The 72,089-nt window shown below is 42.7% G+C and overlaps 1 protein-coding gene across 6 annotated transcripts; it reads right to left on the reverse strand.

Annotated features, from left to right (window-relative positions):
- Window positions 1-14,785: 14,785 nt before the first annotated feature.
- Window positions 14,786-55,887, reverse strand: TPD52 (tumor protein D52). 6 transcript variants are annotated; one of them, XM_064706264.1, is made up of 8 exons: window positions 55,757-55,887; window positions 26,909-27,024; window positions 25,178-25,326; window positions 24,179-24,280; window positions 23,130-23,156; window positions 18,809-18,850; window positions 17,409-17,457; window positions 14,786-16,287 (listed from the first exon to the last, which is right to left on the reverse strand). In XM_064706264.1, the coding sequence occupies exons 1-8, from the start codon at window positions 55,776-55,778 to the stop codon at window positions 16,171-16,173; spliced, it is 624 nt and encodes a 207-aa protein (XP_064562334.1). In that variant the 5' UTR covers window positions 55,779-55,887; the 3' UTR covers window positions 14,786-16,170. The 6 variants fall into 6 exon arrangements, with proteins under 6 accessions (XP_064562334.1, XP_064562330.1, XP_064562336.1 ...); XM_064706260.1 differs by lacking the exon at window positions 55,757-55,887 and adding an exon at window positions 32,014-32,286; XM_064706266.1 differs by lacking the exon at window positions 55,757-55,887 and adding an exon at window positions 29,170-29,195.
- Between the last annotated feature and the right edge of the window lie 16,202 nt (window positions 55,888-72,089).

The raw sequence follows: 72,089 nt of genomic DNA on the forward strand, positions 1-72,089 counted from the left end.
AAAAAAACTCTGCTTCCCATATTAGTAGGAAAAAAAGTTTAGGGAAAAATATTTTAAAGTGTAAGAATTTACATTAACATTTATTACTTACTTACACAAAAAATACACCAACCTCTAGTATGTGCCTAAGCTACATTTCTTAAAATCCAACTAAGCTTTGAATATTCAGGCTCATTCCACTGTACAGCCATTATCTACCAAGACACATTCTCACTAAACCTCCACACCTTGAGTAGTCACAGACATTTTGTTTCCTCTTCTAAAGTAATTCTGCACTGAGCAAAACATCCTGCACTGCCCACCTTGGGTCTCTACCAGCTATACTTCTACCCAGCAGACAAGGTGACACATAATTGGGGTTTTGTTTCCTTTCCTTCAAATTTTTTAAACCCTGTCCCACAGCTTAGATACATCCTGAGATGCAGAAAACACCATCAGTAACCACCTCAGTACACAGCAGTAACTACAGTACTATACAACTTACTCCTTTGGAGAAGATTTGTGCCTACCATTATTTTTTCAAACAACACAAACTATAGCTCTGCAGGGCTTCACCTACTTGTTTATTATCAACAGATATAACAGAAAACAGTAAAGAGGAACAAAATCTGATAAATACTTGTACTTGCAATATACATTACATGACGTGCCTTTATTCTGTAGTACACAGAAGAACAGAGAAGCTGTGGATGCCCCATCCCTGGAAGTGCTTAAGGCCAGGCTGGATGGGGCTCTGAGAAACCTGGTCTAGTGGAAGGTGTCCCTGCCCATGGAAGGAGAGTTGGAACTAGGGGTTCCTTAAGGTTCCTTGCAACTCAGGTCATCCTATGATTCTATGAAATCAGAAGTCTAAAATGAAATATAACTCAGGAGCATCTTTTGGACCTGAATGTGAACAGTAATGTAAAGACAGGAACCATCTCTTCTCCATCTCTATTCTAGTATTTGACAACCACTGGAGAAAGTACCAAATCACTTGTTATTCTCTTATTTGCCAATGACATTCACCTTGAGCAGTATTAAGGAAGAGAATCTGAAAATTGCTCATTAATATATGCCACTCATATACACACACAACACATAAAATAAACACCAGCATGATACCAGTGCTTTAAAAATGTATGAGGCTATTTTAGAATTTTCTTGAAGCCCAATGTTTAATTCTGCAATATGTACCAAGGAAAATTTTAAAATACCATTATTTAAAAACTCCAAATGTTTATGGATAAAACAGACAGGTGAAACTACAAACAGAGTAGAAAATAGGAAGATCAGATCAGGCAGAGCTGTATAAGAATAAACAGGGACACAGAATTTACCTAGCATACACATAACTAAATATAAAAGCCACAAAATGCACCTACTAACACTCATAAACAACAGCACATCATCCCACATACAGCAGAGGCAGAATTACAACCAAGGACAGCATGAACAGAGTCTATTCTTTAAAGTCCACTCTCTGTTTTACGTTTATCCTCCCAAGAATACAGCTCTCTTTCCTCCCCAATGAGTGGCCTGAGGTTTTGTTCCATTAAAAAAAAAATCAAAAAACTGAAGTTTATGCTGTTTCCCCACAGATTCAATTTACAACCCAAAGTGGGCAACCACAAAGACAGGGAAGACCTCTTCAGTTTCCTTTAAACAAGAGACTTTTCCACTTTATTCTGTACAAAAAGATTAAAGTGAAGAACTGATTTAAACTCCTTGTTAACAAAAGGCTTTGAAGACTAAATACTGAACAAAGCTTAAACAAAAGCAAGATTGGTGTTATTTAATAAAACTACTGAAGGAAAACAGTCCAAACAGAAAACATTAAACAAGGATTTGTGATTCAAAGCAGTAATTTAGGGAAAAACCTAAGATTAATAACTGCAAAGTCATGAAGAAGAGCTTTGAAAGCAGTCAAGGAGAAAACTGGAATCTTCCCTGCTAGATATTTAAAAGATATACAGATACATATAGATAAATATGCAAGATATTTATAAAAAGCTTCATATGAACCACTTCCTATGCAACAGTTGCTACAAGGCCAAATTTCCATGAAGACAGCACTTCCACACCAGCTAGCACATTCTGAATTCTATAAGAGAATTATTTTATTTATAAGGATTCTAGTATAATATTAATTATTTAATATCTACAGGCCAGTAGAAGAAATAACAGCGTAACTAAGAGTTCCAGCAGACATCATATTCCTTCATTTTTTCTCAGTGTGAGTAATGATTTGAATTGCACCACCAATGGTAAAAAACTCCTAATCCCATAGTTTTTGAATAAACACAGATAGTATTTGTACTCAACTTTTTAAAGTAAAGTTTTGAAAAAAGTAGGAGAGGGGAGAAGAAAACAGAACCACTTGTTAATACAATGTGGTACTACAAAAGTGATATTCAGGAAGAACACAGTAAGCACCAGGTTCTCCTCTAAAACTGTAGCATTTGGAGGGAAAAAATCTTTCAGATTGTATGCTTGGAAAAAGCAAGGGAAGCAGCTCTGTTTTGCCTATAAGAGTATGAGGTAAATTGACTGCTATATAGTCACTCTTTATTAAATTTTTATTAACTTTCAAAAACTTTACTTCAGGTTTTAATTGTCCAGAGTTATTTCTTATCATAATTTTAAAACTGCAAGTACCCCTAAGGAATGACCAGAAAGCAAAGCAAACTTCTGCTGTTTCAATCAAAAGAGGAACATCCATACACTCTCCTCAGCACAGTGAAGAAATATGGTTTTATTTTAAAATGCAAGCCAAACAAAAGTCATCAGCCAAAAAGGTTGGAAGAAGCTGAAATGAGGCATTTAACCATTCCCTGATGAGGAGCAGTAACTAAATGTTTTGGCAAAACATCACCCCAACTTCCCTCCAGATATTAAGATTTTGTGGTGGATTTTAGATTTTATTGTCAAAGCCTAATAGGATTTTGTAAAAACTCCCTCATGAAAGCCCTGAGTCCTTGTTTTTGTTAATACTTCAGGATCAGACTTTAAGAAGCACAAAACTCCACTCTCACTGCTAACTTGAAGGTAAAATCTCGTAGTGCCTGCTGTATACATGTGCTGGAAGTCTCAGCATGCCTGTGAGCATACTGAACTGAACTCTCTGGAGGAGAGCACCCTCTCCCCTGTGGAACATCTCAGCATGATCTACTCCATAAGCCTTCTCTGCAGCTTGGACAAAACATTCTGACAATATTTTAATTCTTAGTTGCAAACCAGTGAACTTAGAGCTGCTCTTGCCACTCCATTTGAAATCAGCTAAGCTATAAGCACTGCAGTATGAAGAATATCCTACTTAGTTATCAATTTAGACCTAAATAAACTACAATAACACTAATAAAAAGCCTCTAGGAAATCCCATTTAGATAGTTACATTAACTGCATATCCAACTGCCCTCAAAATGCTGAAAACACTGGAATAGAAACTTGGATGGATGTTGCTTTCTTACACACATGTATTACAACTGGTATTTTTTTCACAGAATGGTTTGGGCTGGAAGGGTCACCCAGTCCTAATGCCCCCTGCCATGGGCAGGGACACCTGCCACTGCACCTGGCTGCTCAGAGCCCCATCCAGCCTGGCCTTGAACACTTCCAGGGTTGGGCATCCACAGCTTCCTATTCCAGGGCCTCACCATCCCCACCATTCTTCCTTTTGTCCAACTTAGATCCACCCTCTTCCAGTTTAAAACCACTGCCCCCATCACCACAGGCCCTACTAATAATGACTGAGAGAGACCTTTTACTTTATGTTAAAAGTACACAGAAAGGTCTTCTCAGAGCCTTCCAGGCTGGACAGCCCCAACTCTCTCAGCCTGTCTTCTTCACAGCAGCTCCAGCCCTGTTGTCATTTTTGTGGCCTCCTCTGGACTTCTCCATCTTTCACACACTGGGGACCCCATCCCTGGATGGAGTACTCCAGGTGGGGTCTCACAAGAGCAAAGGGTATTCCTCAGTTTTTAAATCCACAAATTTGCCTGAAAGACACGCTTGCTAGGGTAAATGCAAAAGTCTCTGGCTGAAATTCAGTGCCTTATGCCAGTCCAAGTCAGCCTAGATGGCCCCAGTGATCATCTCCAAAAAATCAATAGTCTAAGATTCAGTTACATGCTGTACTTTCAACAATACAAACACCATGCAAGCCATAAAACCTTCTGGCACATAACTCCTAAAGAAAAAATGTAAGAACTGCACTGCTTCACTGACTTCTACCTGGGAAGAACTGTAACTAATTAAGAAAGAGGCTACTGCAGAAAAATACCTACAGCGTTATTTTGAAATTCATGTAATGCAGGAATTAAATTATTTTCACTGAAGAGTATCTTCATTTTGTCCAAGTTACAGCTCCTGTTGACTAACCTTTCTTATCCTAAAAAGAAAAAATATGGGGAGTACTAAACTTCAGTTTTACCAAGAACAGGATTATTCATATTTAGCAGCATTGTCCAAAAGGAAGCAAACACAGTTATAGGAAGTTATAAGCGTTGTCAAACTTGGCAAAGACCACTGGAAGATTTTGCCTGGCTACAGACACAAATGTTAAGCCAACTTCCCCTAGTGAAATCATACATTTTTAAAAGTGCTTAAAATCATATTTTGATTGTAGATTAGTAAAGCATTACACTTCCATTTTAAAAACAAAAAAGTTTCATCATACACTACTGAATATAAATTTATCTTCATTAACAACCTTCCATCAAGTTCCATACTTTGGTACTCACTGCAATGCTGACTGATGAATACAGCATATTCCAAACCTAGTTTAATTTTTGCATACAGAACAACTTCTAATTAAAAATATCTCAGCTATGCAGAGAACACACGATATGCTTGAATGTATATATTTGTATATAGCATGCATATATTTGTATATATTTTGCCCTCATAATAATGAACAATGTCTTAACTGTGAACTAAGCACATTTTTAAAAGAGAACCAAATACATGGAGTATTAAACCAGTAAAATACCATGGTGAAAACTACCTTTGTCTCTCACAATTACACTTTTCAAGAAGAATCATGTAGATCTCAAAAGAAAAAAAAAATCACAGGAACAGGATTTGGGTGCTGTGCCTAATGCTCAACAGGTTTTCCTGAACTTTTAGTATCAAAACTTCTTTGTTGTCTAGAAATCTCCACTGCTGAAGCTATTTGCAGCTTGTTCTCTATTTGAAGACGGGTGCTTCTTAACATTATCAGTGAGATGCAGTGTACAAACTGTCCTTCAACTCATGGAAGAGCATAATTATTCAGAATATTTTGTAAACGTGTTTAACTTACCAGTGCCTTACTACATGCTACTAACTCAAGTGTAGCAGTACTGTTCACAAAACAAATGTCAATTTTTTCAATTAAGTCATCTCATATGTTCTACAACAAATATTGTGCTACCAGAGTAAATGCAAATTAAGGTGATTTTTTTAGTCAATTATGGCTATCCCTGCCCATTATCAGAAAAGACAAAGGTTTACACTATTGTGTTTGAGTGTAAGTGTTTTAGTATTATAAACAGTGACATACATGACTAAAATTTTAAAAAATACTTTTTTTTTCCCTGTGACTTTATGTAACTGAGCATGTGCTTAGGAGGAATAGCATAAAACATTAAAGGACATCTGGGGAGGGGAAGGTCAGCCCAGCTGTACCACAAAAATTAATCATCTGCTACTTCTAGATCCTTTTTTGAAACTTTTTCATCAATCAGCTGCCCATTTAAAACCAGAAAGTCATATTGCTAACACACTATAATGCTACCCAAACCACCAGGGCTTACCCAACAAGTCTTATAAATGTACAATCTGCTGCACTGGTTGACTCAATACCAGCTTCTTTGTGTTTGTAGTAAAAGGAAGGTTTTCTATTTATCTTCACATTTTGACTGGATACACAGCAAAGAAACTGCAAAACAAGACTTTCATAAAGAATTTCAAATGCAGCTTTGAAAATATGCTGTTGACTAACCAGGTGGATCATTTACTGAACAACGCTGAGCTAAGATTTTATTTCACAACACAAAATAGCACGGAATTTGGTCACAATAAAGCAGCTTGTTTTTCTTGAAATTAAATAACTTCCATATAGAATTTAAAACATGAGCTATTTATCCATATATTTCTTTCAAGGGTAACTTTATAGCAAACAAATAGAACATTAGCATCTAAATCACAGAAAGTGGGTGAACCCATTGCAATGGATTATGTCAAAAAGAAAATCTAACCAGATGAGCACACACAGTCCTGAGAACAGCCCATGGTGTTTTGAGCCCAGTATCTGCCTTTCTCCATTTATCACTACCTTGCTCTTCCAGGCACTTTTTTTTCCCAGGCTCCTGGGGGACAGGATGCTGTTTCAATAGTCATAACAGGAGAATAACAGAGCTCTCCCGCAGCAGCAGGGGATGTAAATGTCCTGTTGATAACACTAACCACTAGAAAGGATTTCAATTCCTATTTAACTGTCACATTATGGTTACAGGCACCTTCTTCCAGGTATCTCACATGCAGTCAATCAAGCCCAGGCAGCTGTCATGCACCTCCTTTTCTCTATGACACTGGCAGTCCCAAGAGAGTTTAATTTTGGGGATTTCAGTCTGACAGCCAGTCACCAAGGCCACATCACCTACCTCTCATGGAACCCCAGCAATGCCAAAGAACCAACTCGCCAGCCCAAAGCTATCTGAGGGGCAAGCTGCAGAGACAACTCCTCCAGAGCTGTGACCTTCATCTTCCTCAAGCCAACCAAGGACTAAGGGCCCAGGGCCTCCCCACGTGAATGTGTGTCCCTGAGTACATGGCTGTGACAGGCAGCAGTGACAGTGTCACTGTACTACAATTAAGTCCTCCAAAGGGCAGCAGGCATCATTCCTGTGCTGTCCAACATCAGGAGTCCTGCCTACTTCCTTTCAGAGAATGTTGCTTTATATGAGTTTTACAAAATCCTGTCATGCAAGCACTTCTGTCACATGCAAAGCAGGTGATCTGACAGACCCAGCTTCAGCTGGGACAAACCCAAGTCAGAACAGACAAGTTCTGGTGCCTCAGCCAGAGCATTCACAAGACAGAGATGCTCCTTCACAGAGGTCAAAAGAAGGACAAACAGGTTGATTCCTATTGTAATACAAACCAGCATTTCAAGCAGATCCAGCTGAGAGGATGCTGAGAAGGCTGTGACACATGATATGCTTGAATGTATATATATATAGTCCTTATTTAGCACGATCCTGAAAGCACCAGGACATGTTCACAGCACAGCACAAGCACACAGAACCCAAGTTTCTCAAACACAGAATTACAATCTGGCAAAGCAAATCAAGAGAAACTTCCAGGAAAAGACTACTCATTCCAGATCCCACAAACCCCACAACTGGCATGTCCCTCTCTCAGTTAGTGAGCAGTTTCCAGCACCTGAATGCTGGCCAGAAGATAAAACAGTGACCTCTGTGCTTAGCATATAGCTGTTATATTTGTAATCAAACAAAGAATGCTATTTATAAGTTATTTATCAGCTCTAGCAAAGCACTCCAGTCACACAAAGATTCTGGGTATACTAGGAAATATTACACTATGAAAATCACAAGTGAAAATTGCACTAAATATTAATTAGCATTTTTGCTTTCAAGTAACTGCAACTTCAAGAAAATCGTCTTCTAAATGTTAACCTAGGCGGGAAGACAGATTGAGAAAAATATTTCCTATTAATTATTAGATTAAAATAATATTTTTTTTTTACTATTTGATATCAAAACAGCCAGTGTCACACATTATTTTAACCTGAGGATGCCCAGATATTGCACAAGCAAGACAACTACACATTCTTTATAAAGATACCCATGTAGCTTTCAGAAATGTAATACACTCCTTTTTAATTGTCACTTTTGTGTTTTAGTTTTTAATTTCTCCCCTAAAGCATAAACAAATGAAACAGCTCTTTATATGAAATGAAAATATTTTACCTATGAAAATATTTTTTTATTTTCTTTCTTAATGAATACTGATATTTTATTTTTTAAACAGTAACATTTAAATACACAGACACCTCCCTCAAATTCACTAATCCTTTCAGCAAAGAACCCGTGGCTAAGTTAATTTAAAAACATGTCTGAGCCTAGAAGAATAATTTCTGATCTCTCTCTTGCAGAAATTAGAGATTATAATGTACTGATACCAATCCAATCCCTTCTATCTGAACTTTCGACAAAATCAGTAACATTTCTTATAAAGAGATGCTTTCCCTTCAAACGCGGCATTCAAGGAATTAAACAGGAAACTCCGCCAAAGGCGCTGCTCTCGCCGCGCCATCGGGAGCCGAGCAGCGCCCTCTGCTGTGCCGGCCGGGGACGCTCCCCCAGCCCCGGAGCAGCGACCCCGCCCCGCGGGGCCCGGCCAGGCCGAGCCAGGCCTGTTGTAGTGTGTTCTGTTAGCTTGTTTCATTGCTCCCCCATTTTCTGTATTGCTCCCCCATTTTCTGTAATGGTTCTGCCCTCCCAGGTTTTCCCGCCTTAGCTTTGTCAGTTATTATGTTCCCATGGCAACTCCCGCCATGGTATTGTCTGTCATTTGGTTACCTTGGTTACTCCCGCCACAGTTTATGTCAATCCTCTCTTATATAATTTCCCCTCCCCTATGTTTCCTTATATGTGAATTTGTTCTCCTCCCTGGGCCCAGTCAATCACTCCCACTCCTCCTAGTTTGCCAGAATCTTCTGTGCTTAGGGAGACTTGATTGGCTGTGGCTCCGGGGCCCCTCCTTTACGTTGTTTCTATTGGGTTTTTCCTCATGTCACTTATCCTAAGTTCACTCCCCTACCTTCCCCTATTGGTCCTTTGTAAACCCCTCCCTGAGATCCCTCCTCCCCTTATAACCTTGTTGCACTCTTTGTTCTGGGGCACACACTGGTAGACATGTCAGATTCAACACCTGTGTGACTGTCACTCCCGGGTTCTACAATAAATCTGACAAGTCCCCAGTGAGTGTCCGGACTCTTTACTCTTGTTGGCCAGCAGCGATTCCGTCCGCTGTGAGCGCAGCCCGAAGCCTTCTGACGCCGAGGGGTGCCCACACATTGCTGCTGGGTGTTGGCCGCCCTCCTGCTAGCCGGACACCTGACTTTAAAGCCACACCTCGCTGCACAGGGCTGTGGATCCCTCGGTCCCTCTGAGGCAGGACAGCCCTCTGCTGTGGAGCCAGCCCCCGACACAGGGAATCGCCCCGATGGCTGTGCCCTGCTACTCGCGCATGAAAACATCCCAACAGAGCAGCTCTGTCACACTGTGACACACAGGGTGGACTGGCAGCAAAGTTCACTTAATGAACCCATTTCTACCTAAAAGGACACTTGACAAACTTCACCACTCTCATTTGAAACATTTTTAGACTACTTAGTTCACAGTGAAGGAAAAATGTCAACTTATTCCTTATTAGTGAGTTTTGGTAACTGAGCTAACACCACAGCTCAAAAACCATTTCTCTACCTGTATCAAAAACCATCTCAGCCTTCTAAAAACAGGGTTTTCTGTTTTACTAGGCAAGCAGCTTTAAACCATTAATGAAGGCAACACCTAAAGCATTTGGTCTTTATAAAAGATTTCATTAAGCAATTCCATAGAGAAAAAAAAAGAACTTTAAACCTGTCTTTTTTTCTTTGTTGCTTTGTTGCAAAACTTAAATATAAAAGTGCAGAAGGCAAACGCAGCAAGAAATTAGTTGCCTGCTGTAGACAAATGTCATATGGGTTTATCAGGACATTTGGCTTACCAAGTTGCTATCTTTTCAACAGTTTTAATCAACATTTAGGTGCTTTGTCTGTAAGTTGCACTATTAACAAAACAGTAATAACAGAACTGTAAACTCAACGTGAAAGCTAAAACACAAACCAGAACCCCTATAAAATTACCAACACAGCAGAGACACCACCAGGCAGTTCTGAGGTAAGGGCAGCAGCACACATTGCTGAAAAAAACAAAAAACAAAAAAACAAAACAAAAACAAAACCAAAAAAAAAAAAACCAAAAAAAAAAAAAAAAAGAAAAACCCAAAAACCTAAAAGAGCTACATAGGAAAAATATCATCCCTGTGCTTTTTAAATCATCTGAAGACAAACACATGTGAACATACCCATTTATCATGTTTATTTCTTTATATTTGCCTAAACTAAGCCACTGCCACCCAAATGTCAGCCAGTTCATCCAGTTTCAAAACTGGAGGAAGAGCTGACATAGGACATAGGAAACCCATGCAGGAACTGTTATCCTCTTCCCAAAAGAAAGAGAAACACGAAGAATCCAAACACCAGCTGTGGCTCTTAGAGGATGAAGCACAGCAAAAGACAGGTAGCACTTGTCAGCTGAGATAAGGAACACAAGTCTTCCTCTGACTGTAGCTCAAGTGAGGGATGAGCAACCACATTCCTCCTTCAAAGAGCAGATCCTGCAGTGCTGGGACCACAGGAAGAGAATGTACGTAGAGCCACCACAGCCTCTCCCAAAAGAAGTGCTTCTCTTAGAAGAATCTTATCAAAAGCTCTTCTAGATATTTGAATTTCACCATTAGCATGCAGTGCATCCATAAGTATTACCCAGCTTTACCAAAGCAGCATCAGGGTTGCTCCCATCTATGGAAAGCTTATTTACCAAATAACACACCTTCTAGCAATCAAATATCAGCTAAAATTGGTGATAATGGGATTTCAAGAAAGCTACACAAAATGAACAGATTACACTGCAGGCAGACCCCTTTCATTTCCCTCTTGTTTCATGCCACCTTCCACTGCTAACTCATTCTCACCAAAACCCTCTCCCTCTTCAGTAAACTACTCAAAGAGCAGTCAGTGAATAAACATTCATCACACTCAGACTCACTGAGCACTACCTGGGCTGAGAACAGCATGAAAGTAGACTCATGAAATATTCACCTCATTATTATGCTCTGCAAAGCAAGCTACTTTCCTTCCTCTGGTGCAAGTGAAAAAGTATCTCACCAAAGTGTACAGAAATTCAGAGTTGTGGACCAGATATTCATTTTAAAAACTCAACTTTGACTTCTACTAATGTATTATTTGTATTTGTGTATGCAGTTCACATGTTGTGAATAAAATGTAACATTTGAGTTAGTTAAGAAGGTTTAAAGGCTTGATAACAATTCATTTACAGATAGAAAGAGATTATGTAGATAGAAAATAATTTTTCCAGCTACTCACTTCAACAGAAAAACAAAAAAGGAAAAAAATTAAATCCCCAAATCCCCAAAGTAGCATTCAGCTACATCAAGTGATTCTGCTCCTAAACTCTTGTGTGGACATTTCCTTGGACACCATCTGAGCCCCTGGGTTAGGCAAACGTATGATCTTAGCACAGCCAGCCTTCAATGGAAAACAGAATGTTATACATTATATAATAATTTGTGATATCAGGTCTTGGATTCAGTGATAGGCATTTCCAGTTCTACACCTGCAATACCAAACAAGTCCTGGCACAATAATTCACAGCCTTAATCTCCATATCCTACTGAGCACATTTCAAGTAATCTCATATACAGGTGTAGTCAAATAGAACTGAAAAAAGTTACAGAAAGATGACTGTCAAGGATAAACACCAGCATGGAATCACTTCCACCTGAGGAATAAGCAGAGGTCAGAGGTTTTCAGTTTGGAAGAGATATTCTGGAATATGCCAGTACACACACAGAGCTGTCTTCTGTTTCCATACCTGTCTGCTGCTAATGGGCACTGTCACAATCTGTGGGAAAAACCAGCATGACAAAACTCAATGCACTGCTAGAGAAAGTGATGGTTATTCACAAAATCTCTACGTTTATTTTACCACTCCCTCTCTCCCAAGTTCCATCCACTCACACTCCCATACCCCTGGATTCCCAACAAGCACCTGGGGAAAACCCATTTGGGTACAACACCGAGGATGAAGGGTGCCAGCTATCAAGGCCTCACCACACCTCTGACATTATTCCTGGTGGAATTCCTGGTTTGGCAATGGTGAACGAGGTTTTGGACAAATCTTTTACACCCTTCAGGAGTCAACAGCTGTTGATGGGGTGGTCCTGTGCTCCAGAATTCTACTTACTGCAGCCTCAATAAATAGGAGACTGCTGTTCATCATCTCCCTCTCCATGACTGGTTCATGGTGGAGTCACAGGAAAACACATGGCATGTAAGATATGGGACACAATCCTGTAACCCTCCTTGTGCACTTCAGGAGCAGGGTCTGCTCCTGATGAATCATTCATGCTGCAGCTCACCCAAGTGCAGGCCTTGCCAAGCACACCATCCTAATTTTACAGCCAAGGACAGCTTCCCAGAGAACTGTGGGTTTCCACAATAACATCCAGCATCCTTTCAATCCTTGTCCTGACGTTTCTTAAGCTGGCTTCACACACATACAATTCTACAGGTGTTTCATTCATAAAAGCCTTTATATTTCCTCTGAAAGTCTCTGGAATACTGGTTTAACAGGTCTTTGATCTGACCCAATAAAATCATTAAGAGTTTTTCCACATCCTCTCTGCCAGCTTGTAAAAAGCCTGAACACAGCTTTGCCCATGCAGCAGTACCTTGCATTCTACACAACCAAAACTGCTTGTGTGCTTTCTACATTACATTTTTGTAGGAGCATCTTAAAAAGAAATATGAGCTGTCCACATTTCTGCAGGTGACTTACCATGCAGGGTGAAGTGGCGAGAAGAGAGAATCAGAGTTTTTAGGGTTGGAAAGGACATCTGGACAGCATCCAGGCCAACCCTCCTGGAAGGGCAGGGTCCCCTGGAGCAGGTGACACTGGAATGTGAGGGTTTCTGGGTTTTGAGAGTCTCCAGACAGGGAGACTCCACAACCTCCCCGGGCAGCCTGGTCCAGTGCTCTACCACCCACAGTGCAAAAAGTTCTTCCTCGTGTTGAGATGAAACTCCTTGAACATTAGTTTATGGCCACTGCTCCCTATTGTAGTGGTGTCGCTGGGAACCACTGAAACACTCTGGCACCATCTTGTCACCTGCCTTTGAGGTGTTTATACTCATTGATGAGCTTCCCTCTCAGTCTTGTCTTCTCCAGACTGAACAGGCCCAGCTCCCACAGCCTCCCCTCCTAAAGAGATGCTCCAGACCCCTCCTCATCTTTCTGGCCCTCCGCTGCTCCCTCTCCGGCAGCGCCTCGTCTCTTTTGTACCGCCGAGACCAGAACCGGGCACAGCGCTGCAGATGCGGCCGCGTTAGGGCCGAGGACGCTGCCCCGGCTCGATCCCCTCGCGCGCTCACCTGCCGGGCAGCGGAGCCCGCGGTGCCGCCGCCCGGGCGCTGCTCCGTTCGCTGCGGGGGAGTGTCGCCGGCTCCCGGCGCGGCGCCGCTGACCCTACGGACCGCGGGCAGCAGCGCCCGCCATGGCCGGGCCGCGCGGCCCCACAGCGCCGTCGCCATCACTGACCGGGGGCGGGGCCTCTGTCTCGTGCGCAAGCGCAGCGCGCAGGGCTGAGGCGGGCGGCGCCATCTTGGGTGCGGGACGGCGGCGCCGCGCTGCCCCCCGGCGGCTGCAGCGGAGCTGAAGCCGCGCCAGGGAACGGGCGGGCTCGACACCTGAGGAGCTGCTTCACGGAAAAGTTAAGCACGTATTGCAGTGCCCAGGGAGGGGCTGGGGTCACCTGGAGGGGTTTAAGGAACGACTGGACGTGGCACGTCATAGAATAACCTGAGTTGGACGGGACCCACAAGGATCATGGAGTTCAACACCTGGTCCTGCACAGGACACCCCAAGAGTCACACCATGCGCCTGAGAGCATTGTTCAAACAGTTCCTGAATTCCGTCAAGCTTGGTGTGTGACCACTTCCCTGGGGAGCCTGTTCAGTGCCCAAACACCCTCTGCGGGAAAAACCTTTTTATAATACCCAGCCTGAACATTCCCGGGCACAACCTTCTGCCAGCCCCTCTGGAGCCCCACTTAGTGCCCTGGTCTTGTGACAAGATGCTGTTTGCTCGTAGGCTGGACTCCCTGCTCTCAGAGCATTTTCCAGCCTAACTGATTCTGTGATTACTACACCAGCCCTGAAAGCAAAGCTTCAGCGCTCACAGCAGCCCCAAAGCCACCTGCGCACGAGGAAAGGAAGCTGTGGGCAGAGGAGGATGCAGCAAAAGCTCCTGGAGTGTGGCCTTAAAAAAAAAAAAAAAAAAAAAAAAGAGCTTTCCTTCAGAAAACAGAAAGCTCAACTCTGGAATAGATGACCTTTCTCCTTGTCAGTTAGATAAATAAATAAAAGACCCATCCAATAAGGACATATTCCAGAAGAACCTGCCCTACATGGTACTGACCCAAAAGAGGAAGAGCTCCATTCTCTCTAACCATTCAATTCTCTGTTCCTTTGTTAAGCTGCAGCTGTTGGAGGCTGAGGGAACATGTCAACCTGTTTTCTGAACTTTACAATGTAACCAGGGCAATTTAATTTTATATAGTGGCAGAGCACTGGAACAGGCTGCTGAAGAAGGTCCTGGATTCTCACTCTCTGTAGACATTCCAAACTGAATGACATTCCTGGGCACAGTCTTGTACAACCTGCTCCAGAGGTGAGCCTCCCTCAACAGGGAGTTTGGGCTAGATGTACTCCAGAGGTCCCTTACAACCCTAACAATGCTGTGATTTGTAATTTTATGTAAGCCACTAGAAGGCAACCTAGGCTCAGTGTTCTCTAGAAATGCCAAGCTCAGCCATGCAGAGTGCCCAAAGCAGTACAGCAGTATGTACCAGCACTGCTCTGAACCAAACTTAAAGGACTGCTTCAAATAGAAATGAAATCTTCTTACTTATTTACATTATCCTCCATGTTCACAGGACAATACATTCCTCACATACACTTTTATTAAGCTTCTCACATTGTAATTAAGCACACATTCTACATCTGACATGCTAGCAAGGTTGTCAGGAGCCAACTTTTTTTCCTCCAGACACCTGTGGCAGTTGAAGTTTCATGGATTTCACACAAATGTAGCAAAAGTTGTTTCCAGTTCTAAGCAGGGTGATAAAATGTTCTAACCATGTGGCAAAAACACATAAAACACAAGAAATTTGAGGAGTACGGCAGACAAAACAAGATGCAGAAGGACACATCTTTTAGGAGAGCTACACTGAGCAGTGACACTGTGCACCTCTCCAAACAGACTTCTGGGGCTGGCAACGGGGGTGTTGGCTTAAATACATTTAAAAAGAGTAAGATGGTGTAGCAGATGTTTTCAGGGCTCAGCCTACAAGAGAAACAACATTAGGCTATAGGAGCAATTCTCCTGATGACTACAAAAGAACCACATCTGGGGTCAGGCTTATTCTTCTAGTCCATGCTTTGTTAGTGTGAATATGACACCACCACGTGTGAATGAATTTATTTGTGACTAATCCAATGTTCAGAAGAGTGTTATCTTACCACAGTGACATCCTGTACAAGAAACAAGCCTGAAAATGCTGTGGTGACTGAACCAAACCAGCACTATGAGGCATCCTGCTTCCATCTGCATTGGTCAGAAGTTTCTGAGGTGGACAGTGCACGGACAGATGGGTAACTTTTACATGTTCTATCACCTTTCCACACCTGCTGGATGAGGAACATGCTCAAAAGACAGTACATTGCTACTCATGTGTGATCCTGCTATAGCTTGTGTAAAGCCTGCTGAAAATGAAGTCCTTTCTGTAGCTGGGAGTGATCCTTCCTCCTTGTCCAGCCTCCTGTCCAGTGTCCCCTGCAGGCAACACTCAACTGAAACAATCACAAGGGAGCGAAGTAACAAGCTTCAGTTTGGCAGCAGCAGTAGATTCATAACGATTAAGTTGAGCAGTAATTACAGATTGAAAAGAAAATACGTATCCACAGTATCTGTACAATATAATTAACTTCTCAAAAGAGTTTTTTTTCATTGCTATATTTTAAAGGTTGTCTTCAAATTACAGGTAAGTCCTTTAAATGCTTGAAAGGCATAGAAATTCCCCTTCCCACACAAAATCCCAAACAATGTATTTTAGCTTCAAAAATATTTTGAACCCACAAACAAGCTTGGTATCAGTTAATCGGGTAAAATAACTACGTGCTAAATAAAAGCACATCTGGTGGAAGGAGCGCAGAGAATGTTACAAGTGTGCTTGGTTTTCCTTGCAGCATCTGGCAGTGGGTAGCAGGACAGAAGCAGAAATCTCAGTGGGTCTCCTCCTCTGTCTGTTCTGCAATAGTTTCTGTGGCACTGGCATTGGCAGCAGAGTTGAGAACTTCTCCAAAGTCTCCTCCGGCAGGTTTGCTTCCTCCAACTTTAGACTAGAACACAGTGAGAGCCCCAACAAAGCACAGTAGTTAGTAGGCATGCCAAACATGCTTAACTGTACAAAACCAGTATGTCTGGTTTGATAACTCTCTTCAACAAAGCAGCTTTTCCAGGTCTAGGAGACCTCCACAATATTCTTGAAACAAATCTGTACATATCTGGCAGGAAACACTCACCAGCAGATTAACACAGAAATCTCCCTTTGACTTTGAGATACACGAAGCAGCCCTCATTCCAGGGCTGATTCCAGAGTCCAAAGGTTGATACAACCTCAGTTTCAAGAGGATAAAGGTATGAAGCTTTTCAAACCAAGAAGTCTTTAAGAGATTCAGAGTTAAAACTCGCTACTTTATTTCTCAAGAAAGAACTTTGGACAGTTTTGAGGTTTAAGACCAAGTCCTGAGCTCTTCAGGGGAGCAGAGCAACTATGTTACTTTCTCCATGTAACGTGTTTGCCTTTTCACTTCCCTCCGCCCATACGCTCTGTGGGACTGCAGGGGTGTTAATGTCAATTAGTTGCAAGAAAAGAAGGCCCCATTCCCCTTGCTATCACTTGCATGCTTCTCATTCAGCCCAGTGTGCCCAGGAGAAGTCAAATCTGGTTCTGATTACACAGATTAGTTATTTTTGAAGTGAGTTTTTACCTGGAGAAGTTATTAATGATTTTTTCTGACACTTGAGGCTTTCATAAGTGAAGTTAAAATTAAGGTGCAAAGGCCTTTTGTCTTTTATGCCAGAAATGAGAGATGAATCCCAAGGTATTCTCCTGTGTAGGATACTAGTCCCTAGAAAGGCCTGAAATAAAAGCCTAGACAATTCTGGATCCCTAGCATTAGGTATTAATTATTTTGCATACCTAATACTAGCTGTTTGTGCAGGTTAGCTGGCTGTTAGTTCTTCCAAAGGCATCCTCCTGTCTGAGGTGCAGGCAGCCCATTACTTTACTTCCAAATCATTTGGCAGAGAAACCGTTTCCACAGGACTTAAAAAGATGTTCATCCAAGCACCTCTTCAACAGTTTACCATAACTAAAAACTAGGCTGCCCAAAAGGACTTGAGTCTTTTCTGCACATCCACAGCTGCACAATCAATAATGTGTTTTAGAAATTCTTACCTTGAAGTTTTCAACTTTCTCCTCAAAGGATTTGAAAGTAGGAGAATTTCTACAAAAATAAAAAAAAGGATCCACAGAATTAAAACCACATCTAGTTAACCTATAAACATCACAAACCAAGCAGACAGTTCCTTTTTCCCAACAGTAACAAGAGATTTGTTTGGCGCTCTTTCCCTGTTTTAAAGATACCGTAAAAATAGTTTACATCTTGATCCTCCCAAGTACAACAAAACTAAAATTCAAACATACTCGAATTGCAGGCTCACTTTCATCTTGGCAACAAAGCATTGCCAGGTCCACAACAGGATCCTTCCTATCAGCATGGAAGGGAGAACTAGCAAGTATTTTAGGTTTAGCTTATTATTCCCAGTCTTTTCAAACTTGCTTCTGGCTTAAAGCATTTGTTCAGAAAATCTTAGTCATCACTTCTGGTTAGCCTAATACATTATTGCTGAAGAGAGCTCATCAGTTTTTTTACTTTTTACGGGAAAACCAGTTCAGTTTACTTTGCTACATGTTCAATAAATAAAACATGGTTCACAGTGGCATTTTCTGCTAACATGTTACATTTAAGTGAGACTCCCCCTTGCCTTTAAGTGCCAAAGGCAGCTGTACTTACAAATAATAAGTTCTGCATACAAAAAGCAGGACAGCTTGGGACTTCCAGTGCTGAGGGCTGGTGTATAATTCATTAGGGTCAGAAAAGTGGCTTAATGCTCCAAGTAGCTGTCACTGCTACGTGCAAATCTGTGCAACACTTTTTCTGCCTTTATGTAGGATGGAAAATGCTTGCCTTCACTGGACCAGGACTAAGGATTATTCAAAAATGTATTATATAAATATTGCAGACAAGGGTGTTTTTCAGAAGAAGCCTACAGCTTCCCTTCTTGCTTTGCTTGGCATTTGTGTGGGTCTGCCACACTCAGCTGCACTCTTTTCCCTTGGGAGAGCACACAGTGACACTTGTGTCAAACCAGACTCTCAGAGGGACACAGTGCCAAGCAAGTGGAGAAAAAAGGCAAGGACCCCAGATCACCAAGAGACTTCTTGTGAAACCACAGGGTTTTTTTTACTCACTTTCATTTTCAAAAATATATGCCAAGCTACTGCCTTTAAAACTTGGAATCACTTAGTAACATTACACCTAACAAACAGGGAAAAGCTGTTATAGTTTTACACCTAACAGTAGGGAAATGTCACTTTCCAGATGTTTGATAACCACCTCTGTTAACCACAAATAAAACAAATTTTACCCTATATGTTAGTGCAGGAAATCCATTACAAAGCTGGGTGGGTTTTTTGCTTTTTTATAAAACTATGTTAGTTGACTTAAGTTCAATGTGACTTGATTCCACACGTGAAAATAAATAAACCAAAGAGCTGGATTATGCATACATTACCTCATAATAGGCATACTAATTGAATGTTGTATGGAGCGTATACTACATGCCAGCATTAAGAGAAAAGAAAGCAAAAGGTTAGTTTAAGGATTACATTGAGAAGAAATTGGCTTAGAGAGCTGACTTCTGTAAACTATCTTTGGTAAACAGCCAAACAGTCTTACATGGTCTTAGTAACTGCTGGGGTTTGCTTTCTTAAATTGCTTAGCCATGCACACACACACACACACACACACACAAGTACATCAGAGCAAAAGCTGCAGCAACCTTTTCTTCTTTTAGAAATATTCAAGTGCCATGCTTGTTAGTACTTGTTCTGCTTTGCTGCAACAGTCTGTCTGCTCCTTAAGTTTCTCAAGCAACAGGAATCATGCTGCATTTTCAGTTTTGGCAATAGTGAGTACCAAACACTTGAGAGTCTTATAAATCAGCTAATCTTCCTACTAAAAAATTATCTCTACATCCAGAAGGCTTCCATTTACATTCAGTAAAGTTTTTTACACTCATCAATACAAATTATCTACTCATCAATCAACAAAAGCAGTCACATCAGTCAGTATTCAAGATTGGATTATGCTGGGAGCAGGATAAAGTCCTGTGTTCTGAAATTCATGGAGTATTTCTATAACCTGCTAGTGTTGCTATAAAGTTACTGTTTGTCCAGCAAGAAAACACATCTACTTCTAGAAGGTAATTGGATATAGATGAAGGAGCTCCTGCACAGCTTCAACACCACTACCACACACCAAATTTAGTTCCATACAGGAAATCCCTGTTTACTGCAGATACAAACAAACCTTATATGTTAAATAATTCTTACCAAATACCACAACAGTAACTGAGAGTAATTACAAGTGATGATCTTAGGTTTTCATAACTATATATGGAATGCCAAAATTTGTCTGGGCTTTATGATGCCTTTCAAGAGAATACTTTCCAGGCAGTTGTTGGTGAAGGAGAGAATGGAAGGGAAACAACTCTCATAAAATGTACCTCCAAACTTACAATTAGCATCTCAGCACAATCAATGGAAGATACATTCACAGAAGAAAAGGAAGTTCTATGTTTATTGCAGAAAAAGTTTTAAGAGATCCTTTATGAGGGCTCATTAGTAAAATACCATGATAGAAAAAAGGCTGGGATCCCTTAAGGCAGATGCACAACTATGGTTTGATCTGTAGTTACAGTGTACTGGGAATCAGATACACAAGGCCAGATGCTTTCCTGACACTTCACTGATGCACAGCTATGTTTCATCCATTTACCCAAGCCCATTTCTCCTGTGTTTCATTCTTATGGATGGCCTGGCTTCCACAGGCTTTTCCAGATCACAGACAAGCTGTCTCCTGGACTGTAATATATATCCTTCACTGTGATGTGGATTACTACAAGTTCTGGGCTTGCTACATAGCAGGTTTTCTTACAGAGCTACACTGACACTAACTAGTTTCAGTCAATGCTCAGCCAATTCCCCTCATGCTGCAAGAAGTTTCTCTCTGCAAGAAGTTTAAGGCTAAAGAGGATTAAATACATATATTTACAAACTGTAGAACTGCTCACACTGAAAAACAACAACCTATAGTGTATCACAGATGTTCTAACAGGTGTCTACAAAAGTTTAGTTTCATCTCAGACATCATTTAATAGAAGAACTATTCATGTATTCATGAAGAATTTACTTGCTGCTGGAAATACACTTGTGTATACCCTCAGTTTCCAGTTTGCAAAAAAACACCACAAGATATTACATAGTTTTATCATACCATGATCTGGTTTGCAGGAGAACTGAATTAGATAAATGTAGTTGATTTTTTTTACCATAAGCCTAACATAACATTTTTTTAAACTATTCTTCAGGTAATGCAAGAGGCACAATTAAGCCTTGAACATCTTTATGAAGAAAACTTGTATTTCTTTCCCAAATCACAGAATGCCACACTAAAGCACTCACTCAACTAGGCCATCAACTCAGGCAGTTTGAAAGACAAGCCCTCTTTGCAATGCTCAAAAGCCAACACCTAGCTTAGAAAAGACAATAAATAAAAGAAGCACAGTAAGCTGCTCTCCAGTCTTCCATGCATTCTGTATTGTATTAAAGCTTTCTTATCCTCTACACAATCATTTTTTTAAAGCTACTCCATTGCCTCACATTTTGAAAAGGCACAAGGAGGTATGCCAGAGTCCCAGCCTAGAAAACACAGCTCAACATACACAGTAGCCAGTTACTTTGTAGTTAAATGTCCAGCTGATATGTTATGGTATTTAGGAATCCATGATCATAGATCAGACTTCTAAAGCAAGCAAAGAAAGTTATTTTGTAATCTCAGAGCAAGGCAAAGGTGGACTTTGCTCCGTTATAGAGATGCAGTGCAAGAAGGGCCAAGTGCAAAGTCATGACTGCTCAGAAGCTACATCTTGGTACTACTACTTTGCACAGAATACTGTTGCCTACAGAAGGAAAGTTAGCTTATCAAAACTTCAATAAATTCTTATAAAGAGAATAAAGGTATTAAGAAAAACCTAAGATGGAACAGAGTTCATTTTCATCATAACAAAGGGCAGAGAAAACAAATACAAAAAGGAAGCAAAAATGCACTGACATTGCACTACCAGTCCCCCTTCTTCTCCATTTCAGTAGTTTCCAAAATCACAGCTCCAGCAGCTGCCTCACTCCCTTTTGCAACTCCCTATTACATCACTTTGCAGTGCCCAAATAAAGATCTGTGTGTGATGTTTGCTGCATGGAACATGTCCATGAAATAGTCCAACAGGGAAGAAATCACACCACTGTAGCTGAGAAGTCCCTCAACCAAAACAATACAAGGGAAAGCGAAGCCTCAATGAAGCCAATGCAAGAGTTTAAGAACAAAAATGAACCTGCATATTCAGTACAAGTTCAAGTATCGGCCCATAAACTCTCACTTCCAGGAAAGAATTGAGGCATCTAAACTTTTCTGAAGCTCAGACTTGCCCTTAAGTAGTTATATAATCCTCAGACCTGAATTCAAATGAATTTGGTTCTCATGAAAAACATCTTTAATATTTTGTTTCAAGTGCAACTAAGATCTTTAGCAGCACTAATTCTTCACACTTTTGTTTTGTTTTCTAAACACAGCTACCCCTGAATTTATATCAATACCTTGCATTTCCACCACCACCACGATTCTCCCTGAGAAGCACACCAACAGTGCAGACTTCTCTGATACTGTTACATTCTCTCCCAGGGGCACAGTTTCTGATAGAGTACTCAACACTCACAGAGCCTCTCACTGGAGTAATTAAGACACTCCTAAGGTATTCCTGAAGTAGACGACAGATCTGAGTCTGTGCTTGTCCTTGTCCAGTGAAATAGTCCAATACTAACTGGGGAACACCGCAGCCTTAAGGTAGAAATGTGACTCCTGCTAAGTGAGCAGCTGAGCTTTGTATCCAAAAGGAACAGAAAATTCTTCCAAGTTCTCACTGATGCTGAACAGGACATATTTGAGACTGGCTGCTATTCTTATACCTGATCAAACTGAGCTCACTTCAGAGTCTGAGTTCTCATAGCATCCTGTGCCCCTGCCCATCTCCTCCCCTGGGACAACAGCTCCCAGTTAGTACTCCAGGAGCCAAATCACAACATCTTTATAGAGATCCTACTGCTCTCTTTAGCTCCTTAGTGGTGGAGGACAGAAAAGATTAAGTCAGGCTCAGATAGATGGGCTGAGAGGCAATGGACAGAAGTTGTTACACAGGAATTTTAACTGCTGAAAACACTGAGTATTTGCTTAGATCAAAGGTAATGTAGATGAAGTAACTAAGATACTGGCATTGCTAAAGTAATCAACTCAAGGATTGTTTCACTGGACAAACTATGAACAAAGAATGTATAAACTATTTTACATTTAGACTCTAGTTATTTAGTTAGAATCACAATGCTAAACAGCCATTGTAATAGACACAAAAAGGGGGAAATCTCTGTTCTGCCATGGCACAAACACTGTACAGACAAAGAAGGAGGAATCCTGCATGCCATTGACCTCAACACCATATTCTGTCTCCTGATAAAAAACCTTGCAGCATCATTTTAGTGGGTTTATTTCTAACAAGGAAGAGAGACTTATTATTAGGTATACTCAAGTTTTCATGTTTTGAGATAGTTACCAGGTGAACATGAAGAAACATCTTCCCTGACATTAAAAGGGCTTCAGTTTTATCCTTACTAACATTGAAGAAAAGAAGAAATTACCTTTTACAGAGAAAACTTAAATGAAAAACTGTAATGGAGACAGTCTGACTACATGCTTAGTTTGAGAAGCAATTCTTGTGTCCACCTTACCTAAAGGAATGTGAAAATGCCTGTAGTCTGCACAATGCCAGAGTAAGCAGTAAAGAGAAAAATGAACTTCTGATAAATATGAAGAAAAATCTGTAACTGTGTAGTTGTACTCAGAGCATTTTCTCACTAGACTCCATAAAGCAAGAAGTTAATGGCAGCACTTTAAAATGGCTGATTTTATTACACTGCTGCCAAAGCAGCAATATTCTGTGACAATGTGTGAATTTCTATTTGCCCAATAACTGAAAAATAAGTTTAACAACAACAAATTACCTGTGGAGATGAATAATTGTATAGCTTCCAGAACTAAGAATTACATAATCCAGGAATTGTCAGCCAAGCATCTGATTGTATTGCATCCAGCAGGATTTTTGCAAGCAGCTCAAAATAGTTCTAAAAATTACTTGGCAGACTTACCTAATGTGTATGTAGGGCTGTGTCATTTGGCACAAAGTCAAAATATTGCATGCCAACAATATTTAAGAATTAAAAAGTGCCAACAGTCTCTTAAAAAATGTAATAAAATCAAGCCACTTCTATGAGGCAGAACAGCTTAGACAGAAATAAAACAGACTTGGAAGGAATTGACACACAAAACAAAAACAAACAAACAAAACCCCAAACAAAAACAACAACAACAAAAAAGAGGAAAACGACAAAACACAAACAGTGAAAGACATTAGTTGTTTAAATGTCATATTCCACAAGAGAGAAAGAGAGCAGGAATGACAGTGCTGTGTGTACCCCGCAGAGGCAGGCAGACAGTGCCACCTGCAATAACACCAGAAAAGTAAGAGCAGCAGTGGAGGCGGCAGCACACATTGCTTTTCTTGCCTACATAAAACACACACCACAGAACTCCTCAGCACCAGTGAAGACATACAAGCAGATTCTGCAGCAAGTCTCTTACCTCCCCTAAAACAGTTGCTGAAGGCTCTGGATAGATTAGCTTTTAGAAGCACTAGGTATGTTAGCAGCATAAATTTATTGCAGTGATAACCCGCTTAAATAAAAAATGCAATTACTTGGGAAAAGGTAAATAAACCTACCTGACATCTTCAAATTTCTTGGTTATGACTGAACCAACAGAAGAAAAAGCAGCAGAAGCCTTCTGACCAGCCTGAGACAGGGTTTCTGATGTTCTCTTGTATCTGGTTTCAAAAAAGCATTTAGTTTTTAGGTTTTTTTAACAAACATATAAGGAAACTTTTAGTGTGTGTCTATTTGTATTAAATGCAGAGGTACACTTCAGCTTTGGGGTCATATGGAAAACCTGCTTAAGATGTTATTTTCAGCCTTTGCAGTCCCAGATGCTGCTGGCTACAGCATCTCTGCCAGCTCTGACCAGACGCAGTTCACCGACACGCACCTACTACCCCACCTCTAGAACAGATGCTATCTGCTATCATAGGACTTATTAAAATACAAAATAAACTCACACATAAAACATCCCATAAAACATCCCAATCAAGAAAAAAGCCAACTCCAAAAAATACAAGAGAAAACAAAACACAAATAAACAAAACAAAAGGTCTATTTTTTGTGCCAAGTGTCTATTCTTGTACCACACAGTTCTGTCAACAAAATCCACCACAAAAAGTTTGAGGTACATCTTGTGACAATCTGTGGTTATTAACTGCAGAAGGCAGCTTGCTCTAGACCTTAAGTTAACAATTGTGTTTGGCAAGAACAGTAACTGTAACTTTAAACTCTTCCTGCATGGACTCAATTTACAACAATTTTTAAGGGTAGAAAAAAAGGGTATTCTGTTGGACTTAGGACACCTTGGCATCTCAGATGTATCAGACAAAAAAAAAAGTGTGTTAGAACAGCCCATATTTTGGTCAATCATTCTTCTTTAGCATGAGATACGGCTTGCGGTGTTCTTCTTTTTAAAAAGTCTGTTGATTTATCCAGAGAAATATTAATACAACTTAACTTTGTGTTATATATACTCATTTCACAAGAACAGAGTGTTTAGACGTGACACAAGACCTAAACAGTTTTCACTTCAGCAGTCTAAACAATCATCATGAGCTGGTACGTACGCCGTGGTTGATGTAACATCTTGCCAGCTTTTGGTAATGTTCTGCTTTAGTTCCTGTAGTGAGTTAATTCCCAGCTTTCTCTTGATTTCTGCTAGATGCTTCTCTTTGGCAGCTAGCACTTGTGAGAGCGTCTGGATTTCCTCTTCCACCTGTGGCACCAGAGTTGTTAACAAGTGGTTAACAGTTAACAAGGAATACACCTAACCATTTAACTATGTATTTCTTTAAAGCATCCACCAGACACCAGTAATGGGAGGGCTAACAGAGGTTTTTAACATTGTCTCACAGTCATTCCTAAATACTAAATGGGAAATCTAGCAGACACTACAAGAGCTAGTGAGAAAGTACTCTACCTGCAGCTAGCTCTGTTACTGGAATATGTACAAGGAAGTTGGTAACTAAAAGACTGCATAGTTAGAAATTAGTACCTATGATATGTAAAGGCTGAAGATTAGTCAAACCTGGGACAACTGCCAACCCTGTACTCTGCTTCCACGTCAGAAGATATACCAATGTGTGACCAGTACCAGGAAGCTCAGAGCATGTCTGTCATACACAAATTTTGTCTCCTTGCTTCAACAGAAAGGTCCTTCTGTGGCTTAAGCCAGGATCTGTAGACTGGATTCAGCCACAGGAGTGCCTTCCCCAGAGCAGGTGTGGAAATGGTGGAAGTCTGAGCAATCACACAACACAGCACCTGCTCTGTAACTAGAAAACTATATTGTGTGTGTGCTTCCTTCTTTACTCAGATGGTCACTTAAGCCTGGAAACATGACCAGAGATGTCAGCACAGTTCCACAATGCCAATCTGTGAGCTTTATAGAAGTGACAGAGGCACTAAGGCCATATGTATAAAGGCAAGAGCATCCCTCCCATCCTACTTCCTCATCCAGGCAAGATCACCCCAGTTTAGAGCAGCAGGCTGCCCACTCATTTAAGCTCCTTACAGGAGTACAGTTCCTTACAGTATCTTCAATGCACCTCTGTTTTGGATATCTTACATATCCTAGCAGGACCAGCCCACCCTCACTATCTTTGGCATGAAATGATACTCAGGACTGCCAAATACAAGAATGTATTAAATGTGCTTAATTTAAAGCTAACCTTTGTTTGCTAACCTTAGGCTTATGTTAGTGTCTTTCATAAAATCCCATAGAGCTACTAAAGAAAAAAGACTGGCTCCCTAATAAAGCTTGACTTTGGCATGTATCAGGCCTGAATATTTGCCTGTCTGTTTTTCAAAGAATTGCTACTTTTTCTCATCCTTAAAAATATTCTGTTATGGACAAGAACAGTAACATGGTTAGACATTAGCAATACGGTGCCTACCCAGATCCTACTACAAAGCATTATTCATGAAGGAAACAGCTTTAGCTACTCCACACCTGTTGAGACAATACTTGGGGTTTGGTTTCCAACCATGTTCTCTTTGCTGATTTAACCCCTTCTCACTCGAGGGGGAAAAAATGGGTTAGATATTTATGTATCTTAGTTTAAAATCTGTGTATTCAGCACTTCCAGCTTAATTCCCCATCACTAGAACTGGCTGTTCTTTTCTCCTTGACACACTTCCTTCCTATCTGCATATCTATATATCTGCAATATACAGGAGTGCCAGCTTTAGACACTCAGAGAATAACTATGCAAAGCATTAAGTGTATGTTTAAAGATAACATTATTCCAGATTTTCATCATCAAAACAAGTTTAAGAGCTATTTGCAAAAGAATTACCTTGGCAAGCTCTTTTCTTAGCTCATCCCGTTCTTCTTCTGAGAGTGTTTCTGCCATACTGACTGTGGCAGCAGCATCCTCTCCAACCTCAGGTATAGAGTCACTCCTCAGCAGCCCTTGAGATTAATAAAAAGCATTAAAAGTGAGATCACCACAAGACTGCCAAACAGCAGCTAATATTAGCACACAGCTTTTCCATCCCAGTGCACAAAAAAAACCGATGAGAGGACACCAAAGTCATGCTCCCCAACTACAGGAAGGAAACCAAAGGCATTTTATATTTCATTCTATCAAGCTTTATTCAAGCTCAATATAATGGCAACTGCTGCTGTAATAGGAGACTGGAAACCTGTTAAGAACAACACATCCCCCTACTCTGTGAGAGAAACCAAGACACAGAACACTATGTCCTGACCAGTGTTCCTACACAACCTTGCCCAGGAGTCTGTGCACACTCTGGTCTCTCATTCATCTGGCACAGAAACTCTGGAAGTGCTGGAGATGCCCAAGGCCAATGCAGGGGGTCCCTCCCTTTCTGCTCACTGGATCAGATTATGAAGTGCCCACTGGGTGCAGCCACAAGCAAGGTTAACAACCGTGGAGAAAACTACTGCACTGCAAGTATGAACTCTGTACTGTGCTTGATCTCTGTCCCTGGTAACTGGGACCACAGTGCCTAGAAGGTTGCAGATATCATGGAACTGGAAATAAGCTGCTGGTATGCACCTGGACCTTAAGGCAGATGGGAAGTCCAGAGACAGAGCTCGGGAATGAAAGGCTGTTGCTTCTAAGCAGGAGACAGAGACTGATAAGAATGTGCATCCACTTAAACTGCTGCCTCTTCCAAATCCAGAAACCAAAACTCTGCCTAATTTTCCTACATAAACCACAAACATCTCCATGGTCTTCTTCAATTTTTGCTTTCACAGCTCCAGGGCAAGGAAGGAGGATGATATTTGTATTACCACGATGCAATAACTGTAATTATTCATTTTTTTACTCCTTAGTGCTTGCAGTAAGACCATTTTAAACACCTTTTATGCAACAAAATTTCCAGCAAAATACTTCCAATTTTGAGTCTTTGTAGCTGACACTTAAAGTTTGCCAAAATCAAGGAATTCTATTCTAATTGCAGAGAGACCAGTTTGCAGGGAGACCGCATGCTGGAATGGTTGTGGATTCCCAGAATTCTCTATTCAAGACATAAAACAGCGTTACAGATAATAAAAAAAAAGAAGCCAAATAAAAAGCTTAAAATACAAGAGGAAAGGATCAGGATTGTCTGTTAATAAGGAGCGAGGAAGAGCATGTGCATGTGTACATATACACACATACATATGTGAGCGTGTGTGTATATGCACATAAATATATCATTGCTCTAAGTTGAAGAGGCATTAAGTAACATTTCCTATTAATCACTACAGAAATTAACCATCCAGCCAATAAAATTCCATTCTCATTTCAGCAGCTTCTGATGGCACTCCATACTATCCTTTGGGAATCAAAAACTCATTAATCACCACTATGGTTTTGCTGTGAGGTTTCATATCAAACACCTACATCACAATCAACTGAAAAATCAGGGGGAAAAAAGATTCTATGAGTCTCTAATTAGTTGTACACATTCTATGAAACACAGTCCTAGCAGCTGTCAAGCCAAACAAAGAAGAAACCTTGTTCTTGGATCAAATTACTGAACTCAGGTAAAACTCAATTCCACAAATTCTTTCCAAAATGGTATGTTGTCTGTCTGTATCTGTGTCCAAAACCCTTATCTTCTAGAAGCACAGTGCTACATGGACAGGACTTTTTGTGAATGCTGTTACTACCAAGTGCACTGAGAAGGAAGCCTACAGAAAGAAAATTAAACCTAATTCTGCATTTATTCATGAGATTTGTGCCATGTTTTCCCAGAGATTTACACGTGTCTTCTACACAAACATAATGTAGGTCCTGTGGGTTTCCCAATACACTATTTTGTGTCAAAAATCTGGGGCAGTGAGAACTTCAAAGTCTAATGCCCAAACTAAAGCACAGCCCTATGGCACCTAAAACAAAGGATTATGTCTCACAATCAGATAACTTTTGTTTTATGCATCAACATATTTCCTTAATAGTTAAGAATACCACACCTTTTTGTTAAATTGCTATTTAACCTATTAATTACATAAACCTACCCTGAAGGAAAACAATTTGAACTGCATTTGAACACCCTACGCCCCCTCAGTGTGTTCTACTGTGACTCCTGACCTTGCTCTTACCTGCAGCCCTTCAGGGACCAGCTGCTTGCCATCACAAAGCCATTCCAGAAAGTTTGCAAGTACCAAAACCACCCTGACTCCAAGAGCATTAGCACAACCAGCTGAAAGTCTGTTCAATCTGATTATGAGGAGTCATCTGGATTAAATCACCAAAAATAGATCAAGTGAATCAACCAGTAAGAAAACATGCCAGATTGTCTCCTGCAGCAACAGCTTCCATTTGGGGAATGTAGCTTATCTTTGGAAAACTCATTTTTAAGACTGTTCTGCTTCTTGACTACCAAACAGAATTTAAGGTACAATGCTAAGAAGCAAGAGAACGATCTCTCCTTCCCTTCACATTCCTTGAGTTGTTAGGGAAACAGGAAATCACTGCTATTCAGAGTCCTCCACACCTCACCCTGCACAAGTGACCATGCCTTCCTCTTCTTACCTTTGCAGCCCCTCCCATTTATTACTTTTCTGAGCTTCACATGAACAATACTGACACCTTCCCATCAATCTTCACTCTGACACCCCTGCTCTCTCTCCTGTCACTGCTCACCCCTCTGTTCCCTTTGCTCCCATTCCTCAGTTCAATACCTGCAGGACACGGGGATCATCCATGCTATGGGCTAGGCTGTGCTGAGCCATCTGACCAAGGAGCAGTTTTCTACACAGCTAACAACCCACAGACCTCCACAATGGTGTGCCTACAATCCAAATGTATCCCAGAAACTAGGACTGACAGCCAGTAAGAGCATGGCTTTGAAAAAACTTCATCAGGAAACATGCACAGCCCACCTTAGATCCTTCTATGGGGCAAGAAACCAGGAAATCAGCAATCAGCCAACAGATGGAAATGCTTTGGCTCAAGCTACTACTAAGAGAGCAATTCTCACTTGAGGTCTTTTTTTGCCAACAGAACTGTTACTATTATTATTTTATATTGCTATGAAAAATTATTACTACAGCTTTCAAGCTGTTCCCTTTCGTTATGTTAGTTCTCCCACATCATTGGATTGTGAAGGACTTAAAATTCAGTCATTTGGTACTCTGTTACAACCAAGTTTAACTGAACATTTCATGTCTCTCAAATAGAATACAAAATCTGTTTGGGAGGAAAAAATCATAAAGACTTAGACAGTAAGAGAAAATTTACCTAGCTTTAAGGTCAGTTTTTAGGTATGTATTTCTAAGATTAACATATTTTCCCAGCAGTTTATTAGATCTACTTAAATGAACCAAATAAAGAAAGACATGAGCAAGTTAGTTGATTAGGACTCCATGGATCACATTCAGGGAAATGGCATTTAAGTCCCTATTATGGGACTTAAATTCTGCCAGGGTAGGCAAAGCATTAGAGCAATTCAATTAACCCTCAGTTTTTCTGATTTGGGGTTTGCTTTGGCCAGTTTCAATCCAAGTTCACGCTCCATTTTGACCAGAAGTCCCTACCTCCCTGGCCTGAATTCAGAGATCAGCAGCAAACAGGAGCAGTTTTAAGAAGTACTTTTCATTTTGGATGAACAGCCTCAGGGTGGGAGTGGGTTAACCTCCATAAAGCTTTTTTGTACACTGGCATGTTCTGCATGTGACACTCAGAATGAGTATTGTGGTTATCACTATACATTGGCAAAGTTAAAGAAAAAAGGGGCTTGTTATAGTTCAGGAGAACAAGCTGTTGCAAAGTTTTAAGACCACTCTAACATTTGAGTAATATACAGTACTGCAGAGCATATTTACTCTGCAGTATATAAGAAAGATCAGATTTAAGTGCTTCCCATTTATCTCAGTGAAGAAGACAAAGTGAGACGTACTTCTTCAACCTGGGGGAGAAAATTCTTGGGCTTCTCCCAAATGCTGATTAGATATTCATTCAAAGCAAATGAAAAAGAAAATAAAGCCCAGAAAAGGCAGTGGTAATTGTGATGCATCATCACCTGACACTGAGAGCTGCTTCCCCTCTCCTTTTAGAAGAGCTGGGAGAGGCAGTAATTGCAGAAGTAAATGCTGACCACTGTTTCCCAGTAGCCCCTGGCTCATCAGGTTCACAGAGAGGGTTGTTAAAGTTCACACAGACGTTCCCCAAGAGATGCATGTTTCTTTAAAATTTTAAATAACAAGCCCATTAAAAAAAAGCTAACACCTGTGTAACCCCCTTTTGCTTTGTCACACCTGAAGTAGGTCTAAGCTTTCTACATTTAAAATTACTTTGGAAGATTACATCTAGCAGCAAGGAATGGAAAGGAATGACGACAGTAAAACCAGACTAGGATGTGTTGGGAGGCACAGCAATAGGTGCTCTGTACAACAGGCTACCAGCAAGAAACTCAGAGGGTTAAGCACTGAATGGATGCCACTGCAGCACAGCACTGGGAAATCCCAGTGCAGTTCCTATCTGCAGGTGGAAGGTTTGCAGCATTCTAAATGCTAGGTGGAATGGAGTAAAGGTTTTAGAGGGCATTTTCATTAATCAGTGAGATTTTCAGTATTAAGGCAAAAGCAGATTTTAGACTATCCAGAGCTCTGAAGTCCTACTAAAAATGCAATTTCTACCTCCTCCCCTGAAAAAATCTAATAGTTTAACTAGGCAAATTATTCCAATCTTGCAGTTTTGTTCCTAACTGGTTTTGCCACTTCATGTTCCCTCAAACTGCCTTTCTGCTGAATAAATAACAAATAATGTAAAGCTGATAAACGTATAACACATGAGATATTATCTACATGACACACTGAAGCTAACACACTCCCAGAATTAACAGGAGGCCAACTTTTATAGATTTTTAATTTGAGAAGTTTTACAGGTATTAATTGCTAAGCGTTTCACATAGAGATTTTAAGGAAGGAAGAGAAGGAAGTTACCAGACTTCGCCAGTGTAGGTGATCCAGGTGGAGAAAGGTTTATGCCAGGCGACAAGTAAAGATAATTTCTGTTCACTCCAGCATTGAAATCGAAGGGTGATTTGTAATCCTCATACAGATCCATGCCAGACCCAGACAGTTCAGTGCGTGCAGCCATCCTCCTCTTCCACTGAAGCATTCATCTTCGCTCTCTGGGGCGACCCAGACAGCAGCATTCAGAAACCCTCCATTCCTCCACATGACACTCCCTGTGCCTCCTCAGAGAATTCAGCTCTGCTACATGTGATAGAGCTGTCTAGCAAGGGATTTCTTAGCCATCCTGGAGCTGCTGCTGTTTACATGGCACAAAGTTAAGTTCCTGTAAATTTGTAACTGAGGCCGGACTTAAACAGACCGTTCCTTTAACAAACATTCACAGTCCACCACTCATGGCTTCTGGAACAGCCTTGGTCCTCCGCAGAACTGCATCAACTGTGTTCAATCGCTTAAATAAAAAAAGGTCAGCTGACTACAGCTACACCAGGATATCCTTAATCTTCTAGGACACAAAAGGATTACCAGCCGTAATCTATCCTATATACCATCTGTGTTGGACTTTTTCCTCTGATTAATGGAAAATTCTGTGTGTATAGCTATTTCTCCAGCTGCTTTCATCAGTCTAATAACCACTAGAGAGAACTCAGTCTCTGCTGCCCAGGTATCACACCACTCCTCTCTGAAGGCTGGCCTATAAACACCACCTAGGTTTATTGATGAACCTTCTAATGTGCATTATGACTTTTGCTCGTGAGGCTAAACATATCTGGGTCTGAGGGGTTTTTTTTGGGGGGAGGGGGTTGTTAAATATTTATGAAGTACACTGTCCTATGTCCTTGGTGCTTCAACCAGCATTGTTTAGAGCAGCCAGTAGCAGCAGTAATGCATTGCCTGAAATGTATTTATGCTTTGACACACTCATAAAGCAAGATCAACTTACATAAGCCATCTGACTTCATGCCAGGCCTTTAAGATTCAACTCTGGGAAGTAGAAATGCTTACCTAAAAGAGGCACTCAGCAGAGTTTTGCAGCACTTCACTACATTGTTTTATTTTTATTTCATGGTCAGTTTCTTTCACTGAAAACACAAGGCTATTAGCAATGTAGATCACCTTTAGAGCTGAGCAACAATTTCCTCCCAAACCCCACACCTTCACCTGGGCTCCTCACTGCAGCCTGCACACAGAGGAGCACAATCAAATGGGAGTGAATCTTTTCCTGCACAGTAAGGACAGAGCTGATCAGGCATTATTCCAGAGAAGTGAAGGAGCCTCGCAGCATTCCAAAGTCAAGTCCAAGGCAAAGTAATCCCAGGGCATATGAGAAGAAAGCACACTCCTCCTAGAATTTTAACTTCCCATTTCCACTGCAATCAGTCAGTTGCCACAGGAACAGACCTTCCAGCTAATTAAAAAGCAGATCCTTTAAGCTAAAGGCCTACATTCACTTCTGCAGGTGGAGAGTACCTGCAGGCTCATAACAATGAGAGTGCTGGAGCCTGAAAAACACAAGTCTGCTATTTTCTAAACCCACTGAAAAGAAGAAAATAGAATGACCCCCTGCATTTCTGACACGTGGCTGTGACATCTGCCAGAAATACTGCAAAGTTTATCTGGCAAAGGTCAAAGCTTTGGTCACAGATTAAAGCATCCAGAGGCAGCAGAGAACTGTAACACAGCTACAGTAATAAGATACTCTATTAACCAAGTTGGTTAATATGAACAGCTACAGATTGTGCTTTGCAGCTTTCCCTTGTATAACTCAGCACTCAGGGGCTGCCTTCTGTGCAAAAGGCTCAGGCAGCAGTTGTGCTAACTGGGTTAGGCAAAATGACAAGTTATCAGATGTGGCACACAAAGAGCTGGGTGTTTTCTACCATCACTCTCCCAACACAGACAGGGAGAGAGAGAAGGGGAGGCTACACCCTAGGACTTTTTCCTAACCCTAGATAATCACTCACTTTAACACTGGTCAGTGCTACCGGGCTACAACTGCTAGTAGCTATTCTAGGAAAAAGAACCCCTTATGAAAATCTGTTGATCCCTGCTAACAATCAAGAATACAATTTCCTAGCCATTTCCTGAAGGAAACATTACATTCTTGTTTTACAGGAAATTCCCTACATTCAGATTTACCCATTACCAACCATTCAAAAAAATCTGGTACTCCTCCTATATCTTTGTAGTGCACAAGTTGGTTTCATGCTCCTAGAGACCTCTGGATTGCCAGTCTCAACCACTGACCTGGCCTGCCACCCCTACTGACAGAAATCTGTATGGACCAAACTCTTCAACACCTCTTCAGTGTAGTCACAGACACATACAGGATGTGGCCCACTGCTGGAACATACATTTGGCTTATAGGGAATATTTGCTGAATTGCAAATCTGAGAGGCTGAATTCTGCTTTTGTTCCTCCTTGTGCATAGCCTGAGCACAAGGTCAGAAGTCACCCAAGACAATCTCTAGTTTTTAAAAATATTACTGTTCTAAGGTCACTGCCAAGAGAGGGACACCATGCAAGTGCTCCTTACTTCAAGTTCCTCTCTTTGCTCAATTATAGGGGCCATACAGATGGGTTGATACAGCACCTACTAAACACATCACCTAAACACATCAGCCTCCTGCTGCTCTCTTACCTGCTGAAGTTTACAGGAGTGTTGTTCCTCACTTCTCTCAGGTACAAATCCTACCTGGAGATGAAGGAAGCTGTTTTGCTGAACAAGCTCCTTCCTCATCACTTAGGGAAATTTGATGGTCTTCAAACTGAAGTATAAGTCAATCTCTCTATAAAGAGAAAGGACTGCAGTTCACCCTTCCAAAACTACTGTAGGACAACTTCTAGGCTGTCATTCCTAACTCATCCACTTCAGGGAAGACAATCTCTAGTTGTAAGAGATCCCCTGCCAGCCATAACAATCATTTTATCTGCTTCTTCCCCAGAAGTTCCTTAGCACATCCAGGGATTCAGGGCAGTGAAAGGCAGCACTCCCCCATACTGCTCAGAGCCAGTCTAAAGAAGATAGATTCTGCTCTCTGTGATGCATTTGGAGGAGGAATGAATCCCTTTCCAAGGGATTTTCTAAATTCAAGTGATGGCCTAAGGAAACAAAGAAGGATGGGGATGACAGACAGCAGCTGCACAGAACCAAAAAGCAAGGTTTCTCTCTGCAGTGTGTAGCCTTCTGACCAGTTTAGTAGCTTTTGACAGTCACAGCAATCAAGAATTCTGTACACTATGAAAACAAGCACATTATGAGGCCTTTCTAAAGGGCCCTCCCATGACCAAAATATCCTGCTGGATGGGCTTCCTCTCCTTCACAATAATTCAGAGCATGTGCAGCTGGTTGGAGGTGGAACTGAGGCTGCAGAGCCATACCCTAATAGATGGATACTGCCTTCCCAGGCAAGACACACACATTTCAGTGCTGAAGTTTAAGTTTAGGCTTCTCTTACATGGCTTGGAGTAATTAACCATGAATCCTCAAGTATCTCTGTTCTTTGCCCTGCATTGCAAATTCAGTTTTACTGTGTACCTTGGTTGTTACTGCAGATACCAGCTGCAAGGCAGTACCTGCAATGATCTTGAAGCCTAAGGAAGGAGCTGTTCCAGAGCCAAGAAGCAGTGGCTTTTTGCTTACTATGCAAGAGATTAAAACCAACGATTTTGCCGTTCCAGAACAAGCATTCATTTGCTCTTAACACCTCAGGGTAACTTAGAGTTTAGTACTAAAGTAATCTATGGCATTTTAGAAGCTGGTGTCTGAGAGACTGGCACACCTTCTGTCAAGGATGCTTGAACCAATCACTGACAAGTTCAACTGAATGTCACAAAGTGTCTGAGGAAGGCTTGGCAAGCCTCAGCAAAGCATTGCCATCACAATTCCTGCCACTAACCATGTTATAATCTCCTCTTAAGGTTACAGAGGTGTAATCTCCTGCTAAGGTTACAGAGTGTACTTAAAGCTTTCCCAGGTAACCATTTAGCATTAACAGTCAGAACAGATTGTGCACCTCATTAATCATAAGGAAGGGAACTCCCTCCACAGCTGGAAAAGCTGTTCAGTTTGAGCAAACACCGTTCACCAGATATTTGCCTGTTTAGTCTCAGGCACGGTTCTTTCTTCAGCTAGCACCTGCTACCCAGGTCTGCAGCTTCCACCTTAGCCTAAGGCTCTAGCAACAACTTGAGCAATGCAATATAGTATTGAAGCACTTCTACCTTGATGGCAGCTGAGCAAGGATAGGATGTTATGGTACCCTTGTGGAGAAGCTGCTTTTCCCACACATAGGTCTAGCAGAATAATAGTTTGTTTATACATGGAAGCATTATATCCCTCTTTCCCTACACAAAGTAGGATGAAGTTTCCTGAGGAAGTATGAATGAGTACCACCTCTGGGCTTTGAAGAAACTGAGCTATGTGTTCAGTAGTGTTTAATACAAATAGTTAAACTCAGGAAAGGCTACCTCAGGATTGGAGGAAGCTATCCTAGGACATGATCTAAACAACATTGTGGACAAAGCTATCCAAATAACCAATCCACAAGATCTGCTCTGAGTTCTGCTGTTACACAGGCACCTTCACCACACTGAAAATCCTGTGTTTGTGTCCTGATTATACCTGCCAAACTTGTGCACCACAGCTCATACTTTTGGCCAGCCTATCATGACTCCAGCACTTAATAAAGCAAGCAAAAGAAAATGGGGAAAAATGATGGGAGGACTTTGTTGACAAAGAGGGGGAAGAGGTGCAAGAAGCACTTGCTCTGTGGGGGCATAGCAAAAAGATTTGGTCTCTTATTTCAAGGTTGCCTGTGGAGATTCACTTGCCTTCTCAGCCTATACCTGGTTTAAATTTCAACTTCTGAAGTCTGCTAAGAGGCAAGATTGATAAGAGGACTTCCAGTAAGTGTGTCTGGGGCAAAGACTTCCAACCAGGTGGTCTTCCACCACCCCCATCCTTCCCAGGTAGATCCCAATCAGGCAGCAACAGTCAGGCTCCTCTCCCCACTCCAACTGAGTTTTATATGGCATAAGCCATTTTAAGAGCCATAAATCTACTTAAGCATCTTAAGCCAATCTAGATTCTGTAGCATCAATTTGATCTTAAAAGTCTTACCAGTTTACAGACAAGTAAAGCCTTTCAGCACCTGATCTGAGGCCTTAAAACTGCATTAAGAGAAAAAGATGCTGTGAAGCAAGAGGACAGAAGCCCAAAGACTAAACAAGCCTGAAATTTGTACATTAGTGCTCTTATTTTCACATTCTCTCCCCTTCCTTTAACAGCGGACACTTCTTTCACTCCCCTGAGATTTGTGCAGGACATGAATGGAGCTGCACAGCTGCAGCAATTCCTGAACAGCACAAGTACAGGCTTCTGCAGCTCCATTAGTAATGGTCAGCAGAATGTGGGGTTAAGGGAAGGGGTTAAGTGTCTGCTGTCTTCTAGCAGGGTACAACTCAACACCATGATATTAATCTCAGTACTTCAGCCTCCCCCACATGCTTTCTCTGGACAAGCTCTGCCTGATACAACTACATCATTCAGTACAGTTCTTTGTACAGAAATATCTTCTCCAGCACTTTATTTATCCTAAGTGCTGCCTTCACTCACTCCTATTAAAACAAACAAAAAACCCAAAGAAAAAGCCACCACCAACAACCACCACCTCTTTGAAGATGTATCTCCCTGCAACACAAACACTTGCAAATGTTACAGGTAGGGATCACGGGGTTGCCAGTGCTGCTCTTCTCTTAAACCAGAGTCTCAGCCCACGGTATTTCAGACAGCTGACGCACGTCTTGGCGAAGGCAGCAGTTCTTGTCTCTCCTCTCAATCCAATTATAAACTCAGACTCATTTCCTGAGCTCTTGTGAGGGAGTACATCCACGCTCCAGCATATCCTGCGACTAGACAAGCTGATACTACAGTGAAATACTTAACCCATTCATGTCAGACAAAATTCTCTATATTTGCACATATTCTCTACTGCCTTGCAAATGTTTCAGCATTTAGAAGATTAGGCAGAAATCCCAGATTATGACAAAGTTGTGTGTCTCAAACAGTGCCCAAAGCTCACGTTTGTCAGCTCCAACAGTAACAGGTGAAAAGCTTTCCGATCTACGGCAAAGGACGAGGCCAAAGGACAGAGTACCACCCCAGAACCAGGGATCTGAGTTTGCACTGACTTTGGAGAAGTCAGATCAAAACCTGCAAAAACAGAGGAACACTTCCAAGTGAGATTAACAGAGTCAAAACATTTTCAGGTAGATTTTAGAGGAATGTGTTTAGTTATTTCACTTCAGCCACTTATCCCAGTTATGCTGCCATCCTCTATAGACTCTGATTCCTCAGGCAAGAGACTGACCCTGTCAAAAATGTAAAGAAACAGTGCTGAGCTGCAGCTAGAGATAGCTGGAAAAGATTAGGAACACTGCAGTGCAGAAATGGGATTGTCTCAAGCAAAGTTTCAGTATGTAACCTTGCAATCTAATTAAAAGTTTTACTTGAGTGATTCTGGAGTGACTCCCAGCCTCCCTCAGAAGACAAGACTACTTTTCTGCACTCTTAAAGCAAATCTCCCTCTTTTAACACAGCATCCCAGAGCCTCATTTCTGAAAAGCAGTTCCGGAAAAGTCCATCATCCCCCATCTGTGTTACCAGGTCCCACCATGAAATTGACACTGAGGTTTTAAGAACAAAGCAAATTCAATTACATATTGAACTACATATTGTATAACAAAGCAAATTCAATTACATATTGAACTACATATTGTATATCTAAAATTAAAACCACCAAAAAAAGCACCCTCTGTAGTCTTAGCAGTACCTTAATAATACCAACAAAATCTTCATTGCTTGTGGGACTCTGTAGCTTCCACCATATAATTCCCAAGTTGATGCCTGGATTTGATGTAGCACAGAAATTCCACCATTTACTATCAAGGGCAGAAGTACAGAAGCAACCAAGTAGCACACAATTTGATGCAAGCAACAAGAGTTTAGGGTAAGTACTTCACAAAATCCATTCTTGAAGATATTCAAAAGACATCTGGACATGATCATCAAGGTGGACACGGATATCAAGGACCAGTAGTCTTTAATATCTTTACTGACAACACAGATAATGGCATCAACTGCACATTCAGCAAGTTTGTAGATGATCCAAAGCTGCATTGTATAGGTGGCAGAACAGAAGGACAAGGTGCTATCCAGAAGGACCTGGAGAAACTCAAGAAGTGGGGCCCATGAGAACCTCATCAAGTTCAACAGGTCAAAGTGCAAGGTGCTGCACCTGCGTTAGGGCAATCCCAGATATAAGAACAGTCTGGGACAAGTCCTTGAGAGCAGCCCTGCAAAGAAGCACTTGGGTGGATCAAAAGCCAGACATGAGCCACCAGTGTGTGCCTACAGCTCAGAGAGCCAAACACATCCTGGGCTGCACTGAAAGCAGAGTGACCAGCAAGTCAAAGGAGGTGATTCTCCACCTCTACACTGCCCTAGTGAGACACCACCTAAAGCACAGCATCCAGCTCTGAAGTTCTGAGCAAAGAAGGGCATTGGCCTGCTAGAGCTGATCCAGAGAAAGGTCACAGAGATGATCTCTCTACGAAAGATCCTACAAAGACAGGCTGAGGAAGTTGGGGTTGTTCAGCCTGAAGAGGACTCCAGGGAGGCTTCATTGTGGCCTTCCAGTTCCTAAAGGGGACTTGTAAAAGAGGAAGAACAACTTCTTACTTTGTAGGTAGATAGTGACAGGACAAGGGGGAACAGTGTCAAACTAAAAGAGGAGAAATTTACATTAGACATCAATAAGGAATTATTTTCTCAGAGGGTGGTCCGGCACTGGAACAGGTTGCTCAGAAGTAGTAGATGCCTCATCCCTGGAAGTGTTTGAGACCAGGTTAGACGGGCCCTGAGCAACCTGATCTAGTTAGGGGGTGTATCCCTGCTCATGCCTGGGGGTTGAATTGATGAGCACTAAGGTCCCTTCCAACTCAAACCATTCTGTGATACGGTCCTGGTGGGCAACCAGTTCCAGGTGGCTCTGCCCTAACAGAGGGGTTGAACCTCCAGAGGTCCTTCCCACCGTAACCATCCTGTGATTAACACAATGGCTGTAATAAGTCACAGGCTGTTCCTTCAGATTCTCCAAGGATCCTCCAGGGACCTCTCTTCTTCAGGAACACAAGGAGTCCTGGCACCCTGACTTAGGGCAGGTCTGTGGCCTAACCTTCATCTTGTGAAGAAGATTTACAAATACCTACCTGCTGACAAAAAAGTTACATTTTCTCCCACACTTTCTAAACTGAAATATGGACAGAGACTTCATGGGAGACTTTTCACTTCTGCACTTCTACCCAGTGCACAGGAGTATTATGACAGCTGACAAGCAAAGCAAAAGCATTTGCAGCAGTAGAGACTACGCTGGTTTCTGTTACGAGGCCACAGGAAAAAGCTGAAAGATTCTGAGAGGGGAAAAAAGTCTGTATTTTCATAAAAGGGACAGGCTTACACTTCACTCACTAAATGAATGAGCAAGCAACTTTTTGGGCCTGACATGTGACTCCAGACACAGAAGCAGCTCTTGGCAAGTACAAAAGCCATGTACTTCCCCCTGACACCCCTTCTCCAGGAGGGAAGTGAATGTATGCCTCTGCAGCAGCAAGAGTTCGCTCTTGTACAGAAAGAAAAAGTTGCAGTAGACAAATAAACTACCTGTGTTACTGAGCTGAAGCTGCCTTTCGGCAGGAGCCTCTCCTCCTTTTACCCTTTATCAATTGTACGGAACCCAAGGAAACCAGACTCAAGTTAGGCCTTTGAATTTCCTTGTCAGACTCCTCAATTTACTTTTCATCCACTCCAGTGCAGTTTCCTTTACTCCTCCAGTAACTCTCCATTGCATGCTCTCAGGTTTCCCTAGCCCAATTCCTCAGTCCAGAAAAATGCTGATACAAAAGCTTCCAAACACATGTCATTTCATCTAGAGATGTCAGCTTGCCCTTCAGAAGCACTGGGAGAGCCACTTCTGTGCTCAGGACACAGTAATTTTTAGCACAATCACACAAATCTCCCCAAAATAGAGCACGGCAATCTCCACGTGAGCTTCCACAAAGGATGCACACATAACACCAAAAGAAGGGACATTTTCTAGAAGTACTGTTAATTTTGCCACACAAAAGTTACTAGTTGCATGGTTAAGGTGCACTCCTACTGTAGCCTGGCACCTTATTCTGCTGTCCATGATAAAGATCAGCTTTTTGCTTAGCAGTAATGACAAACCACCAGATTTTTTCCCTTCTCGGGACTTGACTAAGTAAGTTTACAATTTTGAGTTGTACTGACAAACAAGTGTAATTACTTAAAACTTAAAGTACAATTTCTCAAAGGCAAGTAACTTCCAAGTAGTAAGCGGTATAGAAATCCTATTAACATTTCTGCACTTGGCTTATCTGAGAGCACAGCATGAAATATCTGTGAAATTGTAAAACTCTGCCTAGTCAGCAGCAAAGTGCATTAGTATGATAAATTCACAGACATACAGCCCCAGAAATGTTTCAGGTCATAAGAACCTGCTCCTGATCCCCCTTCTTCAACCAGTCAATTCACACCTTTACACCAGTAATGGGTTTTGCTACAAACCCTTCAGAGAACCAACCTGTTCATGAGGTACCTAAAAGCTGACAATAGACACTGAGCCAGTTACAGCTTTTCCAAGCAGAAAAGCCCATAATGAAGACAAGCTCTTATTATTCATCTACATTTCTCACACTGCAGAGTTTCAGCGCACCCTCCTAAACTTAAGGAAGAACAACCTAACAAAGCAGTGCTAATGGCACACCACCAGATTGCTGACATAAAGTACTTGTGCAGCAGCTCACTATTACTGGGAATCTCTCACTTGAAAACCAGAATAAGTTGTGTTGCTTTCCCTGCGGCATCAAACAAGACACATTACCCACTCCTTTACAGTCCAGCACTTTACCAGTCACCCATTCAACTGTGCAGTGCTTGAAGTGTCCTGTTCCAGATGGAGTGTGCCATCTTCTTGCCCATACTGCTAAATTCCTCATCCAGCTGGGAGGCACCAATTCCTACAGTGCTTCCAAACGGATTTGGAGCAATAGCTATCACTACTTAAAGGATCTTGGACACATCCTGCCAGGCCTGCACATTGGACAAACTCAGGATGTGGGCTTGAATACTTCTGCACTGCTCTTAATCTCATTTAACAGATAAGAGGGAGAATCCTTCAACTGTGCATGCAGCAACCAGCAGCAATTCACTAACAAACCAACTGCACTGACCAGCTTTTTTTTTTCTAATATAATGTAGATAATGCATCAACCTTTAGATTATTATGACCACTGAAGTTGCCATTATATTAATAAGTACTCTGAGATTTTATCTGATTGATCTGTCCTTGACTGACTTTTAATGCTGCTTGAGCTGAGTAAATCCTGTTAAGAGACATTTGCCCCTACTCCAAGTCACACTAGGACAGTAAATTAAATGAAACTGTTAGCCTAGAGAGATATTGCTGTCACATAAATCAACAGACAGTCATAAAACACTAATCACTCCAAAAGCTGAAGCTGGCAAAGATAAGGGTCAAGCAAGTTTGTCCAATGATGATTCCACAAAAAGATATGAAGCTTTAAAGGACTCCCAGGTCCTAAAAGACTTGAGCATACCTTCCTCCATCAGATCAGACTCTGAACATGAGATGCTACTTTTTGCTGCTGGGTGACATTACAGGCAACCTGTATTTTCTTTTTAACAACCTACACAGATCCAGATCATGAAAGTACTAATCTCTCAAGATCTCCAAGCAACATTAATATATCTATGCACCATTGCATATTTATGCACCAAGACGTGTTCCAGCCTATTCCATACAAAGGGAAGTTTTCCTAAATATCAGCATGCTTAGATAAGCATTCAGGCTTCTCATTTATATTTCACAGCAAAGTAAGTAGAATGAGTTCAACCATTCATTTTACTGAAATACAAGATAATGGACAAAACTGGAAAGACCTATCAAATGCACACAAAGTCAGGCAGGCGTTTTTCCTGATTCTGGTGCAGTTGATGTGATGAAAACTACAGGGGGAGGAAAGAAGTACAGGTTTAAAGGAGCAAAGTTTGAAAGATATTGAGCTTCATCTCTAAAAGTAGACAGGAAATGAAAGAAAGGAAGGGGAGGAGGTGACTGGGGTTTTTTTTAGTTTTATGTGGGTTTGGTTGTTTGTGGGTTTTTTATGTTGGGATTTGTGGTTGGGTTTTTTATTTTTTTGGTAAAGAAAGCACACCTCCACTGATTTTAGTAACCAGCTGCTCCAAACTGCACTGTGCCACAAGTTGCCTCCTCCCAGTGTTTGACCTGAAACAGAACATCAGTGCAAACTCCAAGAATAAAGCTTTACACTGTTATGTGAAATCTAAGTTTAGCAGCACTTCCTATTGCACAAGCTAATTCATCACACAGCTCATTTCACAACTGTAAATGTCAAACAAAAAAATACATGTACTATTCTGAGTGCTGGTCATGCCCTAGTTTAATGGATCCATTGTGTTTAACAGATTAGTCTGGTAAACTTTTCAAGCTTTATGGTTAAGGACTGCTCTAGCTGGTACCCAGGTTATTGTTACACCATATTTAGCACATCACAGCTCAGCCATCAGCACAAAAAACTACTCAGAATAACTCAGAGCTTAAACAGCTATGAACAATGCAATCCACAATTTTTCATTCTGGTAAAAACTTGACCAGGATATTGAACAGGTGGAAGTTGAAACACTGCCTTGCATACTGCTAGTCCTCAGTTGTCAATCCACAAGTGTGCCCTGTAGTAGGGAGCTGTGATACAGCATCATTACTAAGAAGCCATCACATCCCTCAGAAATGCTGCTGGCACCACCTTGCATGAAGGGCAACGAAGGCCTCTCCAGTAATATCACCTTGGAAGAGGAAGGCTAGAGAAGTTATTTTACTTGGCACTTGCTCTATCCTTAATTCATCAGTTTTCCCTTATAAAAATATTAAAATGTCTTCTCAGCTCCTCTTGACAAAACACAGAGGTCTGGCTTTGACTTCTGTATCCCTTTTCTCATATTCTCACTTTCTCAGAAGTTGCTTTTGAATAGGAAAATACTCTTCATTGGGGATGGGAGGGAAGTATGTTTCTGGGATTCACCAAGGTGAAGCTTGGTCTTGAATTGTAAATAAGAAACAGAAGCATACTAAAGACTTCATGTATCAGTGTGCTAACACAGAATGAAAGTCTGCAAATTCACTCCAGTAAAGTTCTCCCTTTGCCATTTATCCCAAAAACACTTCCTCACTACAGAGGAAGTACTCAGCATGTCACTGTGCTGACTCCATTGACACTCAAGTTTTCCTTCTTATACAATCTCCAGAAATCTGTCATGCCAAAAAACCTGCACAGTGACAGGCACAGAAGCCAATCGAAACCACTCAGCTTCAAAGCAGCAACTCCAACAGGTTTCATTTGCTACTGTTCAGAAATGTGCAGAAACTAATTCTCCCTGCTCACCACTGCCCATGAACCACAGTATTCATGTTCATCTGCAATTCACACACCAAGGTAGCACAGCAGGATGCCCCAAATATCCTTTAAGGTTGGTGTAAATTTCCCAGTTAAAGATCTGGTCAGTATCTGTGTTTTACCATAGAATGGTTTGGGTTGGAAGCGAACTCTAGTTCCCCTGCTAGGGACACCTTAAACTAGATCAGGTTGCTCAGAGCCCCGCACAGTATTTCCATTGGAACTTTCAAATGTCCAGTGGACCACCAAAAACCTCCAGTGTTTTGAGGAATCAAGCATCCAACACCTCTGTGGACAGCCTGTTCCAGTGTTTCACCATCCTCATCATAAAAAATTTCTCTATATCTAGTCTGAAGCTACCCTCCCCTTGAGTTAAAACCACTACCCCTTGTCCTATCACAACAGGTGCTGCTAAAAAGTCTGTTGCCATCTTTCTTATAAACCTCCTTTAACTACTGAAAGGCTGCAGTAAGATTTCCCTGGAGCCTTCTTTTCTCCAGGCTGAACAAGCTCATCCCTCTCAGCCTTTCTCATATAATAGGTGTTCCACCCCTCCAATGATTTTTATGGCCCTCCTTTGAACCTGCTTCAACAGGTCCAAGTTGTTCCTGTTCTAGGGAGCATAGAACTGGATACAACACTCCAGGTGGGATCCCATGATATCGAAGAAGAGAGGCAGAATCACCTCCCTTGACCAGCTGGCCACTGCTGCTTTTGATAAGGCCCAGGATGTGTTATGGCTTTCTGGGCTGGAAGCACACACTGTTGACTCATGTCCAGCTTTTCATACACCAGCACCAGCCTAAGTCCCTCTCTGCAGGGCTGCTCTCAATCCCTTCACTCCCCAGCCTGCACTGATACCACAGGTTGCCTTAACCCAGAATAATTTACAGGAACAAATTACACACTTAAGAGTGAGAACAACTTGCAGCTCAGAAGTTGGTGTATTAAGCAATGCACCACCATTTGCTTGGGGAGAATTAGGCAGAAGGCTCACCTACCATTACAGCTGTGCCATGAGAGCACCAATCACCTTCCTTGCAGGATCGCTGGATTGTTAAAACCAAGTCCTCAAAACAACATTTGAACCTGAAGGACTCCCATACATACACCAGGAAAACCATTAAACTCCTGCTTCTTTACAGAAGTGCTAACTCTGTATTGTCCAGCTAACTCAATCAGTGGGTTAGTGCAGCCCAGCACACAGAGGCCATCAGTGGGTTAGTGCAGCCCAGCACACATCCTGCAGTACATGCAGCACCTCTCTGGCCCTTGTTACGTGCCTGGTGAGCAGCTGGCTTTTTCCTCCTCTGATACTAAACAGAATTAAACAAGTTTATATTGAATGTCAGCACTGCTGGAAATGAATAATCAAGAATGTATTTGCAGCAGACCAATTTCTGCAGAAAAAGTCAACAGTTGGAGACACCACAGTCCAAAACAGAACTCTTCTCCCTACACTGAATCAGAGATTCCTCCAGAAAACCAAAAGCAACTAAGTTGACTGAGATTAACCTGAAGGGCAGAAAAGCAAAATTTGTTTGCATCTAAAAATCAAGACTATATTCAAAAAGAGCACTGCACTATATTCAAATTCAGTCACTGCATTTCACTTTTCCCAAGAGGCATACTACTACCTGCTTAATGTCCACACTAGTTCTGCTATATCAAGTTTTAACAAGTTCCATATACAAAGTTCAAGTAGCAGTTCCCAAAGTACAGACAGGTGTCTCTGTTGTACCTCATCGTTTACTACAAGTGCTCTAAGAAATTCAAATGTATTTTAGGAAGGCTAGTATTTAAGACTGATTGCTATAAACAGTTATTTAAATGGTAGCAGCAACTGTTTATTCCTTCATCAGAGTTTTCAGGCAAGGAAGTTTAGAGTGGGTATCTAAAACACATCTTTACTGCAGTTAAGGACTGCTTTATTGGAGAAAATAACAGTAATGTTTCAGAGTTTCCCCTCCTTCCAAATTATTGCACTTATATCACATGGCAGTAGCAGCCAGCTAGAAGTGCAGTAGAGTTTTTGGCAGTTAAATTACATAAACAACTTCCATGACTCACAGGATCCCCCAACAAGCTTGGGGCTGAGGCCCCCACACACCCTGAACCAGGAGCTGCTGGAAAAAGGTACTGTGCAGGGATCCAACCATGGCCTGAGCCCTGGAGGAAGTAGAGAGCCAGACCCACAATGTGTTCAGTCTTGTTCAACAGGAAGATCAGGGATGAACACCTGCTTGGCCAACAGCAGCACAGCACCAGTTTGCCATTTCAGACAATGGGAGGCTGGGGTTGTGACCTTCTTCAGATGTCCAGACAGTTCTCTTTGGGGGCCTCTGCAGGAACTTCTGTTCCCTGCTCCTTCAAGTGTCTGCAGAGGTGGTGACAGACCACACAGCAATGCTCTGAACACAGCACGTGGACCCATCCCTTTCTTGAGGGCCCAGGACATACTTGGGATACCAGAGCTGCACAGGGGCCCCTATATGGCATACTTGGGATACCAGAGCTGCACAGCACCTAAAGAGGCTGCCCAGGCAACAGACAAAAAGGCTTCTCACAATTCAGAGCACAAGAAGGTAAAGCATACCTGCCATGCAGGGACTACAGCAGTCTTAAGAGAAAGACAAGTCATTTCAGGTCTTTCCTTTCACTCAAGAACAAACTGCCTGTTAAAAAAAACCCAAAAAACAGTTTTGGAAATTGCAAGTAGCTTGCTGAGGAGACGAAACAGAGCATGAATGGTGCTTTTATGAGCTCATAGCTCAAAGCAAAGCACATTGCAGTAAAACAGCCTGTTTTCCTTCTGCCAAGACGGTGACATCTGGCAAGAGGAAAGTCAATATTTAAATCAGGCTCCATTCCCACCCCATGCCTAGGCTGGTAGTACTTCTGATGCTCCTCAGAGCTGAATGCACGTCAGCTCTCAGCAAAGCCTCTTCAGGGACTGCCTGGCGCAGGTTTTGGTGCTATGGAAACGGCCAGCACAGCGGCGTGTGAGCCGCTCACACACACACCGAGCCTGTGTGTGTGCGGTCACAGAGCTAACCTCTGCAGCAGCAATCAAAGCAGCTCTCAGCACTCAGCAGGGTAAAAACAGTGACTGATCTGGGGGCTTTCTGCTCTGCCTTCCCCTGCTTTTCAAGACTCCTCAGATGTAGAGATGTAGGCAAAACACTTTTTGAGATGTGCTGAAGGGATTTCTCTTCTGCGTAACAGTACAGACACCAGAGAGAAAGGTGCACTCCAGCCAGTGGGAGCTGTGCCCATTTCATAACCCAGACCCTTCTTTTGAGTAGGAAGTACTGGTTCCTACTTAAAGGACAGCTTCTTTAGAGATGCTTATAGGCAAGTCCTTGTACAGCCCCATTCCTGGGAACCTGTGTGAGGAAAAGCAAGGGACATCAAAACTCTGATGTACTCGTGCAGGGACTGCAGGGTATCAGTAGACGCAGTTCAATGAAATGGCCTTCTTCAAAGGCAGCCTGTCCTGGCAGCAGCTGCAAATGTCCACCACTGTGTTATTCCCAGGGACTGGACTGCTGTAGAACTCTGCAATGAACATCAGACAGGGATGACTCGAGTAGAAGCATAAGGGGAGTTTCTTTCAAATTCTGCTATCCTGATCAAATTAATCAAGACTTTCTAATGTCATGATGTGATAAACACTTAGGAGAGAACAAACAAAGAGGCATGAGTAAGATCACTTCTTGCTCATCTTGGGAACCCGGCTAGTAGTTTAATTAAAATATTTTAGGCAAAAAGTAAACAATGCAAAAGAGACACAAGCAACATCCCCAATGCCCATAACTGAAATACACAGCTTTGCCAGGCTAAGGAGCAGTTAAAAAACATTACTTACAAAGCTTTGTTTTCAATCTTTTTGAGTTTTTTCTCATGAGCCAACATCACTGCCATACATGGAGTCCAATCCTAGCTAAGCACAGGAGGAGGACCTGTCTGAAAACACCAACTGCAGCCCAGGCTGCCTCCCTTGGCACATCTTTTCATCTCTGTCCTGGGGTTAGGGGGCTCTGATGAAGCACCACTTCCCTCTAGCTGCTAGACAAGGGAAAGCTAAACAGGAAAAATACCTGTTCTTCTGCCTCTGCTTGCCTAACCCACCACCCCCAGCAAGCAGCAGGCGCTCCCCAGGCTCTTTGTTACTCCACAGTACAGCACAGGCATTGCTAGTGACAGCACATAAGCTTTGAGCCAAGTTTGCAAGGCCCCAGCACTAGAGACTTGTCAGGCTTGCTCTGTTTCTATCCCTCCGAATTTGCCTGTGGGTTTGTTTTACTTGGTGTGTCTCAGAGTAGAGACAGAGAATGTGAGAATACAGGCATGGTACAAGTAAGGAAGCACCAGGCAGACAATGTAGATCCCATGGCTATAAGTCATCAGTCACCAGTGGAAATGTGCAGTTGGACAAAACTATTTTACAGATAACAGAGAACAAAGGAATAATATCTAGCATATATAAAAGGCACTTTCTATAATAGATTTGGATGAAATACAGAGCTTGCAAAGCCATGAAAGAAACAGCAGATATGTAAAATGCAAACCTAACAGAAGGATTTCAGTGGATCCTACAGTGAGGAAGAAACCACCACCATCCTGTTCCTCCCAGAGGAGCCACAATATGACAATTTGCTCTAATACACCTGCCACCACCAAAATGATACTAACAGCCTCAGAAGCCAGGGGAAGTATGATTAAACCACCAAGAAAAAGGTGCAGAAACTAAGTTTGTATGTTAGCTTTATTATAACTAAGACTTCATCTGCATAACAGTCTTTTTCTAAACTAATTATTGAATTAGACTGCTAAAATTTCAATCACACTAACAATAAACAGGTTTTCTTTCCATGTACACACACAAAAAGTGTGCTTCCTCTTTATCTATGAAGTTTTTAAGCACAGTACACATTTGTTGTTCTGCTGGGAGGCTACAGGCAGGACAGGGGCAGTTCAGAAGCCTGTCACTCCAAACCACAAGTGTCACAGCAGGTACCTACAGACATGTTCTGCAGAACACATGTGTCACAGCAGGTACCTACAGACATGTTCTGCAGAACACGTGTCACAGCATGTCTATAGACCTCAGTTCTGCAGAAAAGGGAGCATTCCAGCCTTGGTCAAGGCAGCATTTGCTGGGCCACTCCACTGTCAGTCAGCATCCAAGGACACTTACTGCTCTGCTCTCACACTCTGGAATAGAGAAGTCAGCTTGCAAAACAGGAAAGCTGTCTCTTTCAGTGACAGCATTCACACCACAGCAGTGGTGCTGGCTTCTCTCTAGATAGCATCAATCCACCCCTTTCTGCTCAGGAGCAACCAACAGCACAGTGAGCATTTTTCCACATACCAGCATTTGCTGGCAGCCAGCATTGCGCTGCTCCCCCTACCCCAGCCAGGGACAAGTGGCTGCAGACTCCTGCAGCTATACTTGTACTTGCACTAGCAGAAAATCCATACAGCCATCTACACCTCTGCCAGAAAGAAGTGTTTTCATAGCAGGGCAAGGATAATCCAGACCAGTTAGCCTGACTCATGGTATCATCCTGCCAAACAGCCAAAGCCAACACACAGCTGTATATTCTTTCACTTCTGCTCCCTTAACTAGAGGCAGAGGAAAAGGAGGAAGACAAGTAAGAAGAAAAGACAGGAGTGACACTGAACCTTCAGGAGAGATCCAGATTAGAAAGTTCTGGGTAGCTGGTCTGTTACTGCAGCCCTTTTGAAAAGAGAAGGCTTGCAGTAGAAAGCCTGTCCTCCAATACAAGGTTTTTGAGTGAAGGTTCCCAATCACTCTGGCTAACACACCCTAATATGAGTAATTCTGAAGACACTCTCCACCTTTAACAGGAGAGAAAACTGTCCCTCTGGAGACTTAAATTGAAGCTGATACAGAGTGACTGTGTTGGCTGAACAAGAGCATTTCAATTTAGTGCTTAATCTCACTTAATGCTTGCTTTCCCTTTCAGTCACCCTTTGTTTGACATTTTTCTGCTTACTCACTGCAGGATATTAAAAGAACAAGGGTAAACCCCTCCCTTCCTCCATATAGAAAATCTCAAATTAGAAGTGCCCACATTACAAAGTGCATCACATTTCTTCAGTGGAGAAAACAGTGGGGTCATCATTCTCCTACCTGGAGCATCTTGTAAAAGCACAAAAGCCCCACACCCATCGGGTGTCTACTGCACAGGGCCCAGCAAATGACACTGTTGCTCTCTCCTACTAAATTAGGAAGGAGGAGTTTGGATTATTTTCTTTTGAAAATTGGTCATGAAACATTGGCTTTCAAGAACACTCCCTGCAATGTATCTGCTGCCATGGAAACATCACTTTTTGAAGAGATATAGCACATATCCTCCCTTACCTGCAGCAATGTCCAGCACCCTCAGGTATCAGCAATCCACAAACAGCTCACTGATTTTACATGGCAAATCTAGGGCCCTGTTTTCCTTTTCTCTATACTGGCTGAGGGACTTCCTGCCAATAAAAACTGCCAGGACATCTTCCTGTTAAAGGAGCAAACAGTTGTGAAGAAACAGGACAAAGCCTTTACAACACTCAGGTAGCCAAAGCAGATTTTGGGATGTCCTTACCCAGCAGGGTCAGCACATGGCAGAAAGCATCAGAAGCCCCAACACCCACCTCCTTTATCACCCAGCTCCTCCTGGGACTACACTGACATCTGGCTCACAAAGCAGATGTTGTTAGTCAAAGGCTGCTGTATTCAGCAGCTGTGGAAGACAAGGGGAAAAAAATGTACACACAAGATAGACAGGAGCATGAATAGAGATATGAATGACTTAAAAATGAAGAGAGAGAACATTCCCAAGGCTGAGCAGTGCAGTATGTGGTTACTGACAGCCCTTGCAGATGGAAGGGGCTGTGCTCTGCAGCCTCCAAGCACAGTTCACAGCAGCTCAACAGCACTAGTGCCCAGGCCAGGAGAGGTGTTAACATATGGCAGCCAACTTTCAGCCATGAAAACCAGCTCTTCCCACTTCAGCCACAAAACATCCAGATCAAGCAGAGCAAGGCACTTGCTCAGCCTCCACCAGCACATTCTTAAACCAAAGCCAAGTTGCAGTGCTTTATTTTAGGCCAGAAATGTCAGCCTGGGCCTCCAAGGCCTCCCATTGCTTTGGTGGGCATTCGCCGTGGGAGAAAGGGGGAACTCGTGGGCTGCTTCAAAGTGTGGGAAACTGGAATAAAAAGGAATTGCATCGGTTTCATGTTGGATTTTAAAAGCCCCGAGCAGTTACAGCTTGGCCTCATTGGAGGATCAAAGGATCCTTAGCTAAGCTTTCCCTGCACCAAAAGGGTGAGAGCAGACCTTATTCTGCCTGAGTGAACGACTGCATTGACTGCTTGGGACAGCATTCATTGTAGGGAACAGGGAAAAAGATCCATGCATACCACAAGCAACAGATTCTTTCCACAGCTGGAGCACTGGGCTGGCCCCTTCTCCATACCCTACTGAAGTAGGTGTGAGCATGAATGAAGAGTTCAAGTTACCCTGCAATGCTCCAGCACTGCAGAAGGCAGGAACAGCTGACACTGCCCACCCAACAGTTGTGCATCAGCTGCTGCAGTGTCCCTCCAACACAGCACACTGATCCCCCACATCTCTGTACCTCATTCATGCACTGGCTGAGAGAGGAGGACAGCAATGCCATCAAATAACTATGTAATGCCATCTCACTGCATCAGGACCCTCAGCCTGAGTCAGAACAGGCTTTCCCCACCAATACAGCTTTTCTTGCAAAAGAAATGAAAGCCTGCTGCTGTTCAAGGGACCTACTCATGTAAGTCTTCTGATATTTCTACTGTCTTCAAGTCACTGTTACAGACATTCAGCTCAGTGAAATCATTCTTTCTTTGCAGTTCCCACAACAGCTGTCCACTTGTATTTACTCATAAGTGTTTGATTTCACAATTGCACATTAAGTGAAAAAAAAATAATCATACCGACAGCAAGTACCTAGTGATAAGAAAACAAATAAAGCAGTAGGAAAAGGTGCAGCTTTGTCCAATAGGACAATGGGGGAAACCTTGTCCTACTGCCAGCAACAAGTTCTTTCTGCACAAGAAAGAATATTGAAGTCTATGTTGTCAGCCCCAAAAGTGCAAGTCAAGGCTCCAGGAAAAGAAAGGCTTACATAGTTTCTCAAGAAATCACATGTAGTGTTTTGGGACCCCTTTTAAGTACCACAAAAGCCTGAAGATTTTGAAAGACACCAGATTACATAAGTGAAGTGTTGCTGAAGCATAAGAGGAACCCCTGAACATAACACTGGAGATGGATAATCAGTTGCCAGATAACTGCTGTGGTGCATGTGTTTGTGAGACTGCTCAGTGGCAGTCTCCTCATTCAGAACACTGCTTCCACTGTAGGGGCAGCTTCATCCTTATTTTTCCACTGGTAAACTGTACCAGCATCAGCAGTAACAGTGGCAAGTCAGAGAGAGACGCATTTTGCAAGCAAAATCAGGTGTGGTTGTGGTTTGGTTGTTTTGCTTTCTTTTGGTCGGGGAGAGTAGGGAGGAAGAAGGGACAACAGCATCTTTGTGAAAGCACAACTGCAGTTATTAATCTATTCAGCAACTAAGTCCATACAGTGAATCAGATTTTTGTTCATGACAAGTTAAAGCAAAGCAAAAGAACAAGGGACTCCTCATCTCACAATAATATTCTATCCATTTGGCTTGAGCTGACACTACTGCTTTGGTGCCTGTAATCACAGAGCAAGAGACTCTGAGTGCTTGGAGACCCATTTCCAGAGCTGTTGGAGTGCACTGAGAATCACATGGAGCCTTCCAGCCAGTCCAAATATCCCTTCACTGAAAACAAAGACACTTCAAGTGAAAAGTTGCTCAGTGATTCTGCTGCTAGGCTAGGAACAACATTTTAGCTACCAAGTACTGCTACCAAACCTGACTGCTCAAGAGAAAGGAGAGACTTAAGAAGGTTCTGCACCTGGAGCATTAGCCTTGTCTAGTTTGGCTGCAGTCTTGACAATAACCTAGATTTTTTTCCTACCTCCTAATTACCGCTATCTGAGAAAGCTGTCACCATAACAACAGAGTGCAACCTCTAACTCGCAATTTTAAACAAATTAATTTCTGTTTGGAAGTGGTAATCCAGAATGTTTATGCTGGCACCAGAGAGAGGACCTGATGGCCTGGACTTTAACCATATATGTTGGCTTTAGTGAGTAATAATATTGTATCATTAAGCAGTTTCCAATGTAAGCACTCCAGTTTGCCAAGAAAGGTGGTCTTTGAAGTCCAATTGGCAGGGTATTAGAAGCCTTTAATTAACTGGCACAAGTGTGTTGACTATTCTAGATTTTTCCACTGTACCTGCAGATCTCCATGAAGAGGAAACAGCATAATCACTCCAAAAAGACGGCAGAGGAAGAAAGTGTTGCACCACGTTTGCTCTGTAACAGTCCCTTACATCACACTAGGTACACTATTCTGACAAACATCGAGGCGCAATACCCTCTTTGTACGAAGCAATTTATAACAGAAATGAGTACAACAGCAAAACAAGCCTCTAGTAGGTATCAGGACTGTCACTAAAGTTTTTCAAAAGATCATGTTATTTTACTCTGCTTTCCCATCATTTGTTGTTCAAGACCCTGCAGTTGCAATAAAGACCTCTGCCTTTTTTTATAGCAGAGCCTCAAGAACTTGGAGACAAATACTGAAATCAGTTTTAATGCTCCTGCAGTTGGAATTAAAATTCTGAAGCAACTGACAGTCATGCTATTTTCTGGCACAATTCTGTTTGTTGGAACCCAAGAATAGGGTTTGGGGGCTGTTTTCTTTCCTTTTTGGGGGGGGTTGTTGTTGGTTTTTTTTTTTGTTTTGCTTTTAATCTATACTGATATTGAAGACAGACACAGGACTTCAAAATGGTTGAAGGAACCTGAGGTGATTCAGCCCCTTACCAGATTACCTTCTGCTCAGGCAGAGATGGCCTAGCCTTTTCTGTAAACACAGAGAAACTCAGAAGGCATTGTTAATTGTACAAGTGTACTACACAATCCCCGAAACACTTAACTGGGAGCAAACCAAGGCTGGCACCTGCTCAGCTGGCAGAGCACAGAGCCTGACCGTGCAGAGTAAGGGGTACATTCCCAGCAGCTCCTGCACCTCCAACATCCCAGCTGCCACAGGTGCAGGCTTCCTGCCATCCCCAGCATGCCAAGCAGGAAAACCCTGAATGAAATCAGCCCAAGGGCACAGACACCGAGCTGGGCCAAGCAGCCCTGCCAGAGCTTACTGCAGGTAACATAGTGATCCCAGCCTGCCCTGCCTCATCTAAAGCACAGCAGCTGGCGTGTCGTCCAGTACCACACCATATAAAAGGCTCCAACTGATTCCTGAATGCTTTGGATAAATACAATACACCTCTGTGGGATAAGCTTATACAGCAAGAGAACGCGCTTTGCTTGCATTCATGTCAGTTTCCATCAGGGCACCAACTATTGTCTTGGGCAAGCAGTCCCAAGGTTTTTGGGTTTCAATAAACCGTGAAGTTTTAGGAAGGCAGGCAGGACACCAGTCTTCCCAGGCAAAACGCGCACCAGTGAAGCACCACAGAGGCGCCGGCCCTGCTGCCGCTCAGCGGCCGGGGGACAGCTGCCCAAACAGAGCTGCCAGCTGTGCAGCAGCCCCGGGCTGGAGAGAATTAAAAGGGAACAAACCCTGCGCACAGCGCTGGTCAATCCAAAGTTGCACACTCGTATAATGGAAGAGCTTTACTTTTACTGCAGGATGAAAGCAGAAAGTTTATGGTGCCCGCGGAGCGCCGCGGGAAGGCCGGGAAGCGCTGCCCGTGCATCCGCGGCTGGGGGGGGCCGGCAGCCGCCCCGCGCTCCGCAGCCGGCGCCGGTTCCGCATTTCCCGAGCCCACGGCGGCACAGCCTTGCCCAGGCCGCGGGCGGCGCCTTCCGCACCGCCCCGGCCGCAGCGCTGCCCGGCCCGGCCGGGCTGGGCTGAGCAGGGCAGGTCCGGGCCGAGCAGCGACGGCTGCGAGAGCCACCGCCGTCCCCGCCGCGCCAGCGCCGCCCGGGGCGCAGCAGCAGCGCCCACCCTCGCCCTACCTTGGTCCCTCGGGGGCTCCATGGTGGCCCCGCGCCCGTCCCCGTGCCCGTCGCAGCCGCCCCAGCCCGGCTCGGCTCGGCTCGACGCCCGCCCCCGCCTGGGTGGCAGCGGAGGCACCGCCCGTGCCCGCGGGGCGGGGCCCGCCCGTCACTCAGCCGTGCGGCCCGCCCAGGTGAGCGAGCGCCGCCCGCCCCGCCCCGCCCCGCCCCGCCCCGCACAGGTGAGCGCGGCACGGCACGGCCCGCATGGGGGAGCGCGGCACGGCACGGCGCGGCACGGCCTGGCCTGGCCAGCCCGGGGGAGCGCGGCACGGCCCGCACGGGGGAGCCGCCCCGAGCCTGCCCCTCGGTCAGACCCTCACCAGCTGTACCCCGGCTCGAGGGCAGCGCCTGGCTCTGCAGTGCTGCTGCACCTCGGCTTGTGCGGGCTGACACCGCGTGGCACCGGCTCGGGGCGGAGAGGCACAACCAACCTGCTGCCCGCAGCTGGTGAGACAGGCAGGAGGAAGCTGCCACCGAAGAGATCCAGTTCACAGAATCAGTTAGGTTGGATAAAATCTCTGAGGTCACCGAGTCCAACCTATGACCAAACACCAGCTTGTCAACCAGACCATAGCACCAAGTGCCAAATCCAATCTTTGCTTAAACACCTCCACTGATGGTGACGCCACCACCTCCCTGAGCAGCCCATTCCCACGTCTAATCCCCCTTTCAGTGAAAAAGTTCTTCCTAATGTCCAACCTAAACCACCCGAGCATAGCTTAAGACTGTCTCATCTTGTCGTCCTGCTGATTGCCTGGCACAAGAGGCAGATTTCTATCTGGCCACAACTTCCTTTCAGGTGGTTGTAGAGAGTGATCAGATCACCCCTGAGCATCCCTTTCTCCAGGCTAAACAACCCCAGCTTCCTCAGCCACTCCTCACAAGACTTGTGCTCCAGACCCTTCACCAGCTTTTGTCCTTCTCTGGACATGCCCAGCACCTTTGTGAGGCTGTGGAATCTTCCTTCTGGTTGTGTATCAAAACATATCTACCCCCACAAACTGTGCTGCATTATGGAAGTTAAACTGTGATTTTATTCTCACTTTAGAGATTGTCCTGCAAGACTCACTACCAGGCAAGCTAATAGCCGTGGCTGCCTTAAAGAGACTTCAGCAGCTGAAGAGAAAACCAACAACTGTTCTAGCTGCAATCCTAGCTGCAATCACAGCTCTTTCTATTAAAATATCATTAAGTGCAGAGTTTTCATTATGCATTTTGACCAGCAGGCTGCCTTACCGAGAATATTAAGCTACCAAATAGATCTTTGCTTCACCCTTTTCAAATCCCTGGCCTTGACATCTATGGATTTGATTGTTTGAAAAGATCAATGTTTGTGCAGAATGAGCAGCAAGGCCTCCATGGCAGGGCTATGTGAATAGCCAAATTGTCCCCAGCGTTCAGCATGCACAGTCACATGCTAAAGCACAGCACAATAGAGAGTCATGAGGTGCCAACTCAGAATGTCCTTGCTTTGGATAACAAACAGCGGCAGCAAATCCAGGTAGTTTTCGATCCACAAGGCAGCTGAGGAATGTGAGCTTTTGCTAGGGAAAAGGAAAGCATGTTTATATTCTAGGATATGCATAGTTGTAGCAGGAGGTTGTTAGAGTGATGCCATGAAAATAGGGAGTCATTCAGAATATACCCTGCATGTTTATATTTTTTTCCCAGATATATGACTCAACACAAATTTATCCCGCATATCTCAGATATGTTTTATGGCAGTTTCAAAAAATAAATTCAAATAGATATTTGAGAGACTACATCTGCTTCTATTAAAAAACAAACAAACAAACAAACAAAAACCCAGATGTTTTTCCCCCACAGAGCTCCACTTGAAGTCCCAAGCTTTCCCACTTACCAGCTGATATGTGATACATTATCTGTAATCAGTGGAAGAATATCAGTACAAATAAAATTTGTCCTCCTTCGCAGGTACTTTCACTACTAGCAGGCCTGCAGCTCTGATATGCCTCTGAATAACCAACTTGCAGAGCAGTGAAGCTGTCGGCATCTTACTGCTTCTTGTAGGGGAAGGGACATTTCACTAGCACATCCATAAAAGCAAGAGCTAGCCATCAGGAGAGGACTGCTACCTGGAGAGCTGATTCAGTACCCTCTGGTAGTGGCACTCCCTCCATCCCTCCTCAGTCTGGGTAGAGTGAGCACTGCTGAGTCACTCACCACCCACCCAGCTGAGGAACACCCTGTTCAATGCAAGTGCAGCCTGAATGCACGGTTTTGCTCCCCGGTTGCTGAACTCAGTGTCTAAGCTTAGAAATAGCCTCTTCCCAGTCCTGCTGGATACTGTGCTGCTCAATTTCCCCCGCAGCTGTGGCTCTCTCAAAGTAGCAATGGGGTACCAGATCCCAAGCAGGTCCCCAGCTGTCCTGCCCAGAAAAAATTTAAATACAAGAGGCACAGTTAAAACCCATCATCTCCAAACACAATGATGAATACATCATTGCCTTTTTCCTCATTGCCCTGAGTAGCAAGGAGATGGAATTGCAACAAGCATCTATTACTCAAACTGAAGCCTGTTAAAAGGTGTATGAATGTTGCCAACAGGCTTCATTTATGATAACAGAACATAAACCCATGAACTAAGAAGAAATCTATCCTGAAGGTCCTGTTGTGTCAATGGAAAAGGAGAGAGGTGTAAGACAATGGGACTAGGGGTGTACTGAGCTCAGTGCCTGTGACTTCTGTTTTCTCCAATCAGTTATAGCAAATAAAAATAAACACATGCATGTATAGCACTCTGGTCTAGCAGAAGGTGTCCTTGTCCACTTTAGTGCCATTGGAACTAGATGATCTTTAAGGCCCCTTCCAACCCAAGCCATTTTAGGACTCTATAGAAGGCAAGCAATTAGAACTTTGTATCGCCTAAATACAGGACTTAAAAATACTTTGTCCTGGGTGGTATTGGGCCTGTCCTGTGCAAGGGTTGTTTATTGCCAGGGAATATGAGTAGAGCAACAAACACAGAAACACCTGACATTATGGCTGCATTTCACATTTCATTTTCCACTCACGACCCTGGGCCTTCCCAGCATTTTGCCATACTGATAGGCTTGGTCATCCCCTGTAGAGTCAGCCCTGTTTTAAAATACATTCCCCTTAGATCAGCTGTTTATTGAAAATAACCTGGCAAGGCAGTCAGAAGTGAATAAAGGCCAAGATGTCAAAGAATTAATACTGCTAAAGTGAATGTATATTGAAGAATATACATTTAAGAGTAACTTTCTTACATTTTGTTTCAAAATGCAGCAAAAGGGCACCTTTGGCTTAGCTTCTTCCAAAGCCTGGAATGATTTTATTAAGCTAAATCTCTGTTCAACTACCTCTTCTAGGCAGAGAATGATGCCCTTAGTTCCCATAAACCTGTCCCATGCTTAGGAGGAAATACTCTGCCACGGGATCGTGTGGCAGAACATCCAATGTCCATGTTTAGGATCATGTTCAGAACCTCCAATGGAAATGGTTCCAGTGCATATAAAAAAAGTTCACAGCACCAAAAGAGTGTGACATTTCGTTTTAGTGAGAGAAGAACCTCATTGCTCAGCTGTGCTCAGCTAAGGACATTTATAAATATTCATTGTGATGTAGCTAAGCACACCATTCTCTGACTCACCTCGTAGCCCCTTCCTCATAACCTCTGGCTTGGGCACTCTCTTGCAAAATAAAAATTCAAAACCCCTTTAGCAGAGGACACATGTACATTCTGAATCACCAGTACAACAGGTAAATAAAAACTGTAATGAACCTGTATTTACCATATGCCAGGTGAATATCACTGGGATATTAGTGGAAGGAGAACAGACAAGCAAGCACACTCCCTCCCTCTACATTATTGCCTGATGCACCAACCCTGAAAGCACTTAACTGGATCAAAGTCCTGGCATCCAAAGAGGCCCATACATTGGATCAGAAATGCTATGCAATATGTCCCTCCTGAGGAAGCATTTAAAGTCCCTGAAATCAGATCTGCTTATGCCAAATCAGCTGCACAATCAAAAAAAAAATGTTGAATGTGTAAAAGCGTTTTTAGGCTGGTATCATCTGACTCACAAGCCAAAGAGTTTATAGTTTTTAATTATGTTTTTCTTGCTAAAACTCTTTTGTGGAAAATAAATTCTTCATACCTCTTAGTGTCTGCAGGTCAAGATCATACCATGGTACCCACTGGGATAGATAAGCAGATGCCTAGTGGGATTCTAAAATCCCATAGGCTCCCACCTCACCACAAGCAAAGTGCAGCACGTTGCTGAAAATATCTGTGGGTGCCTTTCCACCTCTTTAAATGCCTGAGTGTCTCCAAGTCCAAGGCCACTTTTGAAACCAATCCTGAACTGGTTAAATGTTGAACACTCTGCAGTTCTAAGCATTTGAGTGAGACCACATTCAGGCCAGGGCTGTTGGAGATTACTCCAAAAGGTCTTGGAGGTCTTCAGCTGAGTAGACCACCATAGAGAAGCCTCCACGAGCACTGCACAGTGGTCAGCTGGCTGTGAGACTGTTGTTTGTCCTGGGCCAAATTCCAAAATCCTTACAGGAACTAGACCTTCCATCAAAGGACCAAGCTTCAAGTGCCCACATGAGCTTGTTTCCTAGAACTAATTGGACTGGGTGCATGCAAAAGCTGTTAACTGGGAGTTTGCACCCCCTGCCTATAGCAGCTTTTGGCAGCCTCTGTGTACAGCTGCTAGCAGATGCAGGGTAAGGGCTTGGGGTGGGAAGTAAACATTTTCAATAAATAAATAAGTAATTCTAATCCTGTGTTAAATCTGCTACGGGGCACTAGAGGGAGGGCTAGAGCACCGCATGAGTTTGGAATTTGCATGCCTTGTTTATTTCATTATTTCCCAACGAAGGAAGAGTACCTATATGTTTATTTTAATGAAGTGCCCAAATCTCCACACAGATCTTATTTTCCATGAGATACAGACAAGAAATTGAGCACAGATACATGAATGCTGTAAATGTATACCTAGGAATACCTCATATTTCTCTTTCCTCCCCTCTCCCCACCCCTGCTACTTTCACTTGTGAGCAGAAATGTTTCTAACTTCTCATTACCTATTTATCTTGTACCACAACTATCTTTGATAGCATTTGCTCAATTATAGCTCCAGGAATGATGTGATAAACTGTTCTCAAGCCTTCTAGCTGTTTCCAGTTATGACATAAATATATTAATTAGAGAGCACAGTCTTTTCACTATGCATCATCATCTACAGCAAGCTTTATTGCTGTAGTAAATATACTGTAGATAAAGCCTTAGCTAAACTAAATCCATAACAATTAACTGCTGCTAATTAGTTAGTCACAATTATTCTATTTCAGAAAATAGATGAAATGGAACATTTTATCATTCTAAAATTGATACTGGGAATAAAATGAGGTCACATCTTCAGTAACTCATTACTAAATTATTTTTAAGGTTGCAGTGTTGTACAGTTACTACATGATAATTAAGAACCAGAGGATCTAGGTTTAAATTGTAGTTAACTTTCAGTATGCTCTTGTGAGATGACTATGTACTACCAGGGCCACTTTATTATTGGCAAGCCATAACACAAGTATTATTTAATATTTTTTAGAAGCAGACAAAAAAAAAAGAAAAGCAGAACTGGAGCCAGAAGAAACATGTAGGAGTGTAATTACAAGGTTACAAGGGAGAAAAAAAGCAATGATCCAATTAACTAAAATTGCTGCAAATTGTTTATGTATTTTACAGGCAGAAGAAGACTAATGGGAAAGCCTGCTTGCTTACATAACAGAAGCTGTAGGACTCCAGCATTTTGAATTCCCTAAGACATTTTTTCCTTATCCATTTTACAAACAACAAGTCAAAGCTCATAGTTCCTCGATAATGTAACATCTAGCCTGTTGAAGAGACAAAATGTGTGTTTCAGACTTCTAAGTATATAGCTGTTTTCATTGACAGGCATACCACTGAGCTAGATAATGTAAAGTGAAAATAAGAGCAACAAATTGGACTATAAACACTGAGATTAAACTTTCATTCATCTCATTAATATTTTACTAGTAACACTGTCTACTCCCTGCTGCCATTATTATAGTGAGTAGGCAGTTCCATCACAGTCTCACTTAGAAATGCTTCCAGTAAGAGATGCCCAAATCAGATATAACTCATAAAAGTCAGTCTTTCCTCTAGACTGTTGTGAAGCCAACTATGCTACATGTCTTAACATAGTTCCTACCTGATCTTATAAAGCTCACTTTACATCTCCTTGCAAGAATCATGCCTTGAAATTTCCCCAAAGAAGACAGACCATACTTCCAATTTTAGTCACAACAAAACAGATAAAGCAAGTCTCCTCCCTTCTTTTCCCACACCATATCTATTTGTTTAAAGAAGCACAGAGTTTATCCAGTTTCCCAGAGAGCCTAAACCACCACCAGAACTTTTCAAAAATGGGGCAGCCACTTCCCTGCCCATCAGCAGCAAGGAGGCACAGAGGTGGTTCTGTGAAGTCAGACACCAGTCAGCCCCCAGCCCAAGCAGGTTCCGGTTTTAGTTCTTTCCCTGCAAAGAGAAAATGGCTGTACTCACTTCATTTTCAATAGCCTGTAGGGTTTGTGTCTGAATTATACATTGCTGCATGTGCTAAATGCAAGCAGGAAGGCATCCTTGTTTGTCTGTGCATTCACTGAGGTTTGTGCTTGTAAGCAGTGATAAAGCCACACTGCAGGCAGATGGCAAGCAGTGCACATGCAGTTACCTGCCCACTAACCCAAAGGAGAATTTATGCCTCTTGAAGGAGCACCCTGCCCTCCTACAGCACTAGCTGGGCCACATATGGACGCTTTTGCCTTCATTCTAAATTTGTATCTCTCAGCTCCTTCTTGACCTCAGGTTGTCCTCAGTTCACGCTTTGAGACTTTCAGTCTCAGTCCTCACTGCAGCAGCTCTCCAGATGAATATATAGGTGTGAACTGGGTGAATGACTGTGAAGCTCCTGTGTCTGAGAAATTCTCCCTACTCTCCCACAACTGTATTTTTTTCATTTCACACTCTTCATTCCCATTACTTCACTAAATAAATAGTCTGAGTTTCTCATATGAATCTGACTAACAGCTAGACTTGGTTTCAGTACAGATTCTGTTTCCTTCATGGCAGCAGAGGCTGTTGACTGTGTACTTGGCAAGACAGCTTTCATTTGTTACTTTGGGGAAAAGTCATTCCAGGCACGTGGATGTACCTACCCCACTGCAGGGCACGACCCCACAAAGCAACCCAGAGTTTTGGTCACAGCCTTGTGCTTCTAAATCTCCTACAGGCGGGTGCATTGAGCTCCTGGCTCCAAACAGGGACATGCTACACATAATAACACTCACTTTGCACTGCAGTAAGGGGTGCTACAAGGGCAAACTCCTAATCCATTCTGTAAAGCCCTGGGAGAATGCAAAACGCAAGAGGGGGTCTGAGGAAACAGCTGATTGCCTGTTCTTCCTTCTTCTGTTGAAAGCACTTGAATGCACTCTCTTTCACTCAAAACCAGAAATCAATGCATGACAGCCCCCCTACACCCACAGACATCTCAAGGTGCTGTAGTTCAGACAAAAAAGGGTGTGTAAGTTCAAAAGCTGTAAGGCAGCACACCCTGCAATTCGCAGGTTCATGATAATTAATCATTTAATTGAGGTATTCAGAGGAGTTTTATGACCAATATGTTGGTTTGCTGAAGGAAACAAGCATGGGAAGGGTTTTGTGGCTCAGCCTGGAGCCAGACCCTGCTTTTCTGGGTGAAAAACTAATATTTGTGGCTGTTGTCTCAGAACACTAAACTCTCTATTTTTATTTCTCTTGTGAAAATGGTACATAATGGTATCTTCAGTGTGCATTTGACTTAATGTATTATCTACTGCTGTCAACATAAAACAGCCTATGACAAGGCCCATAGTTTCTTTTGCAGCTTTTATATGGTTTATCCTTAGGGTTAATAAAGTAAATCACTATGTGGCTCTGTGTCTCCAGCCAATTTCAGCATTAAGAGGAAATATCACCGATAACACAGCTAATTCTCTTCTTCTGTGTACCAAGACACATTCAGAGTCAACTCACTGGTGTGCAGTTTTCACTGTTATCAAAACAGAAAATGAAAGGGGAGTTTAGCATGCACCCTGAAGAAATTAAAGACGTGCTGCACATTCTTTTTCCTTATTGAGTAAAGCAGTAAAAAAGAGGCTTGACTAATGGTGAAAAAGTAATTAACTTTTGAAGATGCATCCTGCTCCTGTGAGGAAGCTTGATTTTGTGCAGAGTATTTCTGTCCAACTAGAGTCTCCAAGTGCCTTACAGTATTAAATATGTTAGCTGAAGAACTAAATAATGAATAAGTGCAGGGGAAGACAGAGCTTTTAGAAAAGCTCTAAGTGGCCATTTCTTTCATATTTAAAGAGGGTGTACACTGCTTCCGCTCAGCCCTTCCTCAACCCCCCTTCAAATAAAACCAAAGCAACAATCCTCTTAAATTGGCTGATGATGAGTACTCCACCTATTCACATGCTCCATCTCTCTGCACAAATGTGCACAAAATAAGAGAAGGTGTGGATGTTCAAGTCAGTTTCCACATGGATGATTTCTTGGCTTTTACTTTCCTTAGCTGCATGACTCCTGCAGCAACCCATTTCTGTGGCAGCTGCCCCCTCAGTGCCACTGCACTGTCTCCCTGTCCTCAGACAACATTTGGAAGGTGCCTGTAATTATTTATCAGGCCAGGGAAAATGTCAGCACCCCCCATGTGATGTTTATGAGCTTCCCCCAGAGCACCTCCAGGCTCTGTGCAATGCATTTTTACAGGGGCTGTGGTTCAGCAGTCTGGTCTGCTGACAGTGAATTCCCTCCTTGCTTCTCCATGCATTGCTTGAAGCTTCCCAGCCTGTAAGCCCCATGGATCCCCCACCCCCATCAAAATTGGAGGAAAGGAGAGACCAGCAGGCCAAAGAGCAAAAACAGCCCTTAAGACAGCAGCTGGAGGAGGACATTCCTAGGAGGCATTGCCAGAGACAAAAAAAAGACAAAGCTCCAACAGCCTTCCTTTCTCATGAAGCTTCTTACATTTCTTGTATTTATTTACCTTGTCTTTTCTTATTTATAGTCAGCAGAAATATAAATTCTAAAAGGATTGGGCAGGAATGTACCCTTTTACAGCCTTAATGAGGTGTGTGTGCTGGGCATGTAAGCAGGGGTAAGTGGCCAGACTCCAGCCTCCTTATTGCCACTGCTGAAGACAAGATAAAGTCTTCAAAATCATGAAAATGGTTCTTAAAATGGCATTTGATATAATTGTGGTTCTTTTAACTTTCTTTTCCCATCAAGAACCTTGAGGGAGCTTCATGTCCTCAGACTCACCTTTCTGCCTTCTGGGCCGTTCTAACACAGTGCACACTTTCATGTAGGTCATGTGCAAACTGGAGTCAAAACAGCTTAATTAATGCTACTTCATAAAGAAAAGAAGAAAAATGGAGGTGAATGCCATACGTAATCAAGAACTGGGAGACAGTGAAACTTGGGCAAAAAAACCCAAATATTACATTTACATCAAGCTGCAAGATTTGCTCACCACAAATCTGGTGTCTTGTGCTCGGAACTCATTTTCCAAACCCATTAGTTAGTATTTTTATAAATACTCAGTAAGCTTGTTTTACAAGCTTATTACTTGCAAAACAATGCCAAATTCAAACAGAAATGCATTTTGTGGGCCCAGTCAATCACATTGCATCTTTAGTTGTGATGCTGCAATGAACAGAGACATATTTGGTTATTCTTATTAATTTTTTATTAGTGTGTGTTGCCTTCTGATACAAGGCAGGCGGCCTGGTTTCAGGAAACAGCACGGCGACCCATTTCCCCAGGGCCGCTCGGGCCTAAGAAACACGCGGACACCAATATGGTGGAGGATCAAAGGCCTTTATTCTCTCTTCCCGTGGGGTTTTATAGTCTAGGGGGCTTCTACGTCAGGTGGGGGTCTGTCTTTACCATCTATGGTTAGTAGGGATGGAAAGTTACCTGGGCAAGTGGAAAGTTACCGGAATCCGGTTCAGGGGGCTACATTCCTATGTTAATTTTCTTATCTAAGGGGGCAGGGGCCCTGTCTTCCCATAACATCACGAGATCTTCCGAACGCCAGGCCCTATCTGCTACAAGTGTGTATATATATTCTTGCACAAAGCTTTAGAGCACAAAGCTCTTATGAGGAGCAGCTGAGGAAACTGAGGTTGTGATCTTATTGCTCTCTACTCTCACTGCCAGAAAGGAGGTGGTAGTGAGTGTCTTCTCCCAAGCAACAAGTGACAGGAGAAGAAGAAGTGACCAAATGCACCTGGAGAGGTTTGGATTGGTTATTAGGAAAAATTTCTTCACTGAAAGGGTCATAAAGCATTGGAGCAGGCTGCCCAGGAAAGTGACTGATTCATTATCCCTGGAGGTATTTAAAAGATGCATAGACGTAGCACTTGAGGACAGAGTTTAGTGGTGAGATTGGTTAGGTTAATTATTGGAGTTGATGATTTTAAGAGTCTTTTCCAATCTAAATGATTCTGTGATCCTGTTCCATGGCTCTGTGGAGCTCTCTTGCTGTCCATCACCCTGTAGTGTCAAGGCAGGCAGAAGGCCCTGCTGTGCCAATCACTGCAGCCACTCCAGGCCAGCTCTGCAGTACCTAACTCTGGGATTTTCAGTCATGCAGCTGCAGAGCAAGAAATTGAATTGCAGGTTGTCATCTAGCCATAGGGCAGCAGAAATATGGATTGCAGGTGAGCCCTGGGCTTGCACAGCTACACACAATCAGATCCTGAACTGGTCAGGGCGTACTCCACAAGACGTGGCTTTAGTGGTGAGTCCAGTATGCTTTGTGGTAGGGTACACACTGTGCACTGCAATGGGAATAGTCCAAGTAATCTCCACAGGGTATATTACAGCTGAGTTCAGAGGTGATAATCTCCACAGAGTGTATCACAATTGAGTTCAGAGCTGAGTTTATAATACAGATCAATCTGACAGCACTTGTTCACATGAAAAATGGAATTAAAATGGTGGTTCTAAATATTTGTTTAGATTGTGATGTATCTATCTGGAAGGTAACACCTCTCTCATATAGCTTGAGTATTCATGTGTCCTGTGCCCAGGAACTCAGGAATGCCCACAAACCAGGAGGGGTGGATTTCAGCTTCAGGGCCCCATTCCCTTCTCTTGGAGCTGGTGTGGTATTCTCACAGCAAAGGCAACAGGGGAAACAGAGACCTTTGCTATTATGACATTGCTTTGCTAGAACGTCATGAGGAAATTTACATGTGACATTATGTGACAGCTGAATAATGCTTTAATAAAAACATAACCCAGTCAGTGTCTTCAGCCTGCTGACTCTGCTTTTCATAACACTCTTTATCAATGTCAGGAAGTTGTCAAAAGCTATAAATGTGCTGAAGGAAAGTGCTAATGTCGTTCCTCAAGCCTGTCATCTACATAATGGGAAAATATTAACATGGAGATATTAACACAAGATATTTCTTGCTCTAAAGGTGCAAGGGTTTTAACTCAACTGAAGTGTTTAGAAAATGTGAACAGATTTTTCAACCAGCATGAATCAGTATAGTTGATATTGACTTCAGCTTAGACAAGCTGACTTCTACTGAGGATGCAATATAAATATTGACAAATTTGCTATTATTCATTGGAAATAATGAGCTGGGCAGAAACAACTTCAGCATGTGGCCACACAAGGCAATTCAGTTTCACTTGGGTTTTGAATTGAAGGCAATTTTAGAGAATGTGGTTAAATTGCTTTCTGGAAAGCCCAAAACCAAGTCAGGGTGCTGCTCCCTGGAGCACAGCCAGCAAAGCTGAGCCCTCACCAACAAGGAGCTGGTGTGCTGAGGAGCCAGGAGAGGATCAGCTCCAGGGCAGCAACAGGCATCAGACACAGAGGGTGTCTGCAGCAAGTCTGTAGCAACAGAGCATGTACAAGGGCAGGTCAGGAATCTGATCTGGAGGAGCTGGGTCAGGGTCACAATCAAAGCAGCACCATCCAGGGCACAGGGGCAAAACCTCAGCTAAAAACAGCTCCCAGGAGGGCAGGCCTGTGCTTCTGTGTGTCTTCACAACAGCCCCAATCAGTGGAGCTTGGATATAGCCAGCTGTGCTCCAACAGGGGATTTGCCCAGGGTCCTGGCAAGGAGGTTCCATTTTTCCATCCCTGTTCAGAAATATTATTTTCTCCACCTTCTCCTACTCTCTTTGACAGATGTAAGTCAGAACTGCATCTCATTGGTATGAATTAAAATTTTCACAAGTCTTCAGCAGGCTAATTGTTGAGTGACTTCACAATAAAAGAAGAAAGCAAGTGTATTTTAATTTTAACAATACATCTGGAGGATTAACAGACAGGTTTAGATAGAGGAAAAACTTCTTAACATACTGCTTGCTCTTTGCAGGGAGTATGAAAACCAGGGGAGGTAATCCCTGTAAATAAATAATCCATTTAGAGGAACTGGTCCATCCGTGGTGAAAAGTCACACAAAATACATATTGCTGCAAATGCTCCCACTACTAAGCACATCTACCACTTTGGGGGGATCATGCTGTAAGTGTGGCTTTAATGTCTATTAAATGTCTATTAATGTCTATTAGGCTTGAAGTAGATGGGCAGCCTGGCAGCTTCCCTTGCCAGGGAACAGCTCTGCACATCAGCGCTGGGTCTGGGCCCAGCAGCACCAGACAAAAGTGCACATGGAGCAAGCTCTCCTTCCTCATTCTTCTATACAAATGCTGATGCCTCTGAAAAAGTCTGATTAAGTGGTTGCTTTCATTTTATTAATTTCATGCAATGTACAGGCATGGATACGTGTGGGGATAAGAAGCAGTAACGAGAAGGCAACGAGCACATGGAGAGCCAGAGAGGGGGCATGTGGACCAATTACAATATTAAATATACAAACTTTTCAGTGCTTGTCATATTGCTAAATATTTGGAGGTGAGAAGTCACATGTTGGAGATGGAGCATGTGTTAGGTTTAAAGAAAGGGGAAATTAGAGAGTGTGCAGAATCAGACAGGGAAATCCTCACCCAGAGATTAATTCTGATGTTTCATAGGACTCCTCACTGGTGGAGTAACTCCCCAGAGACTGCCATGGGAAGAGGAAGCTGCTTGCCTGCTTGTGGAGGCCAGCAATTCCCTGCTGGACCAGCAGGAATATGATATCACTTATCTGCTTCTGAGGATGGAAGGAGACATTTACAGGCACCAGATCCCAGCAGAGAGCAGCAGTGTTGAAGCAACCACTGCCAGATAATTTGGACTAGAAATGACTGAATGTCCAGGGCTCTTCTTCTCTAGACACAGCAGTGTCTAGGTTAATGACTGGGGTGATTCCATCACAAAGCATGATGGAATGAGAGATTACACAAACCAGGGACATTTTCCCCATCTTCATTCATTTCCCCTTCCTCATTGCAAAGATCCAACAACAGACCCCCAGAGAAGCTCTTTCTCAGCAGCAGCTGGTACAACCTGAAACCAGGATGCTGCTGGTCGGTGTTCAGCACCTCCAGGGATTCTACATCTCTGCCAGTCAAGATCAGTATTTGGAACATGCTGGCTCTTTCCATGGGGCAGGAGGGAACTGCAAAGTTTTAGCTGTAAAGCAATACAGCTCAGGAGTATTTCAGGAATAAGTATTTGAAAAGTTACATGAAATTATGAATGCAAGAGTGTCCAATCATTCAGCTTTGAACACCTACAGAGTTAGGCCTGTATTTCTATGTGCAAAGCCTAAAAACCTGACTACGTTTATTTATTGATCTAGCAATTTTCATCTCATTAATTGGTAAATTGCTGTGGGAAATGAGCAGCTTGAACTTTTCTGAACTCCCACATATTGGTTGCTCTAAGCAAGATCCAAGTATGACAAAGGGGCTTGTCACTGCTGCAATATCACATACAGAATATGTGAAGAAAAAAAAAGGCAAAAGTATGTGTGGAGGGAATTTTTCACAATTAGGAAACCTTGAAATAGACTGTTGGCCCTGAGTTTGCCAGAATGGAGAATCAAATGGATTTAGTAAAAGGCAAGTAATTCACAGTAATAGCGTCCCATGTTTCCATCTTCACCTGGAACAAAAGTTTTTCTAGCTCATAGCAGGAAAGAATGGTTCTGAAGTGAGAAAAAAGGGAGAGAGGAAAGCAAAGATCTTGTAGGTAAAGCTGATGTAAATGCTGCTCTGGTTTGCAGGTGGATACTTCTCTCCAAAACTCTCAGAGCTAATCTGGCTAAGGGTTCACTTTGACTAACTCATGAGGAATCCCAAAGAAACCAGCTCTTGATTAAATTCAGAGGGATAATCTCATGCTTTGAACTTGACCTCTTCTATTCTGGGTGTCCTGCATTCCTTACTCTGGGTTACAGGAAGATAAAGTTGCTCCTTCAAGCTCTTGGAAAGAGGATTGACATGGGATGAAGGCAAATCTCATGGAAAGGCTCCAGGGACCAAATGTCAGGTCACCAGCTCTTCATTTGAACAGAGCTAAAAGAAGAAGGCATCCTTGGCAAATGATTACTAAGGAGTAACAATTTGCTCAAGCCACTGAAAGGATTCCTGACTGCGGGAATCCCTGTCTTTACTTGACCTGAATACACATGTATTCCTTCTCTGAATATTTTATGCTGTTCTGGCTTGTAGCATGCATTCCTCTACTGTGCCCTGGTTTGAATGTTGTTTTCCCATGTCATTTGGAACAGCCTCAAGAAAGAAAAGATAAGAAAAATGGTTTTAAAGGAAAGAAAAATTAGCAAAATGGTCATTTCCAGCCCTAGTATCTGGGGCAACAGATGGGGTGGTGAAAAATATGCCTGTAGGGCAAAATTCCGCTCTGATCACTCTTGTGCCCACCAGAGACAATTCTAATTTAAAGCATTGAGCATCACTCACTATGGAGCTACACTTTGTTAATTTATCATCCCACACCTTAATCTGGAGTATAAATCATGACAACAGGCAAGTGTGTAGTAACAGCTGTAGATTGCTCTGTCCTACATGCAAGCAGAGTTAGATCAGCAGGTTCAAATATGAAAGAACTTTTACACGTTAGTTTAAAAAGCTCCCACATTTTCTATGTTAAAATATCATGTCAGCCCACTAGCAGTCTTTCAGAGAAAAGGTAGAAACAAAATTGAGGGAGAGGAAGTTTGATAAATAAACTATTTTAAGTATCTATTCTCTAAGAATTTATCAGGATGAGATAAAGGAAGTGGTTCTGGCCACTTTGGAAGTGATAACACTGAGTCAAAAAGAGAAAGCATATTTTGTTTGATTGGTTTTGGTTTTAATAAAAATATGCTGCACTGGTATGCAGAGTGATTAAGCATTCCCTTTGCCATTCAACACACAAACATTCAGAAACCAGCATTTTTATCAGGAGTTTCATTTCTTCCTGGATTCGTTTTCTGCCATGTATCAGTTGGCTCACTCCTCTAGGAGCATTAAACATTTACATTTAGGCAGTGTGAATCACCCTTGAGTTGTTCCCTATTTAGGTACTGTCTGTGGGGATTCATACTTTTCATGTCTTGAACAGGAGTTTGCTTCACCTCTGATTTCAAGCAAGGTGTATTTACAGAGACGGCAAACTGGCCCAGAGATCACGTGAGGATCTCAGAAAAGTGTGCAAAACCTGTTCTTCTACATGCCTGCTCGCAGGTACCGGAACTGTGGATGACAAAGCAATATGTAAGTTACTGGGTCTTGAGACAGAATTATACTGTGAGAAAACACTGCCTTGCTCTGGGAACTGTTCCTGGATGTGTCCTGCAATATGTGAAGAATCAAAAGAAAACACTGAGAGCAGCAGAATTCATCTTTGTGCAAGTACAAGATAAATGTACAGAATTTCTTTCAGCTTGTGTAGGGTGTAGGCTGAGTCCACCTGGAGGAGGATGGATCAGCTACCCACAGGGTGCCCAGGCTGGACAAACTATCATGCATCTTTAAAAGGCTTTCCTCCTCCTCTGGGGAAGATGAACACAGGAGCTCCTGCAACACAGTGTGCACAAAGGAACTATTTCACAGAGGTACCAATCAATAAATGATGAATTGCTCTGGGCATATCTCAACCATAGCAACTGTGATCATCTGATGGGAAGGCTTTGCTTCACATCAGTGAAAGCAGCAGGGACAAAATGTGTGGGAGCCATGCAGAAAGGCTAGGGGGAGGCATGTAGGAGAGAGCAAAACAAGTAGAAAATGGTAAATGTTCAAGAATGTTTG

This window comes from Zonotrichia leucophrys, chromosome 2 (genome assembly GCF_028769735.1).
Source record: "Zonotrichia leucophrys gambelii isolate GWCS_2022_RI chromosome 2, RI_Zleu_2.0, whole genome shotgun sequence".
Lineage (NCBI taxonomy): Eukaryota > Metazoa > Chordata > Aves > Passeriformes > Passerellidae > Zonotrichia > Zonotrichia leucophrys.

Bases quoted from the DNA above. Each gene is read 5' to 3' on its own strand.
- TPD52 (XM_064706260.1), bottom strand. From the start codon at position 32,191: ATGCTTCAGTGGAAGAGGAGGATGGCTGCACGCACTGAACTGTCTGGG. The intron at 18,851-23,129 runs GTAAGGTGGACA...GCTGGCATGTAG, and splicing joins GCATTTTCACATTCCTTTAG to TATACGCTCCATACAACATT. The intron at 17,458-18,808 runs GTAATGTATGCA...TTATTTTTGTAG, and splicing joins ATTAGTATGCCTATTATGAG to AAATTCTCCTACTTTCAAAT.